The sequence below is a fragment of the Elephas maximus genome, chromosome 21 (genome assembly GCF_024166365.1).
Source record: "Elephas maximus indicus isolate mEleMax1 chromosome 21, mEleMax1 primary haplotype, whole genome shotgun sequence".
Lineage (NCBI taxonomy): Eukaryota > Metazoa > Chordata > Mammalia > Proboscidea > Elephantidae > Elephas > Elephas maximus.
The window spans coordinates 25,063,936-25,135,842 of NC_064839.1; the positions used below are offsets into that span (position 1 = coordinate 25,063,936).

Below are 71,907 nucleotides of genomic sequence, written 5' to 3' on the forward strand. Positions count from 1 at the left end.
ACCATTCTAATGCATGGTTGGGAGCCCTGGTGGTGCAGTGGGCAAGAGCTCCTCTGCTGACCAAAAGGTCGGCAGCTCAAATCCCCCAGCCATTCCTTGGCAACCCTATGGAGCAGTTCTAACCTGTCCCATGTGGTCTCTGTGAGTTGGAATGGACTCCATGGCAATGAGTTTTTGCTTTTTGATGTCTGAGAAAAACTACAATTAGTATGTATGAAGCACCACATGGTGCACAGAGCTGGGGCCCCACAGGGAGGCAGGGGAAAGAAGACACTTCTACAAATTGTCCTAACTCTCTGGGTTTCAGTTTCCCAATCAGAGAATAAAGAGAATCGTATTTATTAGAAGGTTGTTGCAAGGATTTTCAAGAGCTGTGCTTAACACGGCCCCAAGGACATAGTGCTTGGTAAACCGTGGCTGCTATTATTATTATCAATTTAAACTGTATTGTTGAAGACGTGAAAGTGTAAGAGTCTAGTCACCGCGAGCTCTGGTTAGCACGCAGTTTGGCAGAGCGTGAGCCGGGCGGGGCCCCCAAAAGCCCCGCCCGTCACTCCCGAAAGCGTCCCGTCGCCCCGGCAACGCGCCACCTGGTCGCAGCCTGGGTGACGCGCCGCCCCTAGCAGTAGGAGCTCCAGGGCGCACTCGGCACAAGCAAGGACCGCTTTGGCAGCGTGATGACCGATGAAGACTCCGAGAGCAACCTCACCGACTCCCAGACCGGGGACGAGAACGAGTTGCCGGTTATCCAGCTGTGCGGGCTGGTGGAGCAGCTCAGGTACCCGCCGGCCAGTCTCAGCCGGCGCCCTCTCCTCCCGGTGGGCCCTGCACCCTAAGTGGGCTTGGATCTATGGTCCAACATGGTGACGATCCAAGTCCGCGTTGACGTTGGGGAAACTGAGACCTCCAGAGTGGGACAGGAATTTCTCTTTGCCTCTTTACCCCTGTGTCTGCACCGCCACTGAGCTAACAAGCCGGAGATGGAGCCACATCAGGGAGGTGACAGGGGCTGAGGCCTGTGGTGGGAAACACCGAGAATAATTGATGAAGCCAAAGTTGCTAGCCTCAGCCCAGGTGGGTCTGTCTAGTGCTAGGCTGTGTGCTTAACCGACCTCCTAATCCATCTGAGGAGCCGGGTGGGACCAAGTGATCTCTGAGGCCCTTTCCAATGCTAAGATTCTATGATAAAATTAATGTGGCAGCAAGATAGAAAGGAGGCTATTGAGATGAACTTACTGTGAGGCCACTGTGTGCCTGAACCATTGGTGCAAGCATGGGACAGACCAATACCCTATATTTTTAGCAGCCTGTGTTATAGCTGCCCAAGCAAGTAAAACAAACCAAAAAAAAAACCCCAAACCTGTTGCTGTCCAGTGGATTCCGACTCATAGCAACTCTATAGGACAGGGTAGAACTGCCCCACAGGGTTTCCAAGGAGGGGCTGGTGCATGCAAACTGCTGACCTTTTGGTTAGCAGCTAAGTTCTTAACCAATGTGCCACCAGGGCTCCAAAGCAAGTAAAGGGGATATCAAAATTCCACCATGTAGTTGAGGTAAATTGTACAATTTATTGGTCTCACTTAGAATATCCTGGGTCTGGAAGCTGAACTGATGTTACTTCTACAATCTGGAAATAGTTTAGATCAGCACTGAGGTATTATCACGATTTGTGGTTATTATTGTTATGTGCTGCCAAGTTGGTTCCATCTCATAGCGACCATATGTACAACAGAACGCAACACTGCCCGGTCCTGGGCCATCCTCACAACCATTGGTGTTTGAGCCCGTTGTTGCAGCCACTGTGTCAATCCATCTCATAGAGGGTCTTCCTCTTTTTCGGTGACCCTCCACTTTACCAAGCATGGTGTCCTTCTCCAGGGACTGGTCCCTCCTGACAATGTGTCTCAAGTACGTGAGATGAAGTCTTGCTCCTCGTTTCTAAGGAGCATTGTGGCTGTACTTCTTCCAAGACAGTTTTATTATGAATAGCTACAATTACGTGCCAAGTGTTTTGTGTCTATGAACTTGTTTAATGACACAGTAACCCTAGGAGGTAGGTATGGAAAGGAAGAGACACAGAGGTTAAGTCACTTCCCTAAGGTCACACAGCTAGTCAGTGGTAGTGTTGAGATTCAAACTCAGGCATGACCTCACAGCCCACACTGGGAACATGATATATACTGAAGAAGAAAGGTGCTTTGATTTATCGGGCTTTCCAGTCAGCCTTTTCACAATCTTAAAATTCAGCCAAATAGGAATCAGCTCAATAGTATATGAAAACATCAATGCTACTCTCTTCTTCCTCTCTTTCTTTTATATATGCTGCTGCTGTTGTTGTTGTTAGTGCCATCAAGCTGATTCCAACTCATGGTGACCCCATATGTGCCAGATAGAAATGTGATCCATAAGGTTTTCAAGGCTGTGACCTTTTGGAAGCTGATCGCCAGGCCTGTCTTCTAAGATGTCTCTGGGTGGGCTCAAACCACCAACCTTTCAACTAGTAGCTGAATGCAACCGTTTGTGCCACCCAAGGACTCCTTCTGTATGTGTGTATTATACGTATATATATGTACACACACATACATAACATACATGCTATATATAAGAAGTTTAAATGGTCATAATCTTGGCATAAACAGGATGAACTAGGTTTGTCATCTCTAGTTGTTTAAAAACCATCTGTTCAAATCTTTCCCACCATTTATAATAAACTTCCTGTGGATTATGCATCTGTTGGGTACTGAAAATAAAAGAGCTGAGAAACAAACCAAGGGAAACATCTGAAGGCTGTGGGTGTGTATAACTTCGAGAATATAGTAATTCGGGAGGAATTTCACACATGAAGATGAAACAATAGCTCCGTTTCAGCGACAGTTGTCCATATAATCCCAGTATTCTGAATTTTGTGGCTCATTAAACACTGCAGGGTCCCTGGGTGGCGCAAATGGTTTGTACTCAACCACTAACCTAAAGGCTGGTTGTTCGAACCCACCCAGCAGTACCATGGAAGAAAGGCATGGTGATCTGCTCCTGTAACAATCACAGCCAAGAAGACCCTATGGAGCAGTTTTACTCTGTAACACATGGGGTTGTCAGGGGTTGGAATCGGCTTGATGGCAACGGGTTTTGTTTTTTATTAAACATATTAATAAACACATCACATAATTTAAATAGCACTTACTATGTGCCAGTCAGAGTCCTAAAGACCTTACATTCCTTATTGCAACCCTAAAAAGTGGGTGTTGTTATTATTGCCATTTTACAGATGAGAAAACTGAGGCACAAAGAGATTAAGTGTCTTGCTAAATTGATGGTTACACATGTCTAGTAGGTGCTGTTGTTGTGTGTCACTGAGTTGATTCCAATTCATAGCAACTCTGTGGAACAGAGTAGAACTGCCCCCGTAGGGTTTCCTAGGCTGGAATCTTTATGGGTGCAATCTCCAGATCTTTTCTCCCATGGGGCAGCGGATGGATTCAAACTGCTGACCAGTCGAGTGCTTAACCATTGCACCACTAGAGCTAGATACTAGTTATTTGGGGTTTAAACTCTTGTATCAGAAGAACTTACTTGGGTACCCCCTGTCTTGCAGCTATGGAAACTCCGTTCTCAGAATTGAGACAGAGATGTTTGAGAAATATTACTATAAACTGGAGCCTGGGGCTCATCGACATCCACGATTATCCGATATTAAAGTATCATCCTCTGAATTTTCACAGGTACCCAACGGAGGCCTAAGGATTCCTTTATTCCACTCTACTCTGTAGTTGTGAGTTGTGAGTGTCTGACCTTCTTAGTGTGCCTCTTTGGCCAATGGACAATATGACTCTCTCCCTGTTCTACTCCTTTTTGTCTCTCTGAAAATTGCTTGATGTTTTTTCTCTCGCTCTGTTTATTATCCTTGTTAAAACTTATGTAACACAACAGTTCAATGTTTTCATGTGTACAATTTAGTGACACCTATTCCCTGTTCTTCTTTGGATTCTTCCTTGCCCTCCAAAGTTTCTCTTTCAAGTGAATGTGAAGGGAATTGGGTTCAATCAGTGGACTGACTCTCCCAGAATACCTTAGTCTGTTAAAAGAATTCCCTGAAATTGGGGGACTCAAATGTTCTCAAGGGCCAGCCAGCCACATGAAGGAGCGAAGTAGGCCTAGCGCGACTGCTGAAAACACTTCCCTTGTCAAAAAGGCTCAGCCAGGCGACCTAGTGTTGTCAGAGGAACAGATCTTTCAAAAGAAGCTGGAAATCTGGATTTTTGGGGGGGGGGGTAGAATTTCCTGATTTTAAAAATGTGGGCACTTAAAAAAAAATCAAAACTGTGTAGGTCTATCATTTAAGGGTCAAACAAACCTATCTTCAGGCCACGTATTCCCTGGGCCACTGCTTTAAATGTACAGAAAACCCAAGATTTGTATCTATTCACTTGTTTTTTCTGGACTCCATGCCCTGAGATGCAACTTTTCTTCTGTGTTCAGTGTAGGAATCAAATGCTGGTCTGCATCAGGTCACATCCTGCCCACCCCGGAGACATTCTTCCCTCATTTATTTTCAGTTCATTGTCAAACATAGGCCTTTGAAGCATTTGGAGCAGGGCTTTAGGGTGGTTTGTGAAATAGTTGCCACCTCAGGCCTAATACCCAGAATCCTTTTATCATGAGTTCCTTCTCCGTGGCTGCCGTTCAGGGTAATTTCTAGTAGGTCTGGGTGATCATTTTTGATGTCCATCTTGGGATGCTTTATGACTGATTCCTACTCGAAGATGGCTTTATTTTTCTTGGGTTGCAGTTACGAGGCAAGCGGAAACCCAAAACCCGGTCGGATCGTGTAATAACCCTCACCGTTGACCAAAAATGCGAACTTGTACAAAAGGAGCTGGAAGACACAAAGGAAGAATTAAGGCACCTGAGGGCAAATGCTGAACGGGACCTGCAGGATCAAGAGGTATACCAGTCTCTCAGTGTGGGCCATCCCTCCAACCTTGGCTCCCTACTTCTGCCTCTTCGAGAAGTACCTGGAATATGTTCATGTAATTGTTGGTGTTTTGGAGGAAACAAGACAAATTGAGGGCCTATCTTTAAGAAACTTGCTACCTGCTTGACTTTTTAAAAAATAATTTGTTTTATTTTCTTGTTGTTGAGAATGTACACAGCAGAACATACACCAATTCAACGATTTCTACGTATACAATTCGGTTTTGCAACCCTCCTTTTCTGAATTGTTCCTCCAGCATTAACATAAACTCACTGCCCCCTAAGCTTCCTTTCTAACCTTTTGAGTTGCTGTTGTCAGTTCGATCCCATATAGATAGTTCTTTAAAGGAGTACAATGCTCAAGGGAAACATTCTTTAGCAATTAAGCTAAACTGTTTGGTCTAAAGAAGACTTCGGGGATATTTTTTGTTTAAGGTTTAAAGATTATCTCAGGGTAGTAGTTTTGGGGGTTCATCCAGCCTCCATGGTTCCATAAAGTCTGGATTCCATGAGAATTTTAAATGGAAAATCTTAAAAATACACAAAAGGAGAGAGGCTAGCACAATGAACCCTTCCCTGTGTTCCCATCACCTAGATACAACAATCATCAATGTATGTCCACTTCTGTGTGTGTATGTATGGGAAGCATTTGCCATTTCAACATTCTTCAATTCAATGACATTAGTTATGTTCATCATGTTGTTCAACCATCACCATTATTCGTTTCCAAGTTTTTCAGTAACCCTTAACTGAAGCTTAGTGTTCCCTAAGCATTAAGTTCTCTTCCCCTTTCCCTCCTGCCTTCCCCTGGGAACTGCAAATAAACTTGGTCTCTATACACTTGCCTAGTCTAGGTATTTCATGTAAGTGGGATCATATAATATTTGCCCTTGTCATGGATTGAATTGCATCCCCCAAAAATATGTACATCAATTTGGCTAGGCCGTGATTCCCAGTATTCTGTGATTTGCCACCATTTTGTCATCTAATGTGATTTTCCTATGTGTTGTAAATCCTACCTCTATGATGTTAACGAGGGGAGGTAGGGGGCAGTTATGTTAATGAGGCAGGACTCAATCTACAAAATTGGGTTGTGTCTTGAGCCAATCTCTCTTGAGATATAAGAGAGAAGCAAGCAGAGAGAGAGGGCGACCTGATACTACTAAGAAAGCAGAGCCGGGACCAGAGCGCATCCTTTGGACCCAGGGTTCTTGTGTGGAAAAGCTCCTAGTCCAGGGGAAGATTGATGAGAAGGACCTTCCTCCAGAGCAGACAGAGAAAGCCTTCTCCTGGAGCTGATGCCCTGAATTGGGACTTGTAGCCTACTAGACTGTAAGAGAATAAACTTGTTTGTTGAAGCCATCCACTATGGTATTTCTGTCACAGCAGCACTGGATAATTAAGACAGTCCTTTTGTGACTGGCTTATTTCACCAAGGGGCCTGGGAACTTTGGTGTCCTTAGGGGATATATCCTTTAGATTTTTGGAAACTGTATTTTTTCTTTGTGCTGACTCCCCTAGGCTATTATTGAGGAAGCTGAAATCCGAGGGGCTGAAGTTCAGAAAGCAGTGTACGATTTTGAAAAAGATATTCTGGAAACCATATCCAAGAAGAAAGGGAGTATTTTGGCCACTCAGAAAGTGATGAAATATATTGAGGACATGAACCGCCGGAGGGTGAGTTGGTAGGTGGTTAGAGATTAGAAGGGAAGAATAAATTCATAGAATGATGACACAGAAATTACCCATATTAGACAGCCCAACTCCATTGGGTCCACCACAAATCTGTCATATATGTACATTTTTTATATCCCCAAAAGTGTGTGTGTGTAGTGTGTGTTTAAAATGCAAGTTTATCAAGGCTAGAATCAAACAGGCAAGATGAATATTAACAGTATATGTGTCGACTTCTTTTTTGTTGTTTCAAGATCTGATGTATATTCATGAGAAAGTTGTGAGGCTGGGCTGGGTCAGCCTGTCTAGTCAGATGACTGCACAGAGTGGGACAGGTACATCTTATGCTCTTTGGATTCCCTTATTATGAGGACATCGACTGTACCCTAGCATGGGAAATGAAGGAGAATGTTGGGGGTTCTCCCCATGTCCAAAGGTGCCTGGCAGTGCAGTGGTTAAAGCACTCGGCTGTTAACCAAAAGGTCAGCAGTTTAAACCCAACAGCTGCTCCGTGGGAGACAGATGTGGCAGTCTGCTCCTATAAAGATTACAGCCTAGGAAATCCTATGTGGCCATTCTACTCCATCCTATAGGGTCACTATGAGTCAGAATCGACTCGACAGCAATGAGGTTTTTGTTTTTCCTCATTTCCAGAGGCTGTATAGCATGTCAAGCTTTGACCCTGGAGACGGTTTAGAAGGATTACTAATCCTTAATTGTTGTAAGTAGTAAAAATTGTATAAGCTACCAAGAGAAAAAAAGACCCAAGAATTATAAGATTGTTTCGTGAAGAAAGGCCTCAAGATACCATCTGATCTTGCTTCTACCCTCAAAGTAGCAGTACACCCAAGAAATCATGAATTTAAGAGCAATATAGCATTTGCACGTGGCAGACAAGCTTCCTCTGCTTCTTGGTCAGGAGGGAAATGCCACAGCAACACCAGCATGGGCAGAAATAAAAGGACCTGAAAATAAGGGATTGAATATTAGGTCTTAAGGTTGGTCTGCAGCCCCAAACCTACCAACTTTTCAAACCAACAGGGAAGAAGAAGAGAAGTTGCTTAAAATGTGCTTTTGTTTTTTAGGATAATATGAGAGATAAATTATGTTTGAAAAATGTTTCTCTCAAAGTCCAGAGGAAAAAAATGCTTTCGCAACTGAGGCAGGTATGTGGATTTTCTCTCTTTCTTTCTTTCGAGATTACTGTGGTAGGTAGAATAATGTCCCCCATCCTCCAGCTTCCAAAGATGTCCACATTCTAATCCCTGGAACCTGTGAATATGTTACTTTACAAGGCAAAAGGGCTTTGGAGATGTGACCAAATGAAGGATCTTGAGATGGGGAGATTATCCTGGATTATCCAGATGGGTCCAATGTAATCATAAGGGTCCTTATGAGAGAGAGGCAGGAGGGTCAGAATCAGAGGAGGAGATGTGAGGATGGAAGCAGAGGAAGGAGCTATGAGCCAAGGAATGCAGGCAGCCTCTAGAAACCAATTCTCCCCTAGAGCCCCCAGAAAGAATGCAGCCCTGCCAGATACCATGATTTTAGCCCAAAGACCCATTTTGGACTTCGACCTCCAGAACTGTAAAATAATAAATTTGTGTTGTTTTAAGCCACCAAGTTGGTGGTACTTTGTTACAGCAGCAACAGGAAACTCATACAGTTACTGTGCTGGTAAATCAGGGGTTTTCTGTAGACAGAGTTGGCTTGACTTGAAAAGGCCCTTCATATTTATTGGTTACTAGGGGAATGTAGTCTGGGAGGTACAATTACACCATTGAACAGCTTGAACCTAAAGACTCCTGGAAAGGTAGGCATGGAGCAGGGCCTCTAGAATGTGATATGTGGCTCTGTCCTTTCCTAGCTCAATATTTTTATTATTAACTCGAATATGAGCACTGCTAGCATGCCCATCAGACGTGACCACTGACAAATGACGCAAAGCTGGGCTGGGCCATTAACATGTTCAAGGACTACTACTTGATTGACTTGGAACCCAGAAAGACCTCAAAAGGTTGAGACAGCATTAACAACATGAAATGCCCAAGGACAAATGTAAGTCCTTCACTTCTGTCCCCAAAAGTATCTGCATAGGTACAGATGGCTTAGTCATGTTATTGTGGTTAGGTGCCGTCAAATTGGTTCCAACTCACAGCCACCCTACGTACTACAGAACGAAACACTGCCCAGTCCTGTGGCATCCTCACAATCGTTGTTATGCTTGAGCCTATTGCTGCAGCCACTGTGTCAGTCCATCTCGTTGAGAATCCTTCTCTTTTTCGTTGACCCTGTACTTTACCAAGCATGATGTCCTTCTCCAACAACTGGTCCCTCCTTATAACATGTCCAAAGTATATGAGACAAAGTCTCGCCATTCTTGCTTCTAAGGAGCATTCTGGCTTAGTCCTAGGTGCATGATAAAGTCAGCTCACCTGAAGGTGATAAGGTAGAACAAGAAAGGGGTGATCTTGCTCTACTCTTCTCTGAGTAGTCCCGATCTGGAGTCTTGTGTCCCAGTGTGAGCTCCATATTTGAAGAAAGAACTGAGAAATTAGAGTTCATGTAGAAGGGTGAACTGAAGGGCAAGGGGAGTAGAAGCCATGTTTGAGGAGGAGTGGTTGGAGGACCCAAGACTGATGATCCCATAGAGAAAGGGCCTGGGAGGGCCACGACTGCTGTCTGAAAGTGCTGAGGGCTGCCGGGAGGACAGACAGACTGACTGGGAGGGTCCAGAGGGTAAAACGAGGGGTGGGGATGTCAGAAGGAGGTTTGAGTTCAGAGTAAGAAAAAAGTTTGCCCCAGTGGAGCCACCCAGAGATGGAGGGGAGCTGCCCCCAGTGGGAGTGAGTGCCTGGTACCCTGTGGTTCATGCGAGGTCAGGCATATTGGAGAGGGAGGTTAAACTTGAGATGGAAGTAGATGGATGACCCTTAACCCTAAAAAGCCTTTAATACCCAGAGATGACACTGTTGTGAGTCCTGCTCTTGTAAGCTTACAGAGGAGTGGGGAGTGGTGATGGTGAGAAAAAGTCAACGTATACAGAGGCACCAGTAACATGGACCACAGGCCAAAGCCTTTCAGAAGCTCGGTGGAGAGTGGGCTTACCCTTCAGTGTTCAGGAGCTCGGGGTAGAGAGAGATTACCCTTGGGTGTGGAAAACAGGTTGAGAGCGTTTGAGCTGGAGGATGGGTCATATTTGAGTTTAAGGAATCGTGTTGTTTTGGGGAAGCGGAAGAAGATATATCCCAGGAGGTAGATACCACATGAGTAGAGCATTGGGGTGGGCAACAGCAGCATGCACTGAGTTCGGCTGTTGCATACCATGAATATAAGATGGCAATGACCTGGCGGGGAAGGTAAAGTGGGACCAGGTCAGGGGGGGACCTGGAGGGGAACCCAATACATCTGCAGTGCAGAAATGTCAGATGATCAAAGATGACGGTTTATGGGCTAGTTTTCCTGGGGTTTCCAGGTTAAAAATAACTCTTTCTTAAATAGCCCAGCAGACCAGCTTTCTCTGTTCCTTCAAAGCCCTGTTTGGTCACCGCCCCCACGCTCTGTGAGAAGCCTTCCCTGACCCAGTCTTCCATTCTTCCCCGGTCTGTGTGAGAGGCCTCTCTCTGTGTGTCCTCAGCCCCTGCCCACCTCACTGTGTCATACTTTTCGTAAATACCTGCCCACCTGTCTGTGAACCCAGGTGAGGTATGCATTCCTCGAGGCTGGGGGGCATCTTATTTACTCCAATCTCTATCCCCAGTGCCTAGCACCATGTCTAGCAACAAGCAGATGCTCAGTACATGTTTGTTGAATGACTGCATGATGACTGACTTCCAGAGACTCACCAAGAGTTGCAAGGTGTGAGCCATACATTCGGAAGTCACAACTGAGCAGGCCATGATTTCTTTCTTCTTTCTGAGCTGTAGAAGGAAGAGGTGGGCGAGGCCCTCCACGATGTGGATTTTCAGCAGCTGAAGATTGAGAATGCTCAGTTTTTAGAGACGATCGAAGCAAGGAATCAAGAACTGATCCAGTTAAAGCTAGCATCTGGAAACACTCTGCAGATCCTCAACACATACAAAGTAAGGCTTGCCCCGATGCCCAGGCCCTGAGGCTTCATGCGCCATCTCCCAGGTCACCCACGGTTCCCACACACCACTGCAGGCTCCCACAGGAGCTGAGATGTCCTCCACTGACTTAATGTCACCTAGCAACAACAACACAACCCTACAAAGTGACAAAACCAAATTTAGAGAAAATCTGGGACTTGCCAAAGTTTCTGTTAGTAAGTGGTGAGGCCAGAAGTTGGGTCCCAGTGTGTCTTACCACTCTGCCTCTACAGTGAGGATAAGACCCCTGAGGCCCTCCTAACCCCACTTGGTCCCTATCACCAGTTCCCAAGACACCAGGATTCTGTACCTGTTGGAAAGGCAGACCCAAGTTCCTAGGCAATCCTGCTTTGCTCCTGCTTAATGAAGAGCTGTCTACCCATCCCATAGTTCTGAGAGATTGTCTTTGCTCAAGTCTTGCTGTATTATTATATTTCAGAGCAGGCTTCACCGGGGATTGGAAATGTCCATCAGTCTGGACAAGGAGATGGTGCTGAGAAATGAGTTACTTGAAAAAGTTGAAAGAGAAACTGTACAAGCAGAGGAGGTAGGAGAGGGTAAAACATGCCATTTCTGATGTTTGTCTCTACCTACTCCTTCCGACTCAAGGACTTGAGTCAATGTCTACTAAGATCCAAACCATCTTGATTTATTGTCCAGAAAAGACTAGACCATAAAAATCAAAATAGCTCTGGGTTGTTGTCTTAGTCATCTAGTCCTGCTATAATGGAAATACCACAAATGGACGGCTTTAACAAAGAGAAATTTATTCTCTCATAGTCCAGTAGGCTACAAGCCCAAACTCAGGGGAGGGCTTTCTCTCTCTGTCGGCTCTGAAGGAAGGTCCTTGTCATCAATCTTCCCTTGGTCTGGGAGCATCTCAGAGCAGGAACCTCAGGTCCAAAGGACATGCTCTGCTCCCGGCCCTGCTTTCTTGGTGGTTTGAGGACCCCAGGTCTCTCTGCTCGCTTCTCTTTCACATCTCAAAAGAGATTGGCTTAAGGCACTATCTAATCTTGTCAATCTCATCAATATAACTTCTGCTAATCCATCTGATTACATCATAGTGATAGAATTTACAACACACAGGGAAATAACATCAGATGATAAAATGGTAGACAATCTTACAGTTCTGGGAATCATGACCTAGTCAAGTTGACAGATATTTTTGTGGGATGCAGTTCAATCCATGACAGTCATCAAAAAGAAAGTGGTACATGGAAACTTATAGCGCAGTAGCGTTGCATTTTACTGTATGGGTAGGTTCTTGAGTCAGTTCATAAGATGAAAATCGTGTAGAGTCCATATAACCCTCAAGAATTCCTTAACTGACCCATAAAGTTTGGTGTTCAAAGTGGCATATACAACCCAGTAATAAACGTATTATGCATTAAAAAAAAAAAGCCACAAACCCATTGCTGTTGAGTGGATTCCAACTCATAGCGACCCTGTAGGACAGAGTAGAACTGCCCCATAGAGTTTTCAAGGAGCGCCTGGTGGATTCGAACTGCCAGCCTTTTGGTTAGCAGTCATAGCTCTTAACCACTATGCCACCAGGGTTTCATATAGTGATATAATTTCTACGAGAAAAAGTATGCATGTCAAAATGTTTTATGTAATGGAGAGAGAGAGAGAGCTCTTTAAACACATAGCTCTCACTCAAACAGTGGATGCTCACAGTGAGAGAAGCCTCTAGGCAGAGACCAACTGAAAGATGGCAGAGCTGGGCTCTGTCCTGAGCTTACTCTAGGGTCTGTGGTCAATGGTGAAATGGTGGGTGGGATCATCGGAGCTCCTACATCTACGCTGTTATTCAGCTCTTTAATTCACTGTGCACATATAGTTGAATTTCTATAATGTGCCTATAATGTGATGCAAAGGGGACTTTTTCATGAAGGAGAAAGAGCGTTGGATTCAGATTCAGAAGGCCCGGCATCAAGTTTGCTGCTGCCAGTTTCCAGCCTTGAACAAGCGTTTTAATTAGACAAGGCTCAGGTTCCACATGTGTGAAATAGAGGTTACAACTCTTGTTATGGTGGCCAGATGCAACCACATATAATGGTGCTTTGTCAAACTGTAGAATATTATTGTCTTGAATGGGTGCAGAGTGTCTCCATCACTTCGTATGGCCCCAAGCCTACCTAACGGCCAAAAAGGCACAGGATTGCTACCTCTAACTCAGTTTTGTCAGGATATCCACTCATATCCTTGATGGAGAACCCACACCCTCTGCAAAAAAGCCAGTCTCAGTGCAGAGTGGCAGGAAGCAAAGTGAAAGCAAAACCCTGTGAGCGTGCTCCATGTAGAATTTCTCTTAGCCCTTCTTTATTTTTCCTTTGGGTTGATATTCATTAGGTTACAAGTAAGACCTGAAATCAGTTTTTAAAAGCCTAGCATTCACTATTTTGTATATTTGGGTTTTCAACAGCTTTATTGAGCTATAACTCACATACCATATAGTTTGACAGTTTAAAGTTTATGATTCAGTGGTTTTTAGTATATTCACGGAATCATGTATATATCACCACAATTATTTTAGAACATTTTTGTCACCCAAGGAGAAACGCTGGAACCATTAGACTCTCTCCTCATTTCCCTTCTCCATCATCTCCAGCCCTAGGCAACCACTCACCTACTTTATCTATGGATTTGCCTGCTCTGTTGTTGTTCGGTGCTGTCCAGTTGGTTGCAACTCATAGCCACCTTAGGTACAACAGAAGGAAACACTGCCCAGTCCTGCACCATTCTCACAACCATTGCTATGTTTGAGCCCATTGTTGCAGCCACTGTGTCACTTCATCTCATTGAAGGTCTTCCTCTCTTCCACTGACCCTTTACTTTACCAAGCATGATGTCCTTCTCCAGAGACTGGTCCCTCCTGATAACGTGTCCAAAATACATGAGATGAAGTCTCGCTATCCTTGTTTCTAAGGAGCATTCTGGCTGTACTTCTTCCAAAACAGATTTGTTTGTTCTTCTGGCAGTCTATGGTGTATATTCAGTATTCTTCACCAACACCATAATTCAAAGGCATCTATTCTTCCATCTTTCTTATTCATAGTCCAGCTTTCACATTCATATGAGGCAATTGAAAATACTATGGCTTGGGTAAGGCGCACCTTAGTCCTCAAAGAGACATGAAGACTTCAGAGAGGTCTTTTGCACCAGATTTGCCCAATGCAATACATCATTTGATTTCTTGACTGCTGCTTCCATGGGCATTGATTGTGGAGCCAAGTAAAATGAAATTCTTGACAACTTCCTTCTTTTCCCTGTTTATCATGATATTGACTATTGGTCCAGTTGGCTGTTCTAGACATTTTATAAAAATGAAACCATACAATAGGTGGTCTTTTGTGACAGGCTTCTTTCACTTAGCATACTGTTTTCAGGGTTTATCCGTGTTGTAGCATATAGCAGTATTTAATGTCTTTTTATGGCTGAATAATATTCTGTTGTATGGATATACCACATTTTATTTGTCCATTCATCAGTTGATGGACATTTGGGTTTCCACTCTTTCGCTACTATGAATAGTGCCGTTTTGAATATTCCTAGACAAGTTTTTGTGTGAATGTATGTTTTCTTTCCTCTTGGATTTATATCTAAAAGTGGAATTGCTGGGTTATGTATCTTAAGTTTATGTTTAACATTTTGAGAAACAGTTGAACAGTTTTGCAAAGTGGCTGCATCATTTTATATTCCTATCAACAATGAGAGTTCTGATTTCTCCACATCCTCGCCAACACTTGTATTTTAGTCATCCTTGTGGTTAAGTGGTTAAGACCGTGGCTGCTAATCAAAAGGTCAGCAGTTCAAATCCACCAGCTGCTCCTTGGCAACCCTTTGGGGCAGTTCTACTCTGTGCTATAGGGTTGCTATGAGTCAAAATTGACTGGATGGTGATAGGTTTTTTGGGTTAGTAGGTGTGAGGCGGCATCTCATTTTGATTTGTATTTTTGATTTGTATTTCCCTAAAGACTAATGATATTGAGCACATTTTCATATGTTTATTGGCTTATATAAGGTTATGTATCTTATTTTCTCTACTTTGGAAATATATCTGTTTGGATCCTTGGCTTATTTGTTAATTGGGTTGCTTCTCTTTTTACCATTGAGTTGTAAGAATTTCTTACATATTCTGGATTCAAATCTCTTATCAGATATGTGATCTGCAAATATTCACTCCCCTTGTAAGGGTTTTCTTTTTTTCTTGATTGTATTGTTTGTAGCATTAAAATGTTTAATTTTGATGAAGTCCAATTTATCCATTTTTTTTCTTTTGTTACTTGGGCTCTTGTGTCATACCTAAAAAACTCTTACCTATTCCAAGACTGTAAAGATTTACACCTATGTTTCTGTCTAAGAGTTTTAGAGTTTTAACCCTTATATTATATTTAGGTCGACCCATTTTGAGTTCATTTTTATGTACGGTGCAAGACAGGGGCCCAAATCCTTTTTTTTTTTTTTTTTGCATGTGATCATCTAGTTGTATAAGTCTCTTCTCCCTGGGCCAGAAAGAACAGACTTTTCTTTCGTTGAAATGACTATTCTTTCTCCCCACCCCCATTGGACACCCTTGTTGAAAATCCTCTGAGCAGGAGCTGTCAGGGTTTCCTGGGTTGAATTGTCTTTCCCCACCCAGGACCGGGCCAAAGCTGAGTTTTTGAACAAGAAGTTACGGAAGCAGCTGGCCGAGTTCCGAGCACCACCGGTGATGGCATATGTCCGGGAGAAGATCATAAATACAGAGCTGGAGAAGAGCATCAAGACGTGGGAAAGGAAAGTTGAGATCGCAGAGGTACATCACGGGAGAATCCCGAGTTGAGCAGTCTTTTTCGCCCTGAACATTTTTGCTCAGGACTTTCTTTTTGGGGGTAAGGACATAGGAGTTTGCAACATTTGTGAGAAATCTTAGCCGTTGCTTTATTATACCAAAATGAAGGGTGGTTTTTGGCTTTCAAGTTCCTTTCTCATTGTTCAGGGTGGGGTCTTTTCAGGGACCAGGGAGAGACTCTGTAGTAATGGATGTTGTTAACTTCTTGTTTTCTTAATGAACTCTGGAAACTTACGAATTCCCCCTGCCATTGGTAATTTAGTGATTACTATTTTATACATAGATAAGCCATTTCTTAAAAAATGAGATAAGAATGGATTTTTAATATCACCCAGCACCCAATTCCATGCATGTACATAGTGTGGGTCTGTTTTTAACTAATCCCACAGCCCAATAAGATACAGTCTGCACAGTAGCACCCTGGCTCCTTGTGAGTCTTGGAGGAGAAGCAGGCAATGTGGAAATGATCTGCTGACAGCAGAAAGAAGAAAAGGAAAGCACCGAGATTGCCACAGGCTTGGCTGCACGCTGAGGTCACTTCAGATATCATTTGAGTACCTTAAAATCACCATTGGGTTACTCGGGAAATGAGTGGGAGCTTGGCACATACAGGCCTTGGCCCAGGTCCCAGGGTACTTTCTCCTGCCTTTCCCCTGACCACATGGTGACAGGGAGTGAACTGGGATCCAAACTTGGGCCACATTCGGAGCTGAAAAGCAGCAAGGAATCGTAGCAGGCACCTGCAACTTCTCACTTTATTAAACGGAAGCATGCTTCTTGGAAGAATCTCCAGGATGGGTGCTACTCATGGGTGGCCCTGCCCAGCTGCCTGCACAGCAGGACACTGCCCATGCAGGGTCACACGCACAGTCAGCAGGGCTGGATGAGAGCTGCATCCTGAGTGGTTACAATCAGTGGCAAAATGACCTCCTTCCCCCCACCCCTTTTTCCTCTTTTGCAGATGTCCTTGAAAGGCTACCGAAAGGCTTGGAATAGAATGAAAACCTCTTGTGAGCAGTTGCAGGCAACCGGCCCCCCTGGGAAATAACCAGAGGAAGATCTGGGCTCGACCACAGCTGCAACCCAAGAAGTGATCCATTAAAGTAATCAGTTCTTTTCTAGTCAGGGTTCCTGTCACTGTTCCCTGTGCTGTCTGCTGTCCCCAACTCTCCAGCCAAGCTGCCCTTCACCTCCCGGGCCATATCTGCCCATGGGGAGGTCTTACAGCCTGGCCCCTGGGACCGTCAACACTGAAAGAACCACAGGGCACGTCAATGATTTGACACTTGTTAGCCCACTTTTTAGTTCACAAGCACAAATGAAGGTGACTTTCTCGCATGTGGGATGGGACAGAGGAGGGAGAACCAGCCCAGCATGTGCCGTGGGCCTATCTGTGGCAGCCCAGGTATACAACTATCAGAAATACAAAAATAGACATCAGTACTGCCCGGCAAGTGCCTGGCACTCAGCATTCTGAGCTTACTCTTCAGTTGGGTGGGTGAACCCCTAGACCAGGTACCACTGCAAAAGGAAACCAGCAAGAAGAAAAGCAAGGTAGTCTCTTGGGGGCTGATGTAAGCTGTTCTGACCCGCAATGAACCCCCCCTCCCCAGCCTCCCCCCCATAGTAGTCGTAATACATGGGTTGCATGGCTATCTCTGAAGACCGGCCTGCCTCCCTCAGGCCTTTTTCCCTAAAGTCAAGACTACTTCTAGAGTCATTTGCTGGCATCAAATGACTGGAGGGCCAGTTTCGTCCTTGGTGGCGCCCTCGGTGCCATCCAGCGTGGCCCGGCCCAGCATGTGTTTTCTCTGCCATGAGGCCCCTCAGCCCGCCAGAGTAAGGGAGCACCTTCTCCCAGTGGTGGAGGGAATACAGGACGGGGCCAATCCTCTTGGCCTTGGCCATGATCCAGTCACTGTAGTCTTCCACTCTGGTGTACAGAAATGGGCCAACGCATTTCTCACCACCCTTGTTCAGGACTCCTCTCAAGACCCACAGATCCGATTGCTGTAGCTGGCAGATCATTGGGTTTCCTGGGTCCCCCTGTAACAAAGGACAGAAGACTTCAGGTCTCAGAAAAACTTGCTCTCTTTGTTAATATACTCTTGTGCAATTTGGTGCACGAGGCAATTTGGCAATATATCCTGAAGCAATTAGGAATGTCTTACACTGGTTCTCGCTGGGACCAAACCTGCTACTGTCTAGTTGATTCCGACTCCCAACAACCCTAGAAGACAGAACAGAACTGCCCCATGGGGTTTCCAAGGAGCAGCCGGTAGATTTGAACTGTTGACATTTTAGTTAGCAGCTATAGCTCTTAACTACTGGGCCACCAGGGCTCCTCTCACTAGGAATGGGGTACAATTATAGTATACTATTTCAAATCAAGGCATAGGTGGCAGCCACCGTAAATTCCAAGGTGACTTTTTCTCATATTATGCAAATTATTCAACAACTTCTGCAGTTCACCTGTAGCTTTGTGGTTTGAATTTCATTTTCTTGCCCCCTTCCTTCCAGAACTTCGACTAAATCCTTCCTCTCTTTTGGTTTCTCATTCCTCAGATCCTGACATATCTTTCCTTTCTGGCCTGGAATGCCCATGTTTCTCTTTCTCCTTTCTCTCTTTTTCCCATCCTTAGATTAAGCTGCCCCCTCCCACCCACAGGCCTTGGGGGTGGGGGGTCAGCACCGAGTTTCTCAGGGAGCACATGGGACAGGTCCATAGCTTTCCACCTGGCACTTCCTGTTCCTCCACCTGCTCACTGGCCATCCCCTGCTCCTATCCTCCCCTGCTTCCGTGGGAGCAGGCAGCTGGCATTCTGGAATTCTGTGGCACAGACCATATCTTCCTTACAGTGAGTGGGTAGAAGCTTGGCACACTTAGCTGGATCTGTGACCCTGGGCAAGTTACTGAATCTCTGAGCTCAGGTGGGGATGACCTGTTGCTGTCGAGTTGATTCCAACTCATAAGGACCCTATAGGCCAGAGTAGAACTGCTCCATAGGGTTTCCAAGGCTGTAAATCTTTACGGAAGCAGGCTGTCACATCTTTCTCCCGTGGGGAGGCTGGTGGGTTCAAACTGCCAACCTTTCGGTTAGCAGCCGAATGCTTAACCACTGTGTCACCAGGGCTCCTTAAAGCGGGGATATTAACAGTTAACGCCTGTAACACATGCAAAGCACTGAGCACAGTTCCTGGCACACAGTGAACACTCAGTAAAGGTTGCCTGTGATTATTTCCACGTCTCTAAAAGGCCATCATTTCTACGTGAAGAGTTAAGGAATAAGAGGAAAACAAGACAAGTTACTAGGTATAATTTGCCTTAGCTGCTCCCCCCCTTCTTTGGAAAGAGGGCTTTTTGTTTGTTTATTTAAATCTTTACGGAAGCAGATTGCTAGGCCTTTCTTCTGCGGAGTCACTGTGGGGGAGGGGTTTGAACCACCAACCTTTAGGTTAGTAGTTGAGCAAAAACCGCTTACACCACCCAGGGACCTTCCCAACACACAAGCCCCCAGTTAAACAAATAGGCCCCTCCCAGGTGGTCCATCTTGGCCCAAGGAAGGGGGCTGCCATCCAAAGGCTGGACAACAGCCCTTGACCTGTCTGGCTAGAAGAGAAGAGCCGGGCCACCCCATGTTGCTCTTGGCTGTTTGGACTGGGACGCGGAGGGGGTGTGCAGTGACAATAGGAAACACTCCTGAAGAGACACAACAACGAGAAGCATTAAGAGTGGCCACCTCGGCCCCTGCCCGTCCCGAGGTGTGGGTGTTTGGTCTCTTTTGGGTGTCTACACACAGGTATCCTTTTCAATAGTCCACCCTTTTTCTGAGAAAGCCACACCGAACAAAAATTAGGGTGAACGGGGAAAGAAAGGAGCAACTCTGCAGAGCGTAGCAGCAGGGAGGCATGCTCTGCAAAGCTGGTGATCCCTCAGAAGGCCGAGGCCAGACCCACGGAGTTCATTCTGTGTTTCTACTTAGATGTAAAGGAATCCTACCGTGTAGACTTCTGAATTTTTCAGCTTTTCACTCTCTACTGTTCTCACCCTCTATTGTCAAACAGTGGTAGTGATAACAGAGCGTCAACATTTTTCACTGGAGTTCTGGCTGTTATACTATCTGGGTAGTTCAAACAGTTAAGTGCTTGACTACTTACAGAAAGGTTGGCGGTTCGAACCTGCCCAGAGACACCTCGGAAGAAAGGCTTCCAAAAGTCAGAGCCTTCAAAACCCTATGGAGTACACTTCTATTCTACACACGTGGGGTTGCCATGAGTCATAATTGACTTGATTGCCACTGGTTTAGTTTGTTTGTTTTTGGTTAAGCAGACTCCTTGCCTGCGCCCGTCACATCTGCTTGGTGCAGAGAGGCTCCCTGCCCAGGATGACGTGCTTTCCTCTCCTTTTTACCAGTCCCACCCCTAGTTTGTTTTAACTGTGATCTTATACCTTGAGGAAGAAAGAATGCAATTTAGAACAAAGAGTTGGATGAATGATTGTGTGGTGGATGTCCCCAGCTATTGCACCACCTTGCTATTCTACCTGGGGAGCAGAACATGCCACTTTTGCTCTTCCCCGTGATCCTATGGGGCTGTGACTTCTGAGCACAAGCAGCTGAGACAAAAGGTACCAGGTGGTGGCTTCTCTGAAGCACCACCATCTCAGCTCCCAAGGGGGGACTCTTTCATTTCATAATCTTTTCCTTTGAGATTCAGCAAAAGCCCTAACAGTTGTTAAAAGAAAAAAAAAAAGGGAAGGGGGGTCTAGAGTGATTCTGCTTTTGTTGGGTTTCTGGGGAGACTCATTAGGCAGATACTAAGTCTGGGTGGTTTATACTAGACATGGGGCTCTGGGGTGCTGGACACTAGGACACATATCTGATGAAAGAATCCTGGGTAGGCAAGTGGCTGCCTATTTGTCTGAGGCAGTTTTGCAAGCACAATTCTACTCAAAAAACAAAGAAATGTCTACAGGCGTGCAGCAGTTAAAAGCAACCTGAATTTTGCAGGTAGATTTTAAAAAGATGATTATTTAGAAAACAAACAACTTACCATATTTGACTGAGTCTAAGACACACTTAAAAAATTTTTTTAACATCTTTGAAATTGGGATGTGTCTTTTAACCAGTAGGCATCAGAGTGTAACTGGCAGCCTTTTTTCTTCATATTATATAAAGTAATGGTGCATCCTATCAATAACGACATCGCAGATTTGATGAAGTACAGTATTGGATTTCATTAAATGGCTACATTGTCTACTGAATTTAAACAAATTATCAAACTGAAGGAGCCCTGGTGGCACAGTGGTTAAGCTGTTAAGCGGTTAAGTCGGAATTGACTAGACAGCAACAGGTTTTATCTGACTTAAGAAGTTGTTAAGACCCTGTACCTAGCAGGGGGTCCAGTACCAAGTAATCGATCAACAGTGTTGGACAAACTTTGGGAGGGCAAATGTACTGACTAGTGAGAGGCAGTCCTTCACGATTTAGGAATAAAATGACCTTAAAAAAGAATTGTCTACATACATGCACATTTTTTCCTCTCTTTCCCTAAAAATCTTGTCCTTCTAGATCCTTCGGAAAGGGGGGGATGTTTTCCTTATCAGGGAGCCCTAAAGGTTATTTAAAGGAGAGTAGGTGGTTAGCATCTTAGACAATTTTAGCATAGAAGAAAGAACCCTGGTTGGGAACCTGGTAAACGTGGTTCTAGTCTTTTTTCTAAGCTAACATTTATTAACTGTGTGACCTGAGTATGGTACACTTTCTATGAGTATGGACACAGAAGGCCTAGACCAAGTGTTCGTGAATTCTATCCATTTTCCTGAGACAGCAAGACAACCACATCTGTCCAGTGCTCATCTGGGTAGGGGCAGGGCCTTTTTACAGGAATAACCCCTCATAGCTGACAAGTGTCAGCATCAGTGTTGGGGGGAAGGTCCAGGTTCCATGGAGATTAAATGTGGCAATCTCACATTGTAGACTTACTCAAAGAATATCTGCATGTGTGGTTAGGACTCACACTTTCAAGTGTTTAGCTAGTTAAAAAAACATGTGACTTAGCCAAGCTTAACCATGTTACACTGAAAATGGTGATTAGTTAGTCCATTCAGTAGAGTTTTATTGCTGACTGCCAAGTGCTATTCACCAGGAAGACAGCTGCAAGTGCCAAGTAACGGTCTTTGCCCTCAGACACCTCACAATAAAGCCAGGGGGAGTCCCAAGGCTCTCCTGGGAGTGACCAATGGTTACTGTCAGCATTTAGCTTCTACTCCATCATGTTCTTACCAAGCAGATGTTCTCTGTTTTCTGCTTTCTGTGACTGCAGCAGGCTGTTTTCGGAGGTTTGTATAAAGGACACACGTCAAGGTCTTTCACGGAGATTTTCCTCAGGACACTCATCGTCATGTGCTTTCCTGTCTGGACCATGCAACAGAGAACCTGAGAATTGTTAACAAGAAGGCCCCTCCAGCATCACCTCAACTGCAACTCAGATATCCAAATGGGAGTGAGTAGGAAATGTCCTTGTAAACCCCTTTCCTCACAGAAATCAGAACCTATGTCTGTGTTTCTACTGAAAACCACCTTTGCTTTGAACTTGAATATGAAAATAGGCAGAGGACATATTTGCTCTTCCTCTGCATCTACAGAGTATACATTTCCTATTTTTCTTTCTTAAGAATAAAAGAAAACAAGGATGGCTTAGATAAAAGAACAATCAACTCCTGTTCAGGGAATAATGTCCCCCACTCCCCTCCATAACCTTGCATTCCGTTCAGGCTGTCCTTTGCCTACTTGCTTCCAGTTTCAGTATAGAGCTAGAGGGAAAAGGGTCAAATATGAGAATGGCCACAGAAAGGGCACACACTGGAAATCTTCAAAGAAAAGCTGTTCAGGTGAGGGTTCCAGCCTAACTCTAGAAGCTCAAGCAAACTAAATTATTAAATTACGATAAGCCCTAATACTGTTCCTCCAAGTCACCCCCACCGCTAGCACACACACAGCCTCCTCTAGGAGAAGGAAGGCATTAACTGCAGACGTGGGGTTCCATCCTGACACCCAGCAGTTCCTCAAGGCTGGTGGCTTATGCAGCTTCCTGCCAAGGAAACAGATGGGCTGGACCAAGTCGTTGAACTGCATCGCCGTGTCTGTCATCAGGAGGGCTATATTGTTTCTCATGGAGCGGTTATTAAAGCCTTCATGGATGATGATGGTATTGACTGGATACTCTGTGTGGGCTTTCCTTCTGGAATCCATGTTAGCTATACCAACTATAACGACCGCGTTCTTCCTGGAAAGAGAGCAAGGGAAGCTTGAGAAGCCAAGGCCGGGAGGGAGTTTTGCACCTCCCTGTTTTCACAGTTAGTATTCCTTGGCCCTGGAATGCTAATCCAACTCATCTTCCCTGAGCTAGTTGTACCCCTTCAGACCCGGTCTTCAGGAAATCTTCTCTGAACCCCCAGGTATGTACCCTTTTTTGTGAGCCCGTAGAATCTTGAGAAGCCTTCTCTCTTAACACCATTTGCTCCAACCCAAAGATAATCTGTTAACATGCTATTGTTGGCACTTTTTTTTTTCTCTGCATAGTTGTTGTTGTTTGTAACATAGTTGTGGTTATACCAAATATGTAATCTTGACTCCTGCCTAACATTTTAATATCAGCATCTTTCCATTTTTATATACTGTGGAAATACACAACGGAGAAATTCCAGTTTTAATGATGATGGAGCAAAGGCAGGTGTTCTTCTCATCTCCTTTTGGGACTCACCCAAAGAGCTATGAGAATGAGAAACAAATGCAAACACTACAAAACTAAAATACACTAGAGAATTCTAACCTCAAAATCAGAGGAAGGGCTGACAAAAGCATGAAGGACAGCAAGAGGCAGGGAGTCAGAGATGACACTTACTCCCTCAGGGCTCAGAAAAAGTTTGGCTGAGCATGCTTCTCAGCAAAGAAGTGAGAGGGAAAGAAATAAAACCATCAGAAAAACGAAGGCCAAATTGGAAGCTGCATGAAGTAACTTAGAGACCACAGAAAACACAATTAGGGACATAGAAAGCAGGACTGAGAAAAGTGACCAAAATGAAATGGAAATCAGCAAAGACTTTTAAAGACTAGAGGCAAAAGTGACAGACATGATGGTTGAAGGGGAACCAACATACCACAAAGACTTTAACCAAAATAATGAAACAGGAAAAAAAAATTTTTTTTCAAGAGATAAATTAAGAAAGATTTCCAGAAATGAGACTTAAATCTATAATTTGGAATAATACTCCATATCCAAGAGAAAAAATGATACAAAATGGTCAACACTGAAACATATCCTAATCGGGACCCTGCAGGAAACAGGCGGCAACTCACATCAGGAAAGCTGGGGTGAGTTAAATAAAGGAGCTCTTTACAAAGGTATTAGAATGTAGGGAAACCACAAGGAATAGTGCAGAACCTTGGGACTAGTAACAGCAAGGTGCTAATGCCACCTCCATGTTCTAGGAGAGGGAAAAGAATGGTCAGAGCTCTGCAGAGAGGGCCAGTTGGTTGAAAGAGGAGCCAGTCCACAGTGTGCCTCAAGGGAATAAGAACCCTGGCCTCATAGCCCGTGGATGTAACCCACATAGGTCAGCCTCCTGGGGTACAGAACAGGGTGGAAAAGGGCAGAGGGTGGATCTGGAGAAGCAAAGGGAAGAGACTCAGCATAGCTAGTAGATTTCAGTGACAAAGAAGAAATCCCTGGGCATCCAGATAAAAAAAGATTAAGTCATCTGAAGTTTGTCGGTATAATTCATTGTCCAACCCAGAGAACTTGTGAGAGTGAAAGGAGTGCTAACCGGATTCTGGGGTAATAGGTGTAAGTCAGGTACCTCCCAACTATTTAGGATATATAGTCACTCTACCTGTATGGAAGAAAATCAGAATGATCTCAGACTTCTTCTCAGCAAGATTTAATAACAGGAGCCAAGGATTGATGCCTATAATGTCCTCAAGAAAAGGTACGAACCATTGATTCTATATTTAAGTGGTCCTTCAAAAAAAAAAAAATTTTTTTTTTTCTGATTTAAGGGCAGCACAAAAAATTTTGAATATGCAAAACCAGGGAAACATGGTTTTTTGGGGCCCTTTAAGACAGACTTCAACCAAGTCTAGTGTTGAATGAGAAAAGCCAACAAAAGGATGGTCAATGTGTGGAATCCATTATAATACTAGAAGAAAATTAAAACAAAAGAAAACTGTTTTTAAAGTTATAGCTCTGAGTAAAAATGTTATAAACCCTTGCAATAATCAATTGATGTAACTAAAGTTAGAAAGAAAGTCAGAGGTAGTGCATACACAATTTTTTTACTTTTTGTATCCAGGAGTAAAAACATATTATTTATAGCTAATATATGAAGTAATAAGGGTTACAACTATATAAACAAATACAGGTTAACAGTAAAACACATGTATAATCTATTGAAATTGAGTGGTCAAAGGGAAGGAAGGAGGAAAGAAGTGATAAGACACAAATTTTGATCCTGGCCACAGTAAGTAGTCAAGTGAGGACTACCCAGAAACTGAATTTAGGTGTCTTACGTGAAATTATTTCATGTAATTTCATGTTGGATCATAACAGAATATTGCCTAATATGCTGCTGGAAGATTGCTCAACATAGTGCTGAAAGAAGGCACTCAACACACAGTGACCACAGCAATGTAATTGTGAAGATGGCACAGGACTGGGCAACATTTCGTTCTGTTGTACTTGGGGTTGCTATGAGTCAGTCAACTTGACGGCAACTCATGATAACAACTAACGACAAAAACACATGAAATGATAAGGCTAAGATGAACCCTGAAACAGAAATAGAAACTCTCCAAATTTATCAGAAGGGAATTACAGAACAAAACAGAGGCCATATAGTGAAAAAAAAAGACAATAAAAACAGAAAGTATAACCTAAATCAAAAACAAAAAGTAAGAGTCATGTTCTTAGCATCAAACAAGCTTGATAAATTCAGAGCAAAAAAAGCCCTAAATAAGACAAAGAAAGGCCCTTTAAAGTAATAAAGAATTCAGTCCCTAGTGACAATCTCACAGTTATAAACATATGCAGAAGTGAAATAGTGTTCACAAAGTAAAAACTACAGGAAATATAAGGAGAAAAGACCAGCAGCTTGTTCAAGGTAGGAGATCTTAATTCAGTTCTCTCAGCCTAGGACAGATCAAGTAGGGACCCCTACCCCAGTTTTATATGTAAAACTGGACACCAAGGACAGAGAATACACTTTCCAATTTATTAGTGGAAAACATTCACGTGGACCACATACATTAGGCCACAAGGACAACCTCAATGAATTCCAAAATAGATCACCATGTGGTATAACTCAACCTTAGTAACATTAGAAAACAAAAGAAACAAACAAAACCCTTACTACCCAGTACATAGTACGTATGTATTTACGGCTGGAATATTTTTAAGGCCTAAGGAAAGTGTTTTAAGAGAAATAATATGATTCCAGGACAGCGAGACAGAGCTGGCTGTGGTGGCGAAACAAGATAAGCAATATGGACCTCTAGTATTAAGAGTTAGTGCCTTCGTGACTTTGATAAAATCAGAATAAATAGAACAAATGCACTCCCCTTCCCTGCAAATACAGAATGGAAGGAGCCCTTGTGGCACAGTGGTTAAGCGTTTGGCTGCTAAATGGAAGGTCGGTGGTTCAAACCCACCAGCTGCTCCAAGGGAGAAAGGTATAGCAGTCTGCTTCTGTAAAGATTCCAGCCTTGGAAACCCTATGGGGCAATTCTACTCTGTCCTATAGGGTCACTATGAGTTGGAATTGAATTGACAGCAAAGGGTTCTATAGCGTGGAGGGCTAATCATTTCACTATTCAGCTTCGCAGCCCACAGCCCTCCCAGCAGAGAAGACAGCTGACAGAGCCACCCCTTGGTGACTGGTGATTTTAGGAGCCGAGAATCCACCTTTTCCAGCCTCCCAGGCTGAGAAGGGAATGGAGCCCCGCCCCCGGGAGCTGGGTGGGTGCCAAAGGTAGGGGTACTGGCCTGTGCTGAAAGGTGGACGCGATGCTGAGGATCCAGAACTCACTCAGGACACAGCCGAAAGCCAGGTGGGTGTACTGGGAATCCTGCAGGGACACCACCCACGGGAACATCTTGCTGTGGACCAAGTTGTCCTCGAGAGTGTCCGGAATGAAAGCTTTCTGGATGCCACAGTCTGCAGAGGGAATGCGGGGCCCCACAGCTGGGTCTGGAGTTGGCTGGCTGTGGGCGCCACTACCCTGCCAGACCTCAGGAACCCCTCTCCTGCTGGTCCCCCCACTCCTCCTGGCTCATCAACCTTGCCATTACTCAACCTACTACCCCGTTCCTTTCCCTATCCGAGTGAGTCTTGGTGGTATCTTTGAGCCTGTAAATAGTGTTAGACTATTGATAATAACTCCCATCTCTTGAGCACTTGGGAGTTCCTGGGTAGTGCAAATGGTTAATGCGCTTGGCTCCTAAGCCAAAAGGTTGGAGGTTCAAGTCCACCCAGAGATGACTTGAAAGAAAAGCCTGGCAATCTACTTCCCAAAAAACAGCCTCTGAAAACTCTATGAAGCACAGTTCTATTCTGACACACATGGGGTCACCATGAGTCGGATTTGACTTCACATCAACTGGAAGAAAAAAAAAAATGAGCATTTATGTGCTAGGCTGTTATGTAAAATCTCCTATGTACATTAGTGCTTCTCAAAAAGTATTCTAGAGACCTCTGGGGGTTCTAAGACCCTTTGGGAAGCCTACTAATAGTTAAAAAGTATTTTCATAAGAATATTAAGACATTATTTGCTATTTTTCACTCTCATTCTTTCACTCACATTTTCCAGAGGCTACTGAAGTCATCACATAACTGTGTATCCTGTGTTTTAAAATCTTCTCTGTTTTAATTTCAAATATGGTGAATATGAACAGATAGGACCTTTACAATCTTTTACAATCGCTAAAGGACTATAGAGGACCTCTCCACTGCAAGCCATCATGTCAGCCAAACATCTATTAATTGACACTTGGAGACTTTGCTGGAACTATAAACAGAGCTGGTTGTTGGCAAGATGATGTCTGCAAGGCCATTAAGTGCCTCAGAACGGCGAAAAAACAGGTTCTTCATCCTCAGTCTGATTTTTTCTTAGGACATTGGTGACCTATGGCAAGTAAGGCATTAACCAGCCCTTCCAAACCCAGCAACAGGTTTGGCCTTTTTGATTCTGAACCCAGCAAGAACCTACGCACGTGCTTTTTCAAAGCTCTGGTCAGCCAGCTCATCTGACCTCACAAAACCCTTGGAAGGCCAGGACGTAGTGAGTAAATCTGACCTAAAGACAAAACGCTGGCCCTGGGAACCTTGGCTGTGGCTTTTTTAAGAAGGGGAGAGGGCCCAGAGCCCTTTCTGTGTGTTTCTGGGCACCCTCTGGGCTCCTTAGGGCTGCAAAGAGGGCAAGGAAGTGGAGAAGACTGAGGAAGGTGGAGAGTTCCCTCCTTTGTGTGTGACTGTGTGTGTGTCTGTATGCGGGGGTTCTCTTGTGTTTCCCATCCAACCCCAGAAAAGTGGGACAGAACCAGCTGTGGTGGCATAGAGAGGGACAGAGCCTGCTTCAGGATGCTCCCTCTTCACCTGCCCCTTCTAGGCTGGGATCCTTAGTCCTGGACAACCTGGAGGGAGGGGAGGGGACTATAGCATAGCTGTCACTTCTGCCATCTCAGAGGCTCCAGCAGTCTCCGTGGCGTGAGTCACAGTAGAAGCCCTAGCCGCCTGCCCTTCCTGCTCCTAGGACCAGCCCTGCTGTTGGGGGCTAGATGCCCTTTTGATTTAATTAAAAAGGCTTCATTGCAACAGCAGTGCTGAAGTGTAAGCAAGCGGAGGAGCTGGTTCCCAGGTGTACCAGGTACATCCCACACCCCACTCTCTGCCCAGGTGTGGGGAGGACGCCTCCCTCCCATCTGACAGCACTTGGGGGATGAGCCTGGGAAGAGCAGGTCAAGGGCTATGAGCAGGGAGACAGGCTTCTTGCTGATCCTCTTTGTCCAGGGAACCTATGGTTTACTCCCCTAGCCCCACTCTCGCCCTAAGGACAGACCTGACACCAGGCTGCTGAGGCCACAGTTTCCTACATCCACGCCCCACGTCTTTCCCTGTTCCTGCCACCAATGCATGCTGCCCAGAGCAAAGCTGTGAGTCGTCTTCCCCCAGAGTCCCTCCCTTTCTGAGCATTAAGGACCAATTTCATTTTCCTGATGATTCCCCCTCAGCCATGTTACATTTTCAACCAAAGCCATCCCAGAAGAAGCCCCACTCACCGGCAGAAGAGTAGGAAAAATAGAGCAGTAACAAGAGCACCCCTCTCATCTCTGCCATCCCCAAAGAGAACCGCAGTAGACACCGTGTGCAGCTGTGAAGTTAGAAAAGCCAACGGCTCTGTCATCTTCCCTCCCTCCCCCAACATCAGAAGCCCTGCCTCCTCCCTTTCCACTGACAAGGTTCCAGGACTTCAGAAATGGACCTGTCATGTCCCTACTGTGTGGTTCCGTGCAGTAAAGAGGCAGGGACCAGCTGTCCAACACTGTATTCGGTTAGCAATCTGTAAGACTGGCCCAGTGAGAGAAGGCAGCACACGCCGGTCTGTTGTCTCCTCAATCCAGCCTGAGCCCTGGGCTTCCTAGACAGTTGGGTTTCTGGAAAGGGTTGTTTTCTGACTCCTGGGATTCAACCTTAACTCTGTCACCATGAAACGCTGCTGAAAAAAAGGCAGGGGTTTAGCACAAGGCCCCACCAGGCTTAATGTCAACACTGGGGTTTTACCACCCAGGCTAAAATCTGCTGGCTTAAATAATACTGGGATTGCTTTTAACTAGTAACCAGTACTTTTAAATAGTAAAAGCCCAGCGTGTAGTTCAGGTAATTCACACAATAATCCCCGTGAGGCAGCACTATCATTATCCCCATTTTACAGATTCAGAAACTGACGTTTGAAGATATCGAGTAGCCTGCCCAAGATCACACAGTCAGTGGGATTCCAACTCAGGCCTGTCTGCATCCAAAGCCCAGGCGTGCTTCCCCACCTGCCATACCACCAGGCCTAAACCCTTGCCTCAAACAATGCACAATACCCTAAGAGACCTGCTGGTGCGGCCCCAAGTCACCACAGTCCACTCATGGCACCAGGTGTTTCTTGTCGTCAGGGTGGTTCTCAGAGTTCTTCCGTGAACTGCTTCTGCTAACGGAGAAATGAACTCACTCTGGCCTTACACAGCAGAGCTCCAAACAGGGATTTCTTCTACCACCTTGTGAAGAACTTTCCATTGTGGCATCATGGTTACCATGGTGTCACCAAGCAAGCGTCTGGACATGGGGACTGAAGAGAAGCTGGGAAGAAAAGCCTGACTGTTACCTGTTCCCAAAGCCTAGCTCTCCCCGGGTCTGGCTGGATTGAGAAGACACCTCTTCTGCTGAGTCACAGAGTCCTGCCCAGTTGCAGCCATGGCCCGTTTAACCCCATTAGCACCCACACCGCAAATGTCAAGTGTCTACAAGAGTTTGTCTTGTAGGCCTGAGGAAGCCCACAGCTTGGGTGGATTAGGTGTTTCCTATCCCTGTGAGCATTCTCACACTCCCAGCGTGGTTTGTTTGAGGCTCAACCCTATTTCCTTTAGCTCCTCTGCTGCAGGTTCAAGCTAGACTACCAGACCAGCTCTGCCAAACGTAGGACTCTAAACATCGGGAGCAGCTCTGACTTCAGTACAAGTGCAGGACTCCAGAAAGGCGTTGATAGCTTTGTGGTAAGACTCAACTCCGTGGAACCACAGAAGGCTTGCTGGCTCTTGCACATAATAGGCGCTTAAGAGATATTTATTAGGCAGGTAGATGAATGGCTGATGGAAGGCAGGATGGATGGATAAAAAGTAAAGCCTGAGTCAGACCCAGCCAGTTGCTCTCAGGTCTACTCCAACTCATGGTGACTGCCACACATGTGTCAGAGCGGAGCTGTGCTCCATAGGGTTTTCCATGGCCGATTTTTGAGAAGTAGATCAGGCCTTTCCTCCGAGGTGCCTCTGGGTGAACTTGAACTGTCTCACAGTTTTAGAGGCTAGAAGTCCAAATCAGGACATCAGGTCTAGGGAAGGATCCTTCCTGGCCATAGTCCCAAGCATTCTTTGGCTTGTAGATGGTTCCTCAGATGGCCTCTTCCCCCTGTGAAGTGCCACTGTGTCTATTCTGCCCTTTTTATAAGACCTCTCTTAGAAATGATTGGGTTTAGAACCCACTTTACTCTGGTATGGAAACCCTGGTGGGATAGTGGTTAAGTGCTACGGCTGCTAACCAAAAGGTTGGCAGTTCAAATCCACCAGGTGCTCCTTGGAAACTCTATGGGGCAGTTCTACTCTGTCCAGTTGGGTTCCTGTGAGTTGGAATCAACTGGAGAGCAAGATGTTTACCCTGGTATGGCCTCACTGACACAACAAAAGAAAATCCCCATTTCCAAACAGGGTTCTGTTGACAAGTACAGGGGTTAGAACTTTCAGGTAACTCTTAGGAGGGGACACAATTCAATCCATAGCAACTGATGACTGCTCTTGGGGTGCTCATGAGCCTGCCCCCCATGCTCAGAACCTGGGAGGCTGAGCGTCTCACCCTGGGAGAGGGTGACGGGTGGAGTCTTAGTCTACTTGGTTGTTTTCCATTCTGGAAAGTGTGTCTTCATGTTCTGTTGGCAGTTTTAGAAAATGGTTTTTAAATATGCCAATATTAGCTTCTCCTCATTTAAAAATCTCTTATGAAATTAACCAAACAAAAAATAAGCAAATACTTCTCCCTCTTTTGTGTACCAAGCATTTTCTAAACATTGGTTCATACTCGTCACTGGTTTGTTGAACGGTGAAGCAAAATACCAGCAGAACCACCAACAAAACGTCTCCTAGTTGCTGCTCTCCTTCGCGGTACGCCTTTGACATTAAGGTAACACCCTTTGGAGCAGAAATTTTGTCCACAGCTCACGCTGCCACCTCTTTACATTATTTTTCATTAACATTAAAGCTTCTTGGTCACAGTGCAATGTGTCCCACGAGGAGCACAACTTTGAATCAGGTTTTTTGCCTTTTAAATATCTTCTCTGCTTAGTGAAAAAAAAAAATAAGAACTTTTTGGAAAGCATTATAATGCCCTCATTCTGGAAAGAAAACATGATTTGTTTATCTAAGAGGTCATTGTACTTGTCTGAAAGGGACAAAAATGCTTTGATGTCTTCGTGCCATTATTTGGCACTTTCATTTGCAGAGATCTGTGCTAATTTGCAAGTCTTCAGTGAAATAGATCATCTACAGAAAGCTTTTTATCTTTCTAGCAGAGTGTTTAAGACAGAATAGCATGTTCACCATATGCTTAACCTCTAAAAAAAAAAAAGAGAGAAGAGCTTATGTGCAACAATTTTAAAATTTTTATCAAAATGAAATGCATTTCATTAGCCACCACCCACTGAAGGTCAAATGACTGAATCATCGGTTTTTTGAGACTAGTGAATTTTGAATATTTATACCACATATACCTCATGTTTATTAAAGCAAATTTTGCCAATGACAACTTTGGATTTTTAATTATTTAATTAAAAAAAAAGGAGCATCTTTTTTAGCAGGGGGAAGCTAAAAATCTTCCTCTTAATTTATTAGGAAATCAGCAGTCGACTAAAACACCCATCAGACCTCAGATTCACAGTTCAGGGACAAATACGAGACCCATCCTCAGCATTACCAGAATGGAAAGTGTGTCCTTCTGTGGATAGTAACTCATTAATTCAGTCATTCATTCAAAAACATGTACACTAAGGTGAGCAAGATACGATCTATGGTATTAAAAACCTTCAGATGTAGTTGGAAGTGACAGAAATGAGAAATACTACCCAAAAAGTACCATAAAGGGTCATAAGGAGCTCCACAGCAGTATGCACATGTCACTCTGGGGTATGAGGGAAAGAATCTATATATTGGGAGGGGCTGCAGGACAAGCAGAGGTTTGGGGAGGGCAGGAGACCAGAAAGTAATAAGAGAATGAGAAGGACCACCTTTTTTCATTTATTTAATTAAATGAATTGAATCTATTTCATTTATTTATTTCCTATAGGGCTGCTATGAGTCAGAATCGACTCAACAGCAATGGATAATGGGTATAATTTATTTCCTTATACCATCAGACATGCCACACGACATAAGAAAGAGAACAGTGCCATTATCTTGCAGGTACCCACATGTCTCCCTTCCCTACCTCATTCTCTGGCTTCCAGGGAAGTCATGCGTTCCTTATTCCCTTGCTCTTTATTTGATAGTTTTATCCATGTTTAAGTATGCCTAACCAATATATATTGAATACACTTGCAAGAGTTTCTCTAGGGTGTATTAGCTAGGAGTAAGATTGCAAGGTCAGAGGGTATATGAATGCCCAACTTTACAAGATGTTACCAAATTGTTCTCCAAGGTGGTTGTACCAATTTACATTCACACCAGCCATGTGTATGATTTCCTACTGATCCATGTCCTCTCCAAGACGTGTTACTGTCAGCCTTAATTTTTTGCGAGTCAAATGGTTACATAATGGTATCTCATTGTTAATTTGCATTTCCCTGATCACTAATAAATTAAAGGATTTTTCCCCATGTGTTTATTGCCATTTAAATTAATGCTTGTATCTTTTGCTTTTCTTTCTGTTGGGTTTCTTGTTTGTTTTGCTATATAGGAATTCTTAAAACATTCTATGTATTAAGTCTTTGTTCACCATATGTATTGCAAAAAAAAAAAAACCCTAACCTGTTGCCATCGAGTCAATTCCAACTCATAGTGACCCTATAGGACAGAGTAGAATTGCCACATAGAGAGTCCAAGGAGCACCTGGTGGATTCAAACTGCCGACATTTTGGTTAGTAGCCATAGCTCTTAACCACTACACCACCAGGGTTTCTGTATTGCAAATATCTTCTATCAACTTGTGGACTGTGTTTTCAATTTCTTGCTGGTGTTTTGAATAAACAGAAGGCTTTAATCTCAATGAAGTCAAATGTGCTAATCTTATACAGTTAGGACTCTTAATGTCTTATTTATGAAACCCTTCCTTCATCCCAAATCAGAGGACTATTCTATTTTCTTTTCACATTTTTAAAATTTGTTCTTCACACCTAAATCCTCAACACATCTGGAATCATTTTTTGTGCATGATGTCAATCTACTTCCCTCCCTCATGGAAGCCAGAGAATAAGGTAGGGAGGGAGACATGTAGGTACGTGCAAGACAATGGCACTGGTCTCTTTATTATGTAGTGCGGCAAGTCTGATGGCTTAAGGAAATAAATCATACCCATTACTCATTGCTGTTGAGTCTATTCCGACTCATAGAGACCCTATAGGAAATAAATAGATTCAATTCATTTACTTAATTAAATTAGAAAAGATGCTCCTTTTTAAATTAAATAATTAAAAATCCAAAGTTGTCATTGGCAAAATTTACTTTAATAGGCATAAGATATATCTGGTACAAATATTCATAATTCATGAGTCTCAAAAAACCAATGATTCAGTCATTTGACTTTCAGTGGCCAGTGGCTAATGAAATGCATTTTGTTTTGATAAAAATTTTAAAACTGTTGCACATAAGCTCTTTTTTTTTTTTTTTTTTTTTTTAGAGGTTAAGCATATGGTGAACATGCTATTCCGTCTTAAACACTCTGCTAGGAAGATAAAAAGCTTTCTGTAGATGATCTATTTCACTGAAGACTTGCAAATTAGCACAGATCTCTGCAAATGACAGTGCAAATAATGGCATGAAAACATAAAAGCATTTTTGTCCCTTTCAAGCAAGTACAATGACCTCTTGGATAAACAAATCATATTTTCTTTCCAGAATGAGAGCATTATAATGCTTTCCAAAAAATTATTATTTTTTTCACTAAGCAGAGAAGATATTTTAATAGCAAAAAACCTGATTCAAAGTTGTGCTCCTCGTGGGACACATTGCACTGTGACCAAGAAGCTTTAATGTTAATGAAAAATAATGTAAAGAGGTGGCAGCGTGAGCTGTGGACAAAATTTCTGCTCCAAAGGGTGTTACCTTAATGTCAAAGGCGTACCGCGAAGGAGAGCAGCAACTAGGAGACGTTTTGTTGGTGGTTCTGCTGGTATTTTGCTTCACCGTTCAACAAACCAGTGACGAGTATGAACCAATGTTTAGAAAATGCTTGGTACACAAAAGAGGGAGAAGTATTTGCTTATTTTTTGTTCGGTTAATTTCATAAGAGATTTTTAAATGAGGTGAAGCTATTATTGGCATGTTTAAAAACCATTTTCTAAAACTGCCAACAGAACATGAAGACACACTTTCCAGAATGGAAAACAACCAAGTAGACTAAGAATCCACCCATCACGCTCTCCCAGGATGAGACGCTCAGCCTCCCAGGTTCTGAGCATGGGGGGCAGGCTCATGAGCACCCCAAGAGCAGTCATCAGTTGCTATGGATTGAATTGTGTCCCCTCCTAAGAGTTACCCAAAAGTTCTAACCCTGTACTTGTCAACAGAACCCTGTTTGGAAACGGGAGTTTCCTTTTGTTATGTTAGTGAGGTCGTACCAGGGTAAACCCCTTGCTGTCCAGACGATTCCAACTCATAGCAACCCTATAGGACGGAGTAGAACTGCCCCATAGAGTTTCCAAGGAGCACCTGGTGGATTCGAACGGCCAACCTTTTGGTTAGCAGCCGTAGCTCTTAACCACTACCACCATCATTTCCCCATGGAGCTGCAATGTGACTTCAAGTACTTAGCAAAATTCCATATATGCCTGGCACTGTTTCTAACATCTCTCCTCTGTTGGTCACTTTGTCTATCCCTGTGCCACTTCCACACAATCTTAACTGTTAGAGCTTTATAACAAGTCTTAACATATAATAGAGCAAGTTGTTGTTGTTGTTGTTAGCTTCGTTGGAGTTGGCCCCCGACTCACGGCAATACCAGGCACAATGGGTACAAACACTGCCTGGGCCTGCACCAGCCCCACGATCAGTTGAAGCATAAAGACTATTGTACTATCTTTTTACTCTCTATTATAAAAATGGAGCCCTGGTGCCACAGAAGTTAAGAGTTCATCTGCCAACCAAAAGGTCAGCAGTGCAAATCCACCAGCCACTCCTTGGAAATCCTATGGGGCCATTCTACTCTGTCCTGTAGGGTCACTATGAGTCATATTAGACTCCATGGCAATGGATTTTTTATATATATATATATAAGTTAACATCCTGTTTTCAATCTTAATATTGGTTACTCACGCCCTCTGACTTTATTCTTTACCGTTCTCTGCAGAGTTCCATTTTATCTGTATCTTCAGGATAATCTTTTGTCTTTGTTGATCTTTATCTTTGTTTTTTAATGTATTACTCTTAGTCATCTAGTGCTGCTATAACAGAAATACTACAGGTGGGTGGCTTTAACAAACAGAAATGTATCTTCTCACAGTTTAGTAGGCTAGAAGTCCAAATTCATGGCTCCAGCTCTAGAGGAAGGCTTCTTTTCTCTGTCGGCTCTGGGGGAATGTCCTTGTTCCTTGGTGATTTTCATGTGGCTTGAGATCTGTCTTCCGCCATCTCTGCTTGCTTCTCTGTGTCTAATTTGCTGTTTTTATATCTCAGAGGTGATTGGCTTAAAACACATCCTACACTGATATGGCCTTTTAACGAAGAAAACCCACTCGCAAATGAGATTATAACCACAGTTATAACCAAACCTACTGCTGTCAAGTCGATTCTGACCCATAGCAACCCTATAGGACAGAATAGAGCTGCCCCAGAGGGCTTGCGAGGCTGTGTGAGCTTTACGGAAGCAGACCGCCCATCTTTCTCCTGCAGAGCAGCTAGTGGGTTCAAACCACTGAACTTTTGGTTAACCACTGCACCACCAAGGGTCCTGAATGAGAAGATAACCCATTTCACCCATTGCTGTTGAGTCGATTCCAGCTCACAGCGACCCTCTAGGACAGAGTAGAACTGCCCCATAGCTTCCAAGGAGCACCTGCTGGATTTGAACTGCTGACCTTTTGGCTAGTAGATGTAGCTCTTAACCACTATGCTACCCTAAATCCTATACTAGAACAAAATGGGGGTGTGTCTTAACTAAGTAACTGACTAACTAACAAAGGGCTCCAAGTGCCCTCACTATAAAATAAACCAAGTTAAAGGACTAGGGACCCATCTTTCACACCCAATGTTGCAGAAAGTCATCCTGGACCCATCCACATCACACACGGGTGGGACAGGAAATTCTGGGCAACAAATACCTCAACTGGCAGTTGCAAGACCTGGGAAAAAAGCAAGAGGAGTGTCCTAACTGTAGCATCCAAAATAATAAAAATCAGAGCAGAAATCAATGAAATTGGAAACAGCTGGCAATATAATATCCATGGTAAGTGCTAGGAAGAAAAACACAGCCATGGGTCAGGGAGTGCTATTATGGATAGGGTGGTCTACGAAGGAGGCTGCTGGGTAGAGAAGGGACTGTCAGGGGTGGTAATTGTGAAAGCAGAGATTCCAGCTAGAAGGCTGGTGCAGCAATCCAGAGGCGATGGCAGAGGCTTGGACCAGGGAAGTAAAAGTGGGTTTTAGTGAGAAGTGGTCAGATTCGAAATATATTTTAAATGTAAAACAGACAGGACAGAGACCCAAAGACAAACTTGGTCTGGTTCTTCACCACTACAGTCTCATAACCCAAAAGCCCATTGCTGCCCAGTTGAACTGCCCCACAGGGTTTCTAAGGCTGTAAGTCTTTACAAAAGCAGATTGCTCCATCTTTCTCCTGCAGAGCAGCTGGTGGGTTCAAACTGCCGACCCTTCGGTTAGCAGACGAGTGCTTAGCCACTGCACCACCAGCACTCCTCCCACATACTCACAGGAAGAACAAAAATAAAAAAGCCAGTTTCACTTAAGAATGCCTTTGATGAAGCTGTCAAAATTATTTATTAAATCTTGACTTTTGAGTGTATGTTTTTTTAAATATTCTGTGTAACGAAATAGGAAGTACAGGTAAAGCACTTTTTCAGCACACCGACAACGATGGTCACATCAAGGAAAAGCTCTTGGTGACAGAGGTGACAGCTGAACTCATCCCTTTTTTTATGGAACATCATTTTTACTTGAAGAATGACTGACAGGCGAACTGTGGTTATTCAGACTCCAGTATTCGGCAGAGATTTTCCTGAAAATAAATGAAGTAAGCCCGTCACTTCAAGGAAAACAACTGAAGTATTTGTTGGCAACAATAAAATTTGAGCTTTCAAGTGAAAATTAGAATTTTGGAAAATTTGTATTCACTGCTGTGTGCTTGACAGTTTTCCAATACTTAAATACTTTTTTAATGAAATGGGTGGTGGTGTTAACGAAGGTGATTTTTAAATTTTTGTATAATGAAATGTGTCAACATTTGGAAAATCTGCATAACTCAATGAGCCAACATTTTCCAAGTGACTAAAACATGATGTTACAAAATTATGCATGAGTAAAATATCCATCCAAAGGGCAAGGCAGATCAATGGATTTTAATATAACAGAAACCAAAACCCCATTGCCACTGAGTCAGTTCTGACTCATAGCCACCCTATATGACAGGGTTTCCAAGGAGTTTCCAAGGAGTGCCTAATATAAGAGTATGAAAAATTAATTAGCACGGTTTCTGATTTCATACTGCAACTAACCTTTAAGGGAAACTATCACTTGTTGAGTTTTGGTGTAGTATCAAAAAGAGATATTCATAATTACCTTAAAAGGCCACTAAAATAGCCTACTTTTCCAACTACATCTGTGTGAGACAAAATTTTCTTCACGTACTTCAACTAAAATTGCACATGGCAACAGATTGAGTGCAGAAGCAGACGTGAGAATTCACCTGTCCTCTAGTAAGCCGGATAGCAAAAAGATTTACAAAAAGGTAGAAAAAGGCCACTTTCCTCCCAAATTATTTTTGCCCTGGAATATATAGTTATTCTCACAAAAATGTATTATTTGTGCTACCATGTAATAGATTTATTATTTTTAAAGAATTATGTGATGGTTGAGATTGTATGTCACCTTGGCTGGGCCAAGATTCTCGGTGTTTTGGCAGTCATATAATTTTGTGATCACTTCCCCATTGAGATTTGATATATGATCACCTCTATGATGGAATCTGCTATGAGTATCCAATCAGTTGAAAGAGAATTTCCTTGGCCGTGTGGCTTGGATCCAAATACAAGCAGACATTCTGGCAAGATTCTAGGGCTTTTTCTCGTTCTGGATCCTGCAGCTGGTTGCTGTTCATCTGACCTCCAGTTCTTGGGACTTGAGCTAGCAGCTTGCCCGTGGTCTCGCCTGCCAATCTTGGGATGCATCAGTCTTAACAGCCTGTGAGCAAGAGTCCTGCTTTCCCACCTGCTGATCCTGGGATCCCCAGCCCCTGCAGCTACGTGAATCGGGAGAAACTTCTATCCAGTCTCTGCAACCGCGTGAGCCATATCCTTGATATAAATCTCTCTCTGTGTATATATTTATACGCTTTACTGGTTTTGCTTCTCAGAGAACCCAGTCTAAGACAAATCAATAACTTCAAATTGAGGTATAATCCACACAAACAAAAGCTCTTTGGGGTCTCCAATAATTTTTTAATATACAATTTTATTAATTTTGTTATTGTTGAGAATATACACAGCAAAACATACACCAATTCATCAGTTTCTATAAGTACAATTCAGTGACATTTACTACATTCTTTGAGTTTCAAATGCTCCATTCTCACCTGATTACAGTCTCGAATCATCTCCTATGCAGAAAATGAAGTACCATTGTTCAGGCCGTAGTTTAAATATCACTTCTTCAGGGAGGCTTCACCTAAACCCTTTCTCCTCCACTCCGCCCTGTATCAGAAATAGGCTCTCAGGGCACCCTGTGCTCTACCCTTACAGCACCTAACATGACGGGACTGCAGAGTTACTTCTGAGAGTATCAGTTTCATGTTTGCCTATCCTGCTAAGCCTAGCTCCATAAGGATAGCTTCCTTGTCTCTTTTGTTCACGCTTGCATCTTTGGTTTTGTCATGGATTGAATTGTGTCCTCCAAAAATATCTATCAACTTAGCTGGGACCTGAGTCCCAGTATGGTGTGATTGTCCGCCATTTTATGTGAATTCCCTAAGTGTTGTAAATCCTATCACTATGATGAAGTGAGATGGATTAGTGGCAGTTATATTGATGAGGTCTACAAGATTAGGCAGTGTCTTAAGCCAATCTCTTTTGAGATATAAAAGAGACAAGTGAGCAGAGAGACATGGGAGCCTCATAACACCAAGAAAGCAGTGCCAGGAGCTGAGAGGGTCCTTTGGACCTGAGGCTTCTGTGCTGAGATGCTCCCAGACCTAGGGAAGATTGATGACAAGGACCTTCCTACAGAGCTGACAGAGAGAGAAAAGTCTCCTGGAGCTGTTGCCCTGAATTTGGACTTGTAGCCTGCTGGACTGTGAGGGAATAAATTTCTCTTCTTTAAAGCCATCCACTTGTGGTATTTCTGTTATAGCAACACTAGATGATTAAGACAGGTTTCTGTCTAAACAATGAATAAATGAATGGAGATGTGTGTCCCACTGCCTGTGGATCAGCTGAAGCTACGGGGTGGGGTGGGAGCTCTGCAGCTGTGCAGATGGACGTGTGGTATGGGAACATGGCTGACACCTGGCGGGGTTTGTGGAGATACTTAAACAATTTTTTGAAACCGCAGGAAATTTCGTCATAGAATTATTTCCCCAAAGTATAAAACAAGATTCCGCTGTGTTGAACGAGAGAAACAGGAAGAAATGGAGTAGGCTTTGTGTCATTACAATCTCCCCTCTCCTACCTTCTTTGCCCCTGACAGGTGACCCCATTGAAGGAGAAAGTGAGGCACAGAGAGAAGGAACTAGGCTACCTTCTTCCTGGGACAACCTTTCACTCCTCCTCTCCAGGGATAAGGCAGGGCACAAATAAGTTTTGTCTCATGTGGATTTGGAAAATGTGCCGTTCAGAGAGGTCCAGTGTGGATTCAGTGGCAAACCCCAAACCAAAAACCAAACCCACTGCCGTCGAGTCAATTCCGACTCATAGCGACCAAACCCAGAAAGTCAATTTTAATGACAAGGAAAGACGAAAATGATTGTCAAAACATGAATTCATTACAGTGTTGTCCCCGGGGTACTGTGGCAGTCAAGACAGTTGAGCTTACGTTTTAAAGGTCAGTTTTAAGCAGCTCGGGAGGCAAATGGCAACAGTCACATCGTCCTAGTCTAACGTGTTTTGGGCAACTGAATTTCTGAGCTGTGACTAAGCATAAAACAAGAACTACTGTATTGGTCCAAGCATTAGCTGCAGATAAACATTTGCAAACCAAGTTCTCTAAGCTTACACATCCTTTTGGGATATTTGGCTCTTTACTGAGAAAACAAGCCATAGGATCTGCTGTTAAAAGTGTCTGCTTATGAGGCCAGGACGCTGGCCCCCTCCCTCCTCTGGGGCCTTTTGTAAGAGGAAGATGGATCCCAAATCAATTGCTTTTCATTCATATATTGCTTTTGAGTTGGAAGCAAAGGTAGCACAAGAAGATGATTACTTGAGTATTTGAGCTACCTTAGTAAAACTTTAATAAACTGTAAATAAAATAAACTTTAATAAAATGACTTTTTTTTCTAAATTAAACCACAGGTATGTATATGTATCTACATGCACCCCTTAATAATAAAAAAAGCTTTTTTTCTAATTATGAAATTATTTTAAAAAATAAAATATTTTATTGCAGAAAGTTTCTAATTTGGAAAAATACCAAGAAGAAAAAGAAAAAGTGGCTGAAATCCCAATTGTATTTCCCGTCTCTTTTTTACATGTATTTACTTCATAAAGTTAGAATTAAACATATGTGTAGTTTTGTGTTCTGCTTTGTAGCCTTAGCATTGTGATCTTTTTTCTTTATCATTCTTCAAAAGTACAACTTATAATAATGACATAAAATTCTATCATGTGAACCTACTATAAATTATTTTTATACTTCTTCTCATTTAACCCTAAGTGTAAGATTAACTAAAGGGTAGTTTTTACACTTCACATTTTCACAGCCTCTCAGCATGTAGCGGAAACCCTCGTGGCAGAGTAGTTAAGTGTTACGGTTGTTAACCAAAAGCTTGGCAGTTCAAATCCAGCAGGCACTCCTTGGAAACTCTATGGGCAGTTCTACCCTGTCCTATAGGGTCACTGTGAGTCAGAATCGATTCAACGGCACTGGGTTAACAATGTAGCTGCAAGCAACTGCCTTACTTTAGAAGGTGGGGGTTCTTGGCATCTGTTGGGTTGATCTTACCCAACTTTGGGCCCTCAGCTGAAGTTGAAATGAGAGGGCCCCATGTTAATGTCCTGTTACATACGTAAAGACAAATTGCAGAAAATAACTAAGACAATTGATAGAACTATAACAGTGGTGGTAGACTCTCACCCACTGATTTCAATCTTGTTAGACTAAAACCAGAAACCCATTGCCATCGAGTCAATTCCAACTCACAGCAACAAAGTAGAACTACCCCACAGGGTGTCCAAGAATCAGTTGGTGAATTTGAACTGCCAACCTTCTGGTTAGCAGCCATAGCTCTTAACCACTGCACGGCCAGGGCTCCCTTGTTAAACTAGAGAGAAAAAAGTAAGGACATAAAAGATAAGAATAATATCCTAAATAATCTGAACTCTACCCCCTGAAAAGAGTAGACTTCTTTTCCATCATGAATGGAAATTTTTAAATATTAACCAAAAGGAAAACCCATTATACATAACAAATAAGAAATAGTATAAATCACATTGTTCACGCATAATACAATAAACCTAGAAGTAAATTAAGAAGTAGAAACAAATAGTCAACCATTTGAGAATGTCAAGACTTTCTCTCAAACTACTCTTGGACAAAAAAATAATTTATTGGGTATTTGGGAAATGATACTAATGAAAACACTGCATGTCAAAACCCATGGATAGAGCTAAAGCTGTACTCAGAGGAAAATGCCTAGACTTAAAGGACTCTTTATGAATAAGAAACAAAAATAAAACACAGCAGTCAAGCAAGCTTGACCAAGAATTAGGGCTGAGGAACATGGTTTTTCTTTTGGGAGCTCCCTAAGGTAAGATGCCCATTTTATTGAATTCCCAGAGTCAAACACTTAGTTATGTAAAACACATAAAGATTTATTGAGATATACATAATTCACATACCATGCAATTCACCAATTTAAGGTGTAAAATTCGGTGGTTTTTAGTATATTCACAAATTTGTGCAAACATCAGCACAATCTTATAACATTCTCATCACCCCATAAAGAAACCCCATACCCATCAGCCATCGCTCCCCATTTACTCCCATTTCCCCACCCCTGCCCCAGCCCTAAAAAAACAAAAACCCATTGCCGTAGAGTTGATTCCAACTCATAGTGACCCTATAGGACAGAGTGGAACTGCCCCATAGAGTTTCCACTGAGTGCCTGGTGGATTTGAACTGCTGACCTTTATGGTTAGCAGCCATAGCTCTCAACCCTAGCCCCAGCCCTAGCCAACCATTAATCATTCTGTCTTTATGGATTTGTCTCTTCTGGACATTTCATATAAATGAGATCATTCAATATGTGGCCTTTTGTGTCTGGCTTCTTTCATTTAACGTAATGTTTTCAAAGTTCATCCACGTCATAGTATGTATCAGAACTTAATTTCTCTTTATGGCTGAATAATAGTCCATTGTTTGGCCATTCCATGTTTTGTTCATCCATTCATCCATTGATAGGCATTTGGATTGTTCCTACTTGTTGTCTATTACGTATAGTGCTGCTACAAACATTTATGTACAAGTTTTCGTGCATGTACACATTTTAATTTTTCAAGTACATACCTAGGAGTAGAATTGGTGAGTCATGTGGTAACTCTGTGTTTAACCTTTTGAGGGACTGCCAAGCTGTTTTCCACAGTGGCTGCACCATTTTACATTCCCACAACCAGTGTATGAAGGGTCCTACTTCTGCACATCCTTCTTAATTCTTGTTACGATTCTTGTTATTACCTTTTTTTACTCCAGCCATCCTAGTGAGTGCAAAGTGGTATCACACTACGTTATGATTTGCATTTCTCTGGCTAACGATGTTGGGCATCTTTTCATGTGTTTATTGGCCATTTGTGTTATCTTCTTTGGAGAAACGTCTACTCAGGTCCTTGGCCTATTTTTTAACTGAATTATTTGTCTTTTTCCTGTTGAGTTGTACTCTAGACACAAGTTCCTTATCGGACACATGATTGGCAAATATTTTCTCCTAGCACTTTGCTATTTTTAAAGAACATAAAAGACTAAAATATGAATGTCTAAGTGAGGTAGTGTGAATATTTTAATAATTATAATATCTGGAGGAAATTATAATGGCTATATGGAGCATATAAGCATCAGTTTAAAGTAATCTAAATCTTTCCCTTCTGTCAGATTTAAATGATGGCGATGTATTAGTTACTGATTGCTGCAAAATAAATTATCCCACAATTTAGTGGCTTATTCCCTTTCATAGTCGCCGTGGGTCAGGAATTCAGGAGCTGCTTAGCTGGCCCATTCTTACTTGGGGATCTCTCAAGAGACTGCACTTAAGATGTTGGCCAGCGATGCAGTTATATGAAGGCTTGACTATTTCCAGAATATCCACTTCCAAGGAGGCTCCCTACCATGGCCGTAAAGTTGTGCTGGCTATTGGCTGGAGGCCTCAGTTCTTCTCCACGTGGGCCTCTCCCAGGACTGCTTGAGAAATCTCATGGCACGGTGGCTGGTTTCCCCCAGAGCGAGCCATCCAAAAGAGAGCAAGGCAGCAGCAACAATGTCTTTTATGAGCTGGCCTCAGAAGTGACACTCCGCTCCTTCCACCACATTCTACTCCTTAGAGATGAGTCACTAAGTCTGGCCCATATTCAAAGGAGGGGAATTAAGCTCTACGTTTTGAAGAGAGGAGTATCAAAGACTTTGTAGCCATATTATAAAGCTCCCACAAGTGAATTGCATGTCCAATGCTTGATAAACGTTCACCTGAGGAATGAAGTAAATTTCAATCTGGAGTAAAGGGAACTCTCAAACTTAGCAAATATTTTTAATGTCACTGTTAATGTTTCATAACATTAGAGGGCACTTTTCAGTGGGGTAGATTTAATTTAAATTTTAATCTATTGTCAGGAGGATTACTTAGACATGCAATTGCATTGTGCTATCTGGATAGGAGGCCAGATATAGGTGAAAAACAGAAAGGAAGGAACAATTATGAAAGATCACTCTTTAACACAACCTTAGTCCTTTTTTTTTCTTTTTTGCAATTCCAAGATGACTTCATTTAAGAAAGCTCCATGCTATACATTTTAAAACACTTGTAGCCACAACAAAAAACTGAATGGAGGTCCATGTTTAGAATCCAAGATAAAGAAAGCCGATATCTGTAAAGCCATTGGACTGGGATCATATATAATTTAAGAATTAGTCATGAATATTTAAGGAGTTATTTTTATCACATTGTATTAAGAAAAATGACAAAACTTACCAGCAAAATATTTCCCCAAACAACAAATGTTTATGCTTATTTAACGAGGACAAGAAGGGGCATTTTGTTTCTTCAACAACAAGGTATAATAATTTTAATAAAACAAACATAGGGAGTTACAAAATGTTTAGCTAAAATTATAAAATGTGTTTTTTTTTTTATTTTTTAAATAGACTTATCTAATTGACTCTGAAAGACAGGGAATGTTAGATTGTGAGGCTGGCTTCGCCTTGCTCTTTCTGTTGATTTACAGACTAGGAAAGAAAGACAATCCTTTAGCTTTCTCAGGTCCCTGTAGATTTCTCACTTAAGCAGCATTAAGCTACGTTGACAGAACAAGGTACTGCTTCAGCGGTAGCTGCCGAATTTCTTCCTTCAACCCCCAGAACTGCCTCTTTTAGCCTGTGGATGGAGAAAGTAAATCGTCTCCCCCGGTGGCTACCTGCTGCTGGAAGATAGTAACACTCAATGCCTTGATACCAATTCTAAAGCAAATTCAAGAGGTCTAAGGTAGTTGAGCAGCTCTGGTGGCACAGCGGTTCAGAGCTCGGCTGCTAACCAAAAGTTCAGCAGTTCAAATCTACCAGCCGCTCCTTGGAAACCCTCTGGGGCAGTTCTACTGTGTGCTATGGGGTCGCTATGGGTCGGAATCCACTCGGCAACGCATTCAGGTATTTTTGTTTTGTTTTTTAATAGTGGTTGGCACACTGGTTAAAAGCTCTGCTGATGATGGAAGAGTCAGTGGTTCAAACCCACACAGCGGCTCCATGGGAGAAAAGACCTGTCCATCTGCTCCCATGAAGATCAGAGCCTAGGAAACCTTATAGAGCAGCTATACTCTGTCCTCTAGGGTCGCTATGAGTCGGAATCAACTGGATGGCACACAACACAGTGGTTATGGAGTTCCCGAGTGGTGCAAATGGTCAACACACTCAGCTCCTAACTGAAAGGTTGGAGCTTAAAGTCCACCCAGAGGCACCTTGGAAGAAAGACCTGGCAATCTACTTCTGAAAAACCAGCCATTGAAAACCCTATGAAGCACAGTTCTACTCTGACACACCTGGGGTCTCCGTGAGTCAGAGTCAGTAAGACAGTTTTTTTGTTTGTTTTGTTTTACAGCAGTTATGCTCAAAGTCCTTTCTATTTCCATGTGAGGGAACCGTAAGGTCAGCTTCTGAATGGTTTGGGACTTTGTAAAATAAAATTACTCAAGAATACTGCATCTAAGCACATAACACAGTGTTTCATGATCTTGGCTGTACTTTAGGGTCACCTGGGAGAGTTTTAAAAACCTCCGTGCCCAGGTGGCACCCTGGACCAATTAAATCACACTCTGGGGGTGTGGGACCTGGGCATCAATATTGTTTTAAAGCTCCTAGATGGTTCTAAAGTGCGTCCAGTTTGGATGTAATGGCATGAGAAGCTTGGCAACTAAGAAGTCTGAAACACCTTCCATCCTCCAGGACTGACTCAGCTTTGCACCTGTGACGGGGAAAGAGGGTCCAGCTCCCAAAGGAACCCTTCCTAAGTTCTGCTATGAAAGCTCTGGGAAAGCTAAGTGGATGGAAGAAACGCTACAAGAGACAGGTGAGTGAACCATGCTCCCACTCATTCACTCACTCACTCATTGACTCAGTCATTCATTCACTCAACATTTCTTAGGCTCACCTCTGTGTCAGACCCTGTGCTGAGCCTGCAGAAACTGAGCTGGAAGGCAGGCCTGGTACCTGCCCCCAGAAAGCTGGTGGTCTGGGGGGAAAACCCACAATGACAACTGAGTGCAGAAAGTGTTCTAGATGCAGAGGGCCCTGAGTGTTATAAAGCAGTAAGGGGAGAGGGTACCTCACCCAGCCAGGCAGAGTGAAGGCCCTTAAAGAAGGTTTTCTGAAGAAGAGGACATGTGAGCGAGACCTAGAGAAGAACCAGGTGTGGGCCAAGGGCTGCATTTCTGAGAAATCCCCTGTGAGTCCCCTGCAAATGTGGCTTCAGCCCAGCTGCCCTCTGGAATCACATCGGAGCTCTAGGCAAGTCTGCGTCTGGTCCCACCCCCCAGAGACTGCTTTAATCAGACTGCATGGGGCCTGGGCAGCTATATTTTTTAACATCATTACAATTTTTAGGCGAAATTCACATAGCATAAAATTGGGCATTTTAAAGTGCACAATTCAAAGGCATTTAGTACATTCACATTGCTGGGCAACCACTACTCCTATGAAGTTCCAAAACTTTTCATCACCCCCAAAATAAAACCTCATATTCTTTAAGGAGTTAATCTCCATTCTTCTTTCCCCTACCCAACCCCTGGCAACTACCAATCTTCTTTCTGTCTCTATGGATTTAATCATTCTGAATATTTCATATTAAATGGAATGATACAATATGTGGCCTTTTGTGTCCGGCTTCTGTTACTTCGCACAATGTTTTCGAGGTTCATCCACACTGTAGCGTGTATCAGTGCTTCGCTCCTCTTTATGGCCGAAGAGCATTCCCTTGTATGGATATACCACAAGTCGTTTCTTTTCCCCCTTTGAAGAACATTGGGTCGTTTCCCCCCTTTGGCTATTGTGACTAGTACTGCTCTGACTAAAAAAATAAATAAATAAAGACATTTGTTTGAACACCTGTTTTCAATCCTTCAGGTATATACTGGGCATCTAAACTGTTTAAAAAGCTCCGATGATTCTAAAATGCACCAAGGTTGAAAAGCACTGGATTCCAGGAGTGGTCCCAAACCTGCAGTTCTGGTTTGAGAAAATAGGTTCCTGGTCTTTGGTTCTGGGCATCCTAATTTAGAGGTCCTGAAGAATCTCTCTGGCTTCCTGCCCCCGCTTCCCCCTTGGTGTCCCCATCCCTCAGTGTTGACAGGCTAGCCTACTTATCAGCCACGGGGAGCCTTTGACATTGCACCCCTTACCACCACCCCGAACAAGCAAGCCCGGTTCTCCTCTGGAGAGAGGGCGCTCACTCCCCCAGCTCAGAGCCCTCTGGCGCCCCCTGGCTGCTTCTTCAGGTCCCACGCCAGGTGAAGCGGAAATGCCTGCTCCTTCCTCACTCTTCCTGGGCCACCTCTGCTCACAACTCCAGTGGGTGATTCTCAGGCACTCACATTCCCCAGGAATAATCATTTCTGGAGTCAGCGCAGTCTGAATTAACCTTTAGGGCCCCAAATTCTCTAACTCTGTGAAGACAGAGTCAGGCTAAAGCTGCTCTCATCATTCACATGGGTTGACAGGACATCCTGGTCTGAAGCGTTGGTATTTTGGTTACAAGCAATCACACTGTTTCCACTAAGAACCTTTTACATTTGTTGGCCTAGAAGTCCAGTCCTGGTGATTTACCCCAAGCAAAGGAAGCTGCTCCAAAAGTGAACTGATGACTTGAGACAGAAAGCTGCAAACAACTTTCAAAGGACACGTTCCAGCTTTGAACCAAAACTTTAAGCATCTTGCCATCAGCGTCAAATTCAGGGACATCGTGGGAACTCTCTGGGTGTCCACAAACTGACGTAGTGTGGCAATGGCAGGGGCAGTACAGCTACTTCCCTCACTGAGAAACAAAGAATGAGAAAAGCAGCAACCATTACCCTCAATATAAGGGGTTGAAGTGGTTATCAACAGTTAGCTTGATCAATAAAAGGAAAAGCAATTAGAGCTACTCTTGTGTCAACCAAGTCCCACGCCAAATATCAGAGAATAAAACCAGTTTAATACCATTAATCTAAATAATGAAATACTTATCCATTACCAACCACCTAGCCATTGCCATCGAGTCAATTGTGACTTTTAGGGACCCCATAGGACAGACAGAGCAGAACTTCCCCCATATGGTTTTCAAAGCTGTAAATCTTTACAGAAGCAGACTGCCACATCTTTCTCCCGCAACATGACTTGTGGGTTCAAACCACCAGTCTTTTTGGTTAGCAGCCTAGCACTTTAACCACCGTGTCACCAGGGTTCCTTGAAATACTTCTAACAAGTATTTTTTACTATGGATCAAACTCTGTGCTAAATGCTTTAACACATATGATCTCATTTAATCATCCCAACAACCATGTGAGGTAGATTTTATTACCCACATTTAAAGGATGATGAAACTGAGGCCCAGAGAGGTTAAACAAGTAATCCAAGATAACACAGCTAGTAAGTAGTAGAGCTGGGATCTGAACCCAATTTGTCTGACTTTGAAGAGTTGGATCTAAATGACAAATACTCTCTTGACGAATATATTTGGGAAAAGGAATGGCCTATTGATCTGCATAGATACTGCACCCACTCAGAGTGGTGAGAAGGATCAAAAAAGGATATTCACCGGGCAAGTTCTAACAAACAGAGAGAACACGATGTGAGTGAACTGCTAGACTGTGCAGTCTTTGAGGGCAGGGACCCTGTGTCCTTCCTCCTTGTGTTCATAACACCTAGACCAGTACTGGGCATGGGAGATGCTCTGTAAGAACTGGCCACTGCTGGAATCCCACTTCCTATCATGAGAGGTCTAGCTACCCCAATGGGCCCCAAAGTTACGTGTTTTGTGGAAGAAGTTAAGGGTTAGATTGCTCTTTAAAAGTTAGTAACAGAGTTAATAAATAAATAAAAGTTAATAACAGAGTTAATAAATAAAATGAAATATTCAAAACATAAAAATTTTTAGAGCTCCTATTTCATAAGAAGACACCTGGATGGCACAAGCGGTTGGCAACTGGCTGCTAACCTAAAGCTTGGCAGTTGGAACCCACCCTGCAACTCCACAAAAGGCAGGCCTGGGAAACCGCTTCGGTAAAGACTACAGCCAAGAAAACCCCATGGAGCAGTTCTATTCTGCACACATGGGATTGCCAGGAGTCGTGGTCGACTCCACGGTGGCAAACGACATTTCATAAAAAAGTGGGTTTGTACATTAGTCGTTTTGGACAACACACTGTGCTCCAGAGGCGTAGAGGGCTCCAGGAGAGTTGCTGCAGGAGTAGCAACATCCTTTTCCCAAAACTGAGTAAGTTTTTGGGTGACCTCAGTCATTTCTTTAGGTGACCACATAAACATTATCAGCCATACATGACCCAAGAAAGTCTGACCAGCGAACTCACGTAGTTAAGTTTTTCTGTCTCCCAAGCAGCCTCTCCCACCAAATGTCACACTGGGACTTACATGCAATGGTTATTTCGGCCGGCAGGTGGCGATCTTGCTTACAACAAGGTCTCTCAAAAGGTCCCCCAGGCAAACACCCAAGAGAAAATTTAGAAAGGTTTCTCCATTGAGGATTCCTTGCAGACGTTGCCGTTTGCAATGTGCAAGAGAAACCTGCTCAAAAGCAAACCGCTAGCTTCCCCTTCCTGATCACTGTTTTTTTGTTTTGGTTTGGTTTAAGGAAGAATTGATTTTTTCAACTTCTGGCAAGTGTTAAAATTTTTATTACAATTTTGGCAGATTCCCCTCCCCCCCACTTCATGCTGTAACCCGTTTATTAGATTATAAGCTTTCTGAGGTTAGAAAAGGTGTTTTATTCATTTTTGTAAATTCTAGAATTCCCTCTTTACTTCGAGTTGGTGCTCAGTAAGTATTTGGTTGAATAAATGCAGACGGTTCCAAAATTTGCGTCAAGGCCAAGAGTTTTCATATCTTTCTTTTTTTTGACCATTTTCCCCCTAGGCGACTTAAACTTATCTTTCTCACTCATTTGAAGCTTACTCACATACAGACAGCCTTGTCCTGCTGGCTCACTTGCTTCATGCACATAGTGGCTTACTTTCTCATCAAGGCTCTCCTTTCCTCAAAGACTGGGCTGATATTTTATGTACCTACAATATCCGGTTTAGTATCTGACACAGCACCAGGGGTACAGACAAATTGAGAACACACTATTGAAAAGAACATTTTCAGAATTGGTAAGAATTAACATAGAGCTTTTAAACAACATCTTATTTTTGAACTTCTCTCTCTCTCAAAAACTATTCCTTTTTCAATAGCCTGACAATTGGACAGTGAAACACAGTCCCCCAAATTAAGCGCTAACACTAAAAAATTAAAAATTCAACCTTATCGTCAAACAGGAAACGTCACTATTTCACTGAAGAATGGAGGATGAATTCAAATGGTGGTTTTGTGTGGGTTTTGGTTAGGAATTGTGCTGCAGTTGTTGGAAATGTTTGGATATGATCTTTGTGCTGTGCCTTGATTAGTAATAAGGCGCCTAGGTCGGCCAGTTGTTTAGGTTTTCCTGAAGATGTAGATATATGTGTCCTGAGTCTGAAACCATAGACTTGGCCTCCAGGCTCAATGAAACATATTTTCACCACTGGATATACTTCTATCCTTCTCACAATACCTTGTAAAGGGCAGAAGGGCACAGTCATGGCCCTATAGAAATAATTAATGAGGAAAATATGTTGAGCAATGCCATCTCAGAGAAGACTGTTAGTCTTGGAATTTTTAAATGTACACCTCGGAAAACAAAAGAGAATTAAGAAAATTTGTAACTCTAATCGCAGGACAGGAAGGAAGCTTGAAATATGCTCTCATGGCAACTTTGTTGTTCTTCTGGTATCAGGATTATCAAATATACTTCCCAGAACATTCTACTTAACCCAAAAGGTAGAGCGTTCTTATTTTTTTCTCTAATTTATTGTATCCATAAAGTTACCTACATCTACTCTTGAGCTAAAGAAGTTCCCTTTAAAAGATTAATCCAAATGACTAATGGACCACAAGCACCCCCACCTCCACCAGACTGAGTCCAGTAGAACTAGATGGTGCCCAATACCACCATCGACTACTCTAACAGAGATCACAGTAGAGGGTCCCAGACAGAGTGGGGAAAAATAAAGAACAAAATTCTAACTCACACACACACACACAAAAGACCAGACTTACTGGTCTGACAGGGACTAGAGAAACCCGGAGAGTACAGCCCGTGAACACACTTATAGCTCAGTAATGAAGTCACTCCTGAGGTTCACACCTCAGGCAAAGATTAGACAGGCCCATAAAACAAGAGAAGACTAAATGGGCATACCAGCCCAGGGGCAAAAACAAGAAGGCAGGAGGGGAAAGAAGAGCTGGTAAGGGGGAACCCAAGGTCAAGAAGGGTAGAGTGTTTACATGTCGTGGGGTTGGCAACGAATGTCACAAAACTGCATGCGTATGAAACATTTACTGATGAAGATCAAAGACCACAGCTTCGGTATAGATTACACCACAACATAAAACAAAAATCCTCACAACTGGACCAATAAGCAACATCATGATAAACGGAGAAAAGATTAAGATTTTCAAGGATTTCATTTTACTTGGATCCACAATCAACACCCACGGAAGCAGCAGTAAAAAAATCAAAGACCCATTGCATTGGGCGAATCTGCTGCAAAAGATCTCTTTCAAGTGTTGAAAAGCAAAGATGTCATCTTGAAGACTAAGGTGCGCCTGACCCAAGCCACGGTATTTTCAGTCACATCATATGCATGCAAAAGCTGGACAATGAATAAGGAAGACTGAAGAAGAGTTGACACCTTTGAATTGTGGTGTTGGTGGAGTACTGAATATACCATGGACTGCCAGAAGGACAAACAAGTCTGTCTCGGAAGAGGTGCAGCTGGAACGCTCTTTATAAGCAAGGACGGCGAGACCACTTTGGACATATTATTAGGAGGGATCAGTCCCTGGAGAAGGTCACCATGCTTGGTAAAATAGAGGGTCAGTGAAAAAGAGGAAGACCCTCAATGAGGTGGATTGACACAGTGGCTGCAACAATGGGCTTAAGCATAGCAACAATTGTGAGGATGGTGCAGAACCGGGCAGTGCTTCTTTTGTTGAGCATAGGGTCGCTATGAGTCGGAACTGACTCGGTGGCACCTAACAACAACAACAGTTTGCTCTGTAAACCTTCGTCTAAAGTACAACAAAAAAAATTTTTTTTTCAATTCTTAAAAGTAATTACTAAATGACAGAATACTAAAGAATATATAACACGTACGTCCTTCCTTGAGGTCAAAAAAATAGCAAGACAAAGTTCAAAGATTTTTGCAGAATGAGTGATAAGACATATAAAAAGAATACAAGTAAGCAAGAAGAGTGGAAAATTACCAACTTGTTAGAACAAAGCAGTGACAGCTGCTGGCTCTAAAATTAGGCACTGAGACAAGAAATTTTCTGAGCACCACTGAGAGAATCACAAAGGTTCAATCCATCCAGCACCTTTCAGAAAGATTTTAACCCCTAAAATGATACAGGACAAAGAGCTACTGCCAGGCTGATGCTTCGGTGGCTCATCACGTCCCAAGACCTTGATGGTTACTGAGCCAGGGCCTTTCTCTACAGACGGCTGCTCCTGAAGGACAGCTCAAACTAACACCAAGGGCAGATAGCATGCACCCTTTTAAAGACTGTTGTGTTTTCTGTGATTTACTGAGATTCTTATGATTTCACAGACAATCTGAAATTTCGTACAGCACACATTACTTACATTTTCATTATACTCTGAAATCTTCCAGCCCAGACTCTGGAAATAAAATGATTCCCTAAAGGTTCAGGTTGCATCAGGAGGCATGTGAACACTTCTAGGCACTGGGTGGAAACCCTGGTGCCATAGTGGTTAAGAGCTACAGCTGCTAGCCGAAAGGTTGGCAGTTTGAATCCACCAGATGCTCCCTGGAAACTCTAGGGGACAATTCTGCTCTGTCCTGCACGGTCGCTATGAGTCGGAATCGGCTCGACGGCAACAGGTTTGGTTTTGGTTGGTCAGGCACTGGGTGGAGTCCCTGAGTGGTACAAACGGTTAACACATTCAGCTGCTAACTGAGAGGTTTGAGTGTACCCAGAGGTGACTTAGAAGAAAAGCCTGGGGAGCTACTTCCAAAAAACCAGCCATTGAAAGTCCTAGGGAGCACAGTTCTACTCTGACACACTCATCGTGAGTTGGACCTGACTCAACGGCTACTGGTTAGGCACCTGCATGGCGGGTATTTTTGACCTACCTGAAGTGGAAACTTAGCTAATGCTACTAAAAAACAAACAAAAATCCCACACAATGCTCTGTAAAACAGAGCAGTTCTGTCCTCAGGATGAAATACAGGGAACGTTCAGGAGCCCAAGACCTGGTTTCTCATCGGGCCTCTGCCCCCGCCTGCCTGAGGCCCCCAGAGAAACCGTCTGGGCCTCCCAGTTTCCTCCCCCAAGAAGAGGGAGTAGCCTGACTTGTTTTAGCTAAGTCACAAGAATGTTGCTGGGGCGGACCAAGAAACCATTGCAAAAACACTGAAAATTTAAAATGCTAGAAGGTAAGCTGGCCCAAGGGTTTCTTTTGTTTTGTTTCATTATTGGTTGTATATTTTTTTACACTGTTGTTGTTGTGTGCTGTTGAGTTGATTCTGACTCATAGCGCGACAGACTAGAACTGCCCCCTAGGGTTTTCTAGGCTGTCATCTTTATGGGAATGTAGCAGTCAGCAGTCAGAACAAGTGGATACTGCGTGGTTTAAGGAACTTGCTCCTGAACATCGAAAGTAGGTAAAGCGAAAGGGAGAAACAATGAAGTAAAAGAGTTGAACAGAAGATTTCAAAGGGCGGCTGGAGAAGACAAAGTATTATAATGACAGTGCAAAGAGCTGGAAATGGAAAACCAAAAGGGAAGAACACGCTCTGTATTTCTCAAGCTGAAGGAACTGCAGAAAAAATTCAAGCCTGGAGTTGCAATACTGAAGGATTCTATGGGGAAAATATTAAATGACTCAGGAAGCATCAAAAGAAGATGGCAGGAATACAGTCATTATACCAAAAAGAATTGGTCGATGTTCAACCATTTCAGGAGGTACCGTATGAGCAGGAACCAACAGTACTGAAGGAAGAAGTCCAAGCTGCACTGAAGGTATTGGTGAAAAATAAGGGTCCAGGAATTGATGGAATACCTATTGATGGAATACAAAGGGATGCAGCGCTGGAAGTACTCACTCATCTATGCCAAAACTTTTAGAAGACAGCTACCTGGTCAACCGATTGGAAGAGATCCATATTTATGCCTATTTTCAAGAAAGGTGATCCCAGTGAATGCAGAAATTATCAAACAATATCAATATCACATGCAAGTAAAATTTTGCTGAAGATCATTCAAAAGTGGCTGCAGCAGGGAACTGCCAGAAATTCAAGCCGGATTCAGAAGAGGATGTGGAACTAGGGATATCATTGCTGATGTCAGATGGATCCTGGCCGAAAGCGAGAATACCAGAAGGATGTTTACCTGTATTTTATTGACTATGCAAAGGTATTTAACTGTGTGGAACATAACAGATTATGGATAAGATTTCGAAGAATGGGAATTCCAGAACCATTAACTGTGCTCATGAGGAACCTGTACATAGATCAAGAGGCAGTTTTTTGGACAGAACAAGGGGCTACTGCGTGGTTTAAAGTCAGAAGGGGGTGTGTAAGGGTTGTATCCTTTCACCATACCTATTTAATCTGTATGCTGAGCAAATAATCCAAGAAGCTGAACTGTTTGAAAAAGAACAGGGCATCAGGATTGGAGGAAGACTCATTAACAACCCGCATTATGCAGATGACACAACCTTGCTTGCTGAAAGTGAAGAGGACTTGAAGCACTTACTGATGAAGATCAGAGACCACAGCCTTCAGTATGGATTACAGCTCAACATGAAGAAAACAAAAAATCCTCACAACTGGACCAATAAACCATATCGTGATAAATGGAAAAGAAACTGAGGTTTTCAAGGATTTCATTTTACTTGGATCCACAATCAACACCCACGGAAGCAGCAGTCCAGAAATCAAAAGATACATTGCATTGGGCAAATATGCTGCATAAGACCTCTTCAAAGTGTTGAAAATCAAAGACATCACCTTGAAGACTAAGGTGCTCCTGACCCAAGCCAATGTGTTTTCAATCGCTTCCCATGCATGTGAAACCTGGACTATGACTAAGAAGACCAAAGAAGAATTGACACCTTTGAATTGTGGTGTTGAAGGAGAATATTGAATATTGAATATATCATGGACTGCCAAAAGAACAAACAAATCTGTCTTGGAAGAAGTGCAACCAGAATGCTCCTTAGAAGCAAGGATGGCAAGACTACATCTCACATATTTTGGACATGTTGTCAGGAGGGATCAGTCCCTGGAGAAGGACATCATGCTTGGTAAAGCAGAAGGTCAGTGAAAAAGAGGAAGACCCTCAATGAGATGGATTGACATAGTGGCTGCAACAATGGGTTTAAGGATAACAACAATTGTGAGGATGGCGCAGGACAGGGCAGTGTTTCGTTCTGTTGCACATACGGTCACTATTAGTCGGAACCAACTCGATGGCACCTAACAACAACAACAAAGATTTACAACCTTGGAAACCCTATGGGGCAGTTCTAATCTGTTCCACCATGAGTTGGAATTGACTCAACGGCTATGGATTGGTTTTTGGTTTTATCTTTACAGGAGCATGTCTCCAGGTCCTTCTCTGGTGGAGTTGTTGGTGGGTCCAAACCGTCAACTTTTCAGTTTTTCAACCAAGTGCTTAACCATTGGGCCACTGGGGCTTTTTTTTTTTTTTAACACTAGTAGTGGTCAGTTGGAGCCCTGGTGGCACACTGGTTCAGCATTTGGCTGCTAACCAAAAGGTCAGCAGTTAGAATCCACCAGCTGCTCCTTGGAAACACTATAGCGCAGTTCAACTCTGTCCTGTACGGTCAGTATGAGTCAGAATTGACTCAATGGCAACAGGTTTGGAGGTCATTTGCTGTTTTGACTACCCAGCATCAAATGCCCTTTTTCTGGTAACAGTCAACAAATTTGCCCCTGAGAACCACCACCTCTGTCACTCAAGTCTTATGCTTTGGGTGGAGTTGACCACTCTCCCCACCCCTGGTGGGGCAGGAGGCTAAGGCATGGCCACAGATGGCATGTGAGATGCTGTGTGGCTTTGGATAGGGCTTCTGGACCATGATGGGTGTCCGCTCTTGCGCTACCACGGTGGACTTGAACCTGGAAGGTTGTGAAGGTGGAGCTGTGGCCTCTTTGCCTCCACATGACCCTAAGAATGAAGCCAATACCCAGGGAGAAGAGCCAAGATGGAGACAGGGGGGGCTGAGTACTTCACTTTGACATCCTGGATCCAGCTCCTCTGGGACTACTCTGTTATTTCAATGCATTTCCTTTTGTTTAATCTGGTTTCTGTTGGGTTTTCCGAAACTTAAAATAACAAGAATCTTAACTGACAAGACGAGGTTATAAAAGTTTTACAAATACAGCATCATTTGAGGTCAAGTTTTAGAATCAATAAACAGTGAAAGGGTTGTTAAGCATAATTTTTCATAAATAGTTTTTACTGGTTACAGATTGCAGCAGTTAGAGCCTCCCTAGCTCTCCTTTCAGGGAAAATTCAGATTTTCAATTCCAAGGAGCCCTTGTGGTGCAATGGATAAGCACTCAGCTGCTAACCGAAGGGTGGGTGGTTCAAACCCACCAGCCACTCCACAAGAGAAAGACCTGGAGATCTGCCTCCATAAACATTATAGCCAAGAAAAGCCCATGGAACAGTTCTACTCTGTCACACTAGCAGTCAAAATGGAATCAATGGCACCCAACAACATGGTAGTTACTCTTCCTTCATTGGAAAATCATAATCAGCATGGAGCAGGGAAACATCACTACTGTAGATCGGGACTTCTCAGCTCAGACTCTATGGACATTTTGGCCAGATAATTCCTTGTTGTGGCGGGCTGTCCCGAGAATTGTAGGATCTTTAGCAGTATTGAAAAGGAAAATTAACAACAGACATCTTACTTTGATTTTAAGGTTTCCCTTAACTATAAAACCAAATATCAGCCATTAAAAAGCCTGCCAGAAAGGAGAATGAAGAACACCAAGGACACATGGTAATTACGAGCCCAAGAGACAGAAAGGACCACATAAACCAGAGACTACATCATCCTGAGACCAGAAGAGCTAGATGGTGCCTGGCTACAACTGATGACTGCCCTGACAGGGAACACAACAGAGAACCCCTGAGGGAGCAGGAGAGCAGTGGGATATAAAAAATGCAGACCCCAAATTCTCATAAAAAGACCAGACTTAATGGTCTGACTGAGACTAGAAGGACCCCAGTGGTCATGGCCCCCAGACCTTCTGTTGGCCCAGGACAGGAACCATTCCCAAAGCCAACTCTTCAGACGTGGATTGGACTGGACAATGGGTTGGAGAGGGATGCTGGTGAGAAGTGAGCTCCTTGGATCAGGTGGACACTTGAGACTGTGTTGGCATCTCCTGCCTGGAGGGGAGATGAGAGGGTAGAGGGGGTTAGAAGCTGGAGAAATGGACATGAAAAGAGGGAGTGGAGGGAGGGAGCGGGCTGTCTCATTAGGGGGAGAGAAATTGGGAGTATGTAGCAAGTATATAAGTTTTTGTGTGACAGACTGACTTGATTTGTAAACTTTCACTTAAAGCACAATAAAAATTATTTAAAAAAAAAAAAATCCTGCCAGAATCTGCTCTGCAGCCATGTAAATTTGTTTTATCCTGCTAGAAATGGAGGATGACCACATGGGATCACAAAATGGAGGATAACTACATCATTAACATAACTGCTGAATTACATCATTACAGAACTGACAAACCACTAAGCATCATGGCCCAGCAAGTTGACACATAACCTTAATTAGCCACCACAGCCAGCTTAGTCTCACCTCACGCCTCAGTGATTGTTACTGCCACACGTATGTCATTAATGCATGAAACAGCTGATAGACTTTTTTTTTTTTTTTTTACCATTTTCATAAATGGAACATGTTGGATAACGAGAGAGTCAGCGAGTGAGGATTTGGTGCCTACTCCTCATTTATCAACGCGGTTGGGTTCCAAACACCTGGCTGTTACACAAAAATTGGTGATATGGGTGGTCCAGGCCTAACTAAGACTGTTTGAGAGTTTACTTTAATCTACCGTACTCAAGGAGCAAGGGACAATCTGAAACGAATGAAAGCATTTTAATCTTACGATTCCTGACTGACTCTTGATTTAAGCTTAATATTGCACATTTCAAGGTTCAGTGGAAACTTAATGTATTAGATGTTGGTTTACTGTGTACACAGATAAAAATGAAAATACAGTGTATCATATTTTACAATAACACACTACTGGGCAACAAAATTAATCAGATGTAAAACCTTTGAGTGGTAACTTTTCTGCGTTTTCAGAATTGGCCGTAAAGCTGGTTGATGGCCCACGGTCCTCGGAATCATTGATTGTTCCTGAGCACGGAGTCTGCAATCCCGAGACAGGACAGCAATTACAAGGAAAGGAAAGGTGACGAGGCAGTAACTTTTTGGAAATAACCACTAAGTTTGGTTTGAACAGTTTTTTTTTTTCTTCTTCTTCATATATTTCACAATAACCCTTCATGGTTTCATTCATTTCACATTCTACCTTCTGAAAACGTTAGACATTTGGGTCTATGCTTCCTAATTCTGATAAAAAGTGTTGTTAATATCCACAAAAATTTTAGCCAATTTTTTTACACTAAACATTTTTGGCTCTCTTTCTACACTTTTTTTGTTCTTCCTCTTCCACATTGTGTTTTCAATTCTTCTTGTAGCTCAATCAATTCTTCAGTCGAAAGCTCTCCCTCTTTGCAACCTATCAAATCATTCACATCACCTACATCAACCTCTAAATCAAGGGCTTTTGTCAGCAACAAAATTTTACTGTTTATTTCAGCCCTAAACACTGATAATCTGTGGTGTCCCCTCCTCTGCTTACTCATTATTCAAATGGGATATGTGAGTTATATATATATATACGTTAGCAGCATTTGGCTGCTAACCAAAAGGTTAGCAGTTCAAATCCATCAACTGCTCCTTGGAAACCCTATGGGGCAGTTCTACTCTGTCCTATAGGGTTGCTATGAGTCAGAATCAACTCCATGGCAATGGGTTTATATATCCCAAGAGATCCACCGAGAGAAGGACTTTCAACTACACCTGAGTAGCAGACAGATGTCAGTGAAGAAGTTGAAGTGGTAAGGGTCTCATAGCTCAAACAACCTTGCATGGGAGCCCTCATGACCCTGTGTGGACTTTGTTTCCAGCTGGCACATTCTCACTCACTGGCGCTGGTATGAATTGCACTTAGTGCCCTGCCAGTTCCCTTTCACTGCGGCACTCATTTTCCTTGTGTCCTGCCTGCCTGGCATCTACGAGTCTTTGCTTTGGACAACTGGTAGCCGTGTTTTGTTGCTGCCGTAAGCATGTGCTTACCTTGCCTATTGGGTGGCCCTGCTCAGTACAAGAGGAACAGCAGATTCACACATTTGGTGTTTGTGCTTGGGTGTGAAACCAGTGGGACAATGCTACCATCTGTGGGATTATGACCCGCCCAGAGCCTCAGGTGGCCTCGGAGATCCAGTCCCCCTGGCATCCCGCCCGACACCTGCCAGACCTAGGTCGATGTGGAGTGCTCCTCATTCCAGGAAGGAGAGGGAGGGGTGGAAGCCCCACCCACTCACCCCCACCCGTCAAGTTACTGGGGAGCCTGATGCTAAACCACTGATAGATGACCTGCTTCTGGTTAGGGGTTTCCCACGTAGCAGAGCAGCTCCCTGGCTTTTTTCTATTAAGTCAGCTCTGGACACAACGGTTTGTCTTGCGTTTTGCAATTCTCTGTCTTCTTTCCCGAGGGTCCGGCGCTGCCACTGCCCTTCAGCCCCCGCGTGCCCCTGGTCCGCGCGCGTTGGATCAGTGGCGGGTCTCTCGCACACGCCCGGCTGGCCTCGGTAGGGAAGCGCGCGTCCCGCCAGGGCAAGGGGTAAAGGGGGGCTATAGGGATCTCTGCGCAAGCGGAGTGGGGGGAAGGGGCGCCCCCCGCGGCGGTCCTGCCTCATGTCGCCCGCCTCTCCCCGCATCCGGCCAGGGCGCCCTGCCAGGGCCTGGGACCGGGTGCCGAAGAGGTGCCGGGGGACGACGCCGACCGGAGAAGGGGCGGCCCGCAACCCCTGTCCCAACTGCCGTCGCGGGTCAGGGGGCGGCGGCCGCGCGCGCACGAGGACTACGCCGTCCGCGTCCCCAGGTCTTCTCCTCCCGCGCGGGGTGCTTCCGGGCGGGCGCCAGCCCTTACGCCCCGCAATTCTCCCCGAGGTTCGGGTTGTCCAGCCTGCTCTGCGGCGCGTCGCATCGGTCCGGATCTCAGGGGGATTGAGTGAGAGTGTGAGGTCCTGGCCGGGAAACCTGGGTCGACTAGGTAGACCCAGATGGGACTTGGTCTGTTTCCAAAGACACGGACCGCCCGGAGCTAGGTCACCCGGATATTTCTCTCCTTCACGAAGCTGTTGGGTCAGCCGGTTCTGGGGCTATGTGGTATGTATGCATCCATCCCTGTGTGCTGTCTGCGTGCGTCCGTGTCTTTGTCCATGTGCTTGTTCCGTGTGTGTGTGTGTGTGTGTTGTGTGTCTGTGTCTGCCAGTTCTACCACGTCAGTTTGTACCGAGGTTCCAGTCTGATGCCGGGCTTCCTGTGCTCTGAGATTTTGTCTGTGGCCAGGCCGTTCTGAAGACTTCCATGTCTTTCCATGGGGACCGGGCCGACCAGATGTGCCCAGACTCCAGAAATCTACCTTTCACCTCATCCCGGAGGACGAATAGGTGGGCCGGGGGCTTCAGGTGTGGGCTTCGAGAGCCAGGTGGGGGACGGGAGCGTGGCGTGGTGGGTGCTGAGTGGCCTTCAGGTTCAGTGGGGGCGGGACTCTCCGGTCGGCTCGTCGGTGCCCTCTCCTCCCCTTTGCCCTTCCCGACACCCGGTCCCTCCAGGTGATCTTTTCTTCCCCTCCTCCTCCTCTTCCTCCTCCAAACCTTTGCCCACCTGCTCCCCTGCCACTGGGCGGGCGCCACCTGGCTGCCAAGTTTGGCTGGATCCCTATATCCGCGAGGTGGGGCCTACGGGAATGGGGGCGGCAGCGGGGTTGGCGTCGCCTGGACCGAGGGTCTGACCCTCACCACCGGCCGAGTGGGGGGCGGGATGGGGGTAACGGTTGTTCTTGTCCGCAGCGGTGCTTCTGATACCATTGCGATTGTACTCCTGCCATTAAATAAAGTTTCTCCGTCCAAGAGGAGTGTGTTCGCTTTACTGAGGATGATGACGGGGTTGTCGGCTGGCCGGCCGACCATGCACACACACGGCAGCCACCGGGAAGTTCTCCCAGTCCTCTGCCCCTTAGCACACCGCCAGCCGCCACGCGGGACCCACCGCTCCCCTCTCCCCCCACGACCTACGTCCGCGGGCCCCACGCGCGACCCCACCGTTCCCCTCTCCCCCCACGCGCGACCCCACCGCTCCGCTCTCCCCCACGACCTGCGTCCGCATGCCCCACGCGCGACCCCACCGCTCCCCTCTCCCCCCACGACCTACGTCCGCGCGCCCCACGCGCGACCCCACCGCTCCCCTCTCCCCCACGACCTACGTCCGCGCGCCCCACCGCTCCCCTCTCCCCCACGACCTACGTCCGCGCGCCCCACGCGCGACCCCACCGCTCCGCTCTCCCCCACGACCTGCGTCCGCGCGCCCCACGCGCGACCCCACCGCTCCCCTCTCCCCCAGGACATACGTCCGCGCGCCCCACGCGCGACCCCACCGCTCCCCTCTCCCCCATGACATACGTCCGCGCGCCCCAGGCGGGACCCCACCGCTCCCCTCTCCCCCACGACCTACGTCCGCGCGCGCGGGAGCTGCTGGCAATCTCGCGATGCGCTTGGAGGAGCCATTTTTTCTCAGTCCTCGGAGTAGCCTGGAAACCCTTCACGCGGGCCCGAGGGTCTTGGCGTGGGCGTGGGCGGCCGGCCTCAATTTCCTTAAGCCGGCCCGCGGTCCCAGGAACCTCCCAGGCCTCGGTGGGACGTTTCCAGGTCGGCCCGGGAGGCCCGGAGCCGATCCGTACCGACCTCGGAAGGGCGCCCCGGCCACTGTCTCCCGGCCACCGTCTCCCACCCCCCGCTTCCCAGCCTCGGGATCATTTCCCCAAGGCCTCCCGGGGTCCCTCCCCGTCACCGCCTGCCAGCCTGCGTCGCAGGAGAATTAAAAAGAAAACTCGGTGGTGGTGGTTTTTTTTTTTTTTTTTTAATTTGGATGGTGGTGAAAACACAGCTAAGAAAGCTTTGCCTGTTCAACATTTTCTACAAGTAGGGATCAGTGACAGGGATGACGTTTCGTCTTGTTCACCGCTTCTAAAAGATTCCACCACCATTAAGAGAAAAACTCGGTGACCCCTAAGCAAAGACTCCCCCTTTCCGTCCCTCCCTTCCTGGCCCTGGTAACCACTGAGCTTTGGCCTCTATCCGCTGGCCCACTTCATGCAAGTGGGATTCGTAGGATATCTATGCCTAACCACTGACACAGAATGGCCTTCCTTCCGTTGATTTCGATCTTTTATTTTAGTAACGGTCTAGAGGTCTATAGAGTTTTCTCTGTACAAGTCTTGTCACCTTCCCGGTGACATTTCTTCCTAGGTACTTTGTTCTTTTAGATGCTCTGGTCAGTGCTTACGTTTCCTCCCTTTCCCTTTCCTGCTTGCTTATTCTAAGTATAGGACCATGTCGTGGTCTTCAAAAAAAGGATCGTTGTACTTCTTCCTTCCCCATGGGGGTACCATCCATTCTTTTTTTTAAATTGTATTTTATCTTATCCTGTCTATGATCATACATATGTCTACTTTTTTCCCCCCTAGGTAGCCTAATAGCTCTGGTTAGGACTTCCAGAATGTAGATTAGCAGTGGTGAGAGTCGGCAGCATCCCTGTCTGTTTCCTGATTTTATGGAAAAAGCTCTCAGTGTTTCTGCATTGAGTATTATGTCAGCTATGGGCCTTTCATAAAATGCACCCAATCCTCTTTAAGAATTTCCCTTCTATTCCTATTTTGTTGAGTGGTTTTTTAATTAGGAGAAGTTGTTGAATTTTGTCAAAAGCCTTATCTGCACCTACGGAGATGATCGTGCGCCTCTGTGAGGTCTTTTCTGGGTTGGGTTGTTCGTCTTTCTGACCGAGCAGTTGTAGGCAGAAGTGGAGGTAATGTTCTACATCCGTGTGGGAGCCCGAGAAGGCCTGAGGGGAGGGCCTGAGCTCCCACCCAATGCGAATGCGTCCATGAGACGGGGATCTGCCAAGGCCGCCTCAGTGAAAATTTTCCTAGTCCACCGTGGGAGTCAGGGGAGCCGGTCTGTGCCGGTCGGTACCGGGAGGCAGTTTCCTGTCCACCAGCCCGCCAGCCTGAGCATGCGGTGGCCCTTCCCTGAGTCAGCCCTCGGTCCCAGGAACCGCCTAGGCCTCCATGAAATGTTTCCGAGTCCTTCTGCCGGGGAACCGGCTGGGGTGGGGGGTGGGGGGGACTTGTCTTCGGCGTCCCCTGGCAGTGCTCCACATTTCCCCTACCTCCCCCCCCTTCGCCTCCTTGGATCCTTTCCCCAAGTCCACCAGCCCACCCGGGATTCCTCCCCTGGACCATCTGCCTGCCTGCCTACGTCGCAGGAGAATTAAAAGTAAAACTTTTGGTTATTGCTTGCTTTTAATTTGGATGGTGCAGGAAATACAGATAAGAAAACATCTGCCCATTCACACTTTTGACAGGTTCCCTCCCACCCCTGGTAATCACTCATCCACTTTGGCATTTACCCATTGGCCTAGTTCACGTCAGTGGGAACACTAGGATATCTGTCCCAATCCACTGACGGGGAATGGCCTTCCTTCCATTAGTTTCGGTCTTCTTTCATGTTACCTCCATCAACCCAGCAACAGTCCTGTGACTTAGCTAAGACAAGTAAGGCTACTCCCTCTTCTTGGGGGAGGCAGCTAAAGGCCAGGTGGTTTGTCTGAGAGTCTCAGGAAGGCAGGGGCAGAGGCCCGATGAGAAATCAGGTCTTGGGCTCCTGAACTTTCCCTGCATTTCATCCTGAGGATAGAACTGCTCTGTTTACAGATCATCGTGTGGGATTTTTGTTTGTTTTTTAGTAGCATTAGCTAAATTTCTACTTCAACCTGACCCATTGCCGTTGAGTCGATTCCAACTCACAGCAACCCTATAGGATAGAGTAGAACTGCCCCATAGAGTTTCCAAGGAGCGCCTGGTGGATTTGAACTGCCAAACTTTTGGGTCAGGAGCTGTAGCTCTTAACCAGTATGCCACTAGGGTTTCCAGTTTCTACTTCAGGTAGGTGAGAAATACCTGCCATCCAGGTGCCTAACCAGTTGTCATTGAGTCAACTCCAACTCATAATGACCCCATGTGTGTCAGAGTAAAACTGTGCTCCGTAGGGCTTTCAATGGCTGATTTTTTGGAAGTAGCTCACCAGGCTTTTCTTCTGAGGCACCTCTGGGTACACTCGAACTCCAACCTTTCAATTAGCAGCTGAGTGTGTTAACCATTTGTACTACTCAGGGACTCCACCCAGTGCCTAGAAGTGTTCACATTCCTCCTGATGCAACCCAAACATTTAGGGAATCCTTTTATTTCCAGGGTCTCGGCTGGAAGATTTCAGAGTATAATGAAGATGTAAGTAATGTGTGCTGGATTTTCAGATTGCCTGTGAAATCATAAGAATCTCAGTAAATCACAGAAAACACGACAGTCTTTAGGGGCGCACACTGTCTGCCCTTGGTGTTAGTTTGAGCTGTCCTCTGAGTGCAGCCGTCTGTAGAGAAAGGCCCTGGCTCAGTAAGCATAGAGGTCTTGGGATGTGATGAGCCACCGAAGCATCAGCCTGGCAGTAGCTCTTTGTCCTGTATCATTTTAGGGGTTAAAATCTTTCTGAACGGTGCTGGATGGATTGAACCTTTGTGATTCTCTCAGTGGTGCTCAGAAAATTCGTAGTCTCTGTTCTAATTTTAGAGCCAGCAGCTGTCACTGCTTTGTTCTAACAAGTCGGTAATTTTCCACTGCCCTTGCTTACTTGTATTCTCTTTCTATGTCTTATCACTCATTCTGCAAAAAACTTCGAACTTGGTCTTATTATTTTTTTGACCGTAAGGAAGGACGTGCATGTTATATATTCTGTCCTTTAGTAATTACTTTTAAGAAATTTAAAGCTTCTCTCTTTGAGACATAAAGTATCACCTTTTATTTTACCCAAATACACTCTATCTATATAATAAACCTTCTTACATTAGCTCCTGGTATGATAGACAAAGTGTTTTATCACGGAAGTTTTATAGCCCATGGTATACAATGCTTTTACATCTCCATAAGAGAAGCTTTGCTCTTTGCTTGTTTGCTGGTTTCTTATTTGTTCACTTATTAATTTTCTTTTTTTAGCATTCCATGGGTACTTACTAAAAAAATTCCTTAAAGGTAATTTGCAAGTGGTGTCATAATTTAGACCAGGTCCCTAGGTGGTGCAAATGGCTTATGATTGGCTGCTAACCTAAAGGTTGGTGGTTTGAACCCACCCAGCAGTGCCATGGAAGAAAGGCCTGATGATCTTCTGAAAAGATTACAGCCAGGAAAACCCTATGGAGCAGTTCTCCTCTGTAGGACACAGGGTTGTCGTGAGTCGGGATCAACTTGACAGCAACAGGTTGGCTCATTTGTATTTTTGGTTCATCATAATTTAGGAGTCCCTGGGTGGCACAAACAGGCACTTGACTGCTAACTGAGAGGTTGGTGTTCACACCCACCCACAGGCACCTCAGAAGAAAGGCCTGGCGATCAGCTTCCAATAGGTCACAGCCTTGAAAACCCTACGGAGCGCAGTTCTACTCTGCATGCATGGGGCCATCATGAGTTAGAACTGAATTGATGGCAGTTGGTTAACAGGTTTTTTTTTTTTTTAATTTTGGTTTTGTGTTTTGTATTTATCTGGGATTAGCTTCACAATAATCCAGTTTAAGGGGTCAGAGGAATGGATAGGGGGCTAAGAAACAAGACTGGCCATGAGCTGGTAACTGTTGCGTGGTGGGTGGTGGGAACATGGTGGGTGCTTCATTATTGAATACTCTCTCTTCTTTTGTGCATGCTTGAAATTTTCCATAATAAAAATGTTTAACTTTTTGTGCATAAAGATTATTTCAAATATTTAAAAATTATGCTGGTTGCAGGTGGGAAATATATTACACTTGTTTTTCTTTGATTCACATAGGTTAAAAAAAAAAACATAGGTTACAAAATTTAAAAAAAGAAAGACAGAAAAACTTTATCATAATCTTCATCTCCAACCTAGTAAATAGTAACTCTAAATATTATTGCCATTTTTACTGGTTTTTTTTTTCTTTTTTTAGCGTTCTCTACTAATAGGAATCTTAGCTACAACCCATATAAATTCTATTTTATTAAATTCTGTCTTCTACGTGATCAGTGAAACTAGATTTTGAAAAAGGTGAAATCATTTCGTAATATAAGGACTCATGGTTTTTAAAAGTTTGAAACCTCCAAACCAGAATATAATAAAAACTGTATATTTGACACTTCAAAACTTTTTGGTGACTTGAGAATATGTCTGAATTCTCTGTTCTCATGAGCTTGACGTTTTCACATGGGCCCACAAAGAAAGAAAAGTATTGCTCTCAAATTTGGGGGAAACCTAAAGGGGACTGCTTTAGCTCAAGCGTAGGAGTAGGTAACTTCATGGATACCATAAATTGGAGACAAAAGTAAGTACAGTCTACCTTTTGGGTTAAGTAGAATGTTCTGGGAAGCCTGCTTGAAGCTTTTGATAATCCTGATCCCAAGAGAACGAACACAAAGTTGCCATGAGAGCATATTTCAAGCTTCCCTTCCTGTCCTGCATTTAAAGTTACAGTTTATCTTAATCCTCCTTTGTTTCCTGAGGTATAAATTGTATTCTACACAGTTGTCCCTGTCTATGCCTTTTAGGTAAAACTCACAACATTTTGGTCTATTAAAAATTCCAAGAGTAACCGTCTTCTCTGAGATGGTATTGCTCAACATGTTGTCCTCATTATTTCTGTAGGGCCATGACTGCGCCCTTCTGCTGCTTACAAAGTATTGTGAGGATAGAAGTATATCCAGTAATGAAAACGTGTTTCATTGAGTCTGGAGGCCAAGTCTATTGTTTCAGAGTCAGGACACATACATCTATGTCTTCAGGAAAACCTAAATGACTGGCCGACCTAGGCGCCTTGTTACTAATCAAGGCACAACACAAAGATCATATCCAAACATTTCCAACAACTGCAGAACAATTCCCAATCAAAACCCACACAAAGCCACCATTTGTATTCATCCTCCATTCTTCAGTGAAATAGCGACATTTCCTGTTTGACAATAAGGTTGAATTTTAAATTTTTTAGTGTTAGCGCTTATTTTGGGGGACTACGTTTCACCGTCCAATTGTCAGACTGCCGAAATAGTTTTTGAGAGAGAAGTTCACAAATAAAATGTTATTTAAGAGCGCAATATTAATTCTTACCAATTCTGAAATGGTTCTTTTGAACAGTATATTCAGAGTTTGTCTGTACACTTGGTGCTGCATCAGATACTACACCAGGTATCGTGTAGGTACATAAAATATCGGCCCAGTCTTTGAGGGAAGGACAACCTTGATGAGAAAGTAAGCCACTATGTGCACGAAGCAAGTGAGCAACGGGACAAGCCTGTAGGTAAGTTTCAAAGCAATAAGAAAAATAATAAGTGTAAGAGATCTAGGGAAAAAGGGTCAAAAAACGAAAGGTATGAAAACTCTTGGCATTGCTGTGAATATTGGAACCATCTGCATTTATTCAACCAAACAACAAATACTTACTAAACACCAACTCTGAGTAACGAGGGCATCGCAGAATTTACCAAAATGAGTAAGACACTTTCTCTGCCCTCAAAAAGCTTATAACCTAGTGAAGGGGCTAGAGCATGAAAACCAAAGGGCGGGGGGGGGGGGAGGAAAACATTGCCATCGAGTCAATTCTGACGCATAGCGACCCAATGGGACAGAGTAGAACTGCCCCCATAGAGTTTCCAAGGAGCACCTGGTGGATTCAAACTGCCGACATTTTGGTTAGCAGCTGAGCTCTTGCCCACCGTGCCAACAGGGCTCCAGAGCATGAAAAGGGAGGTGGGGCGGGGTGGGGGGGACTACCAAAATTTCAGTTAACGTTTTAACACTTTTAAGAAGTTGAAAGAAGCAATTCCTTCTTAACAACAACAAAAACAGTGATGGGAAGGCTAGTAGTTTGCTTATGAGCAGGTTTCTCTTGCTGTTTGCAAATGTCATTTTTTCCAAGGAATCCTCAATGGAGAAACCTTTTTACATTTATTTTCTGAGTCTTTTTTGCCTGGCGGTCATTTTGAGGAAACTTGCAGGGAGCTTGTTTTTTTGTTGTTGTTGTAAGCAAGATGGCCACCTACCGGCAGAAATAAACATCGCACGTAAGCGCCAGTGTGGCATTTGGTCGGCGAGACTGCTTGGGAGACGGAAAAACTTAACTACATGAGTTCGCCGGTCGGACTTTCTTGGGCCATGTATAGCTAATAATGTTTATGTGGTCACTTAAAGAAATGACTGAGGTCACCCAAAAACTTACTCAGTTTTGGGAAAAAGATGTTGCTACTTCTGCAGCAACTCTCCTGAAGTCCTCTACGCCTCTGGAGCACAGTGTGTTGTCCAAAATGACTAATGTACAAACTCACCTTTTCATGAAATGTCGTTAGCTGCCCTGGAGTCGCCCTGACTCCTGGCAATCCCGTGTGTGCAGAATAGAGCTGCTCCTTGCGGTTTTCTTGGCTGTAATCTTTACGGAAGCAATTTGCCAGGCCTTCCTTCTGTGGAGTTGCAGGGTGGGTTCCAACTGCCAAGCTTTAGGTTAGCAGCCAATTGCCAACCACTTGTGCTACCGGGGCTGCTTCTTATGAAATAGGAGCTCTAAAATTTTTTATTTTTTGAATATTTCATTTGATTTACGAGTTATTAGCTTTTAAAGATCAACCTAACCTATAACCTCTTCCACAAAACACGTAACTTTGGGGCCCATTGGGATAGCTAGACCTCTCATTATAGGAAGTGGGATTCCAGCAGTGGCCAGTTCTTACAGAGCATCTCCCATGCCCAGTACTGGTCTAGGTGTTATGAACACAAGGAGGAAGGACACAGGGTCCCTGCCCTCAAAGACTGCACAGTCTAGCAGTTTGCTCACATCATGTCCTGTTTGTTAGAACTTGCCTGTTGAATATCCTTTTTCGATCCTTCTCACCACTCTGACTGGGTGCAGTATCTATGCAGATCAGTAGGCCATTCCTTTTCCCAAATACATTCGTCAAGAGAATATTTGCCATTTAGATCCAACTCTTCAAAGTCAGACAAATCTGAGTTCAGATCCCAGCTCCACTACTTACTAGCTGTGTTATCTTTGGTTGCTTGTTTAACCTCTCTGGGCCTCAGTTTCATCTTTTAAATGTGGGTAATAAAATCTACCTCACATGGTTCTTGGGACGATTAAATGAGATCATATGTGTTAAAGCATTTAGCACAGAGTTTGTCCCATAGTAAAAAATGCTTGTTAGAAGTATTTCAAAGAGCCATGGTGGCATGGTGATTAAAATGCTTAGGCTGCTAACCAAAAGGGTTGGCGGTTCAAACCCACAAGCCACTTTGGCGGAGAAAGATGTGACAGTCTGCTTCCATGAAGATTTGTAGCCTTGGAAAACCTCTGGGGCAGTTATACTCTGTCCTGTAGGGTAGCTATGAGTCAGAATTGACTCAACAGCAATAGGTAGGTGGTTGGTAAGGTCTAAGTACAGTATTGCAGCACTACATACAGGCTGCCCCCGGGTAACAAACGGCCGACTTAAACCAACCAGTGATTATGAACCAACCTCCATAAAGCCTGTTATATTAAAAATTTGAGGTACATGACAATGGTTCCTTATAACGAATGGGCGCTACTTTGTGATGAGACTCAAAACATTATTATTATTACCGTTGTATTATGTTACAGATGTTTTAGTGTATCTGGAAGTGTTTCAGTATTTTTTATGCTTAGGAAGTTACACTATATACTAGATAAAACCAACCTAGATACTAAGGCAAATATTTGACTGTTGTTAGATACAAACCGTACCCAACTGTTCCAACCTATGTACAAATTCAACTTAAAGACAGATTTAGGAAGGAACTTATTCGTAATCCAGGGACTGGCTGTATAAGCTTCTGGGACCACAGACATATATGTGGTCAGACATTGCCCGAACAGACGTTATGTGGCACAGGACTGTACATACACTTCCCTTCTCCCTTCCCAAATTGTTTCTTCCTTAGCAATAATTTAACACCATTTTTAGATGTATTGCTGATGGGGGGAAGTGGGAGCTCTTATTTTATATAGGGTAGTCAGGGAAGACCTCCCTGAGAGGGTGGCACCTGAAAAAAAGATCTAAGGCATGTAAGGAAGCCAGCCATGCTGATATCTGAGGGGAGCGCAGCCCAGGCAGAGGGAACAGCACACGTAAAGTTGTGCAGGTAGAAGCAGGCCTGACGCATTCAGGGACCAGTGAGGAGGCCAGTGTGGCTACAGTGGAGAGAATGAAGAGAGTGCTAGGGCATGAAGGTAGGGAGATAATGGGGTGGGTAGCGGGGTGGAAAGTCCCTAGGTAGCACAAACGGTTTGCATTTGACTGCTAACTTAAAGGTTGGTGGTTCAAACCCACTCATTGGTACTGTGGAAGAAGAAGCTAGCAATCTTCCATTAAGATTATAGCGAAGAAAACCCTATGGTCGCCA

The 71,907-nt window shown here is 44.1% G+C and overlaps 2 protein-coding genes across 4 annotated transcripts; one reads left to right on the forward strand and one right to left on the reverse strand.

Moving 5' to 3' along the window:
• The first annotated feature begins 615 nt into the window (after positions 1-615).
• Positions 616-16,639, forward strand: CCDC113 (coiled-coil domain containing 113). Of its 3 annotated transcripts, none has more exons than XM_049864165.1 (9): positions 616-778; positions 3,593-3,719; positions 4,787-4,942; positions 6,493-6,648; positions 7,731-7,811; positions 10,572-10,727; positions 11,194-11,301; positions 15,400-15,555; positions 16,553-16,639. In XM_049864165.1, the coding sequence occupies exons 1-9, from the start codon at positions 678-680 to the stop codon at positions 16,637-16,639; spliced, it is 1,128 nt and encodes a 375-aa protein (XP_049720122.1). In that variant the 5' UTR covers positions 616-677. The 3 variants fall into 3 exon arrangements, with proteins under 3 accessions (XP_049720122.1, XP_049720123.1, XP_049720124.1); XM_049864166.1 differs by having other exon boundaries at positions 686-1,074; XM_049864167.1 differs by lacking the exon at positions 3,593-3,719 and having other exon boundaries at positions 686-1,074.
• Positions 16,640-16,892: 253 nt separating this feature from the next.
• Positions 16,893-29,026, reverse strand: PRSS54 (serine protease 54). Its single transcript, XM_049864164.1, is given in 6 exon segments — positions 16,893-17,159; positions 17,161-17,637; positions 21,876-22,007; positions 22,620-22,878; positions 26,632-26,803; positions 28,924-29,026. Coding segments are annotated over 6 exon segments (1,365 nt in total). The 5' UTR covers positions 28,982-29,026.
• Between the last annotated feature and the right edge of the window lie 42,881 nt (positions 29,027-71,907).

Bases quoted from the DNA above. Each gene is read 5' to 3' on its own strand.
- CCDC113 (XM_049864165.1), top strand. From the start codon at position 678: ATGACCGATGAAGACTCCGAGAGCAACCTCACCGACTCCCAGACCGGG. The intron at 3,720-4,786 runs GTACCCAACGGA...CTTGGGTTGCAG, and splicing joins CATCCTCTGAATTTTCACAG to TTACGAGGCAAGCGGAAACC. The intron at 4,943-6,492 runs GTATACCAGTCT...TGACTCCCCTAG, and splicing joins GGGACCTGCAGGATCAAGAG to GCTATTATTGAGGAAGCTGA.